At 50.7% G+C, this 69,974-nt stretch overlaps 3 protein-coding genes across 5 annotated transcripts in view; 2 read left to right on the top strand and 1 right to left on the bottom strand.

Moving 5' to 3' along the window:
* Nucleotides 1-4,125, top strand: part of PGLYRP1 (peptidoglycan recognition protein 1) — a 4,271-nt gene extending 146 nt beyond the window's left edge. Inside the window, exons 1-3 of the mRNA XM_043899554.1 lie at nt 1-270; nt 3,044-3,165; nt 3,856-4,125. The exon at nt 1-270 is cut by the window's left edge and continues 146 nt beyond it. Coding sequence (XP_043755489.1) covers nt 1-270; nt 3,044-3,165; nt 3,856-4,037 — 574 coding nt within the window. The 3' untranslated portion in view covers nt 4,038-4,125. The remainder of the gene's footprint in view (nt 271-3,043; nt 3,166-3,855) is intronic.
* Nucleotides 4,126-4,678: 553 nt separating this feature from the next.
* CCDC61 (coiled-coil domain containing 61) lies at nt 4,679-23,042 on the bottom strand. Of its 3 annotated transcripts, none has more exons than XM_043899553.1 (14): nt 22,923-23,042; nt 15,036-15,194; nt 14,702-14,784; nt 11,715-11,872; nt 10,978-11,139; nt 7,993-8,203; nt 7,832-7,914; nt 6,954-7,123; nt 6,760-6,835; nt 6,316-6,455; nt 6,163-6,241; nt 5,933-5,987; nt 5,112-5,190; nt 4,679-4,997 (listed from the first exon to the last, which is right to left on the bottom strand). In XM_043899553.1, the coding sequence occupies exons 2-14, from the start codon at nt 15,181-15,183 to the stop codon at nt 4,900-4,902; spliced, it is 1,542 nt and encodes a 513-aa protein (XP_043755488.1). In that variant the 5' UTR covers nt 15,184-15,194; nt 22,923-23,042; the 3' UTR covers nt 4,679-4,899. The 3 variants fall into 3 exon arrangements, with proteins under 3 accessions (XP_043755488.1, XP_043755485.1, XP_043755486.1); XM_043899550.1 differs by lacking the exon at nt 22,923-23,042 and adding an exon at nt 19,033-19,179; XM_043899551.1 differs by lacking the exon at nt 22,923-23,042 and adding an exon at nt 19,033-19,179 and having other exon boundaries at nt 5,112-5,187.
* Nucleotides 23,043-38,548: 15,506 nt separating this feature from the next.
* NOVA2 (NOVA alternative splicing regulator 2) lies at nt 38,549-69,668 on the top strand. Its single transcript, XM_043899549.1, has 4 exons — nt 38,549-38,796; nt 49,388-49,531; nt 54,654-54,820; nt 62,440-69,668. The coding sequence occupies exons 1-4, from the start codon at nt 38,550-38,552 to the stop codon at nt 63,520-63,522; spliced, it is 1,641 nt and encodes a 546-aa protein (XP_043755484.1). The 5' UTR covers nt 38,549; the 3' UTR covers nt 63,523-69,668.
* The last annotated feature ends 306 nt before the right edge of the window (nt 69,669-69,974 follow it).

Genomic DNA, 69,974 nt, shown 5'->3' with positions numbered 1-69,974 from the left:
GTCTCGCCGCTGCGCGCTGCTCGCCTGGGCCCTCCTCGCCCTCCTGGGCCTCGGGGCGGCTCAAAAAGACTGCGGCCCCATCGTGTCCCGCCAAGGGTGGAAGGCCCAGGCGTCCAGGTGCAGCCAGAGGCTAAGACAGCCCGTACGCTACGTCGTGGTGTCGCACACGGCGGGCAGCGTCTGCGTCACTCCGGCCTCCTGCCAGCAGCAGGCCCGAAACGTGCAGCACTACCACGTGCAGCAGCTGGGCTGGTGCGACGTGGGCTACAAGTGAGTGCGCAGGGGAGGCAGGGGCTGGAGCCGCGGATGTAGCGAGAGAAGCGCGAGGGGGCGACGGGAGACCGCGGGGACCCGATTCTAGAGGCGCCTGCCGGATGCCGGCAGCGTCTTTGTTTCTCCCCCAGGGCGCCGCTTAGGGCTGGGCGCGTGCAGGCACCGCGGACCTGCAAGGGGGAGGGGAAGGGGCTGCGGTCCGAGCTCTGACCCCAGAGGAAGGGAGAGATTTTGCAGGTACAGGAACAAGTCCTGTGCACTGGATTCGCCTGGTAAAGTCTAGTGCCTGGTGAGGCCGGGGTTGGGGTTACGTCCCAGCTCCCTTTACCCCTGGTTGAGCCCTGGGGCAGGCATGCGCTTCTCTCAGCTTCAGGGTCCTCTCCCTCCTCTGCAAAGTCGACGGGGTCGTGGGCCACTCCATTGCTGAGCCAGCCAATACGCCTTAGAACACTGCCTGGCGTGCACTGGGAGCCCCCAGATGCATGGTCTGTTACTATGTGCCAGGATGTGTGCCAGGGGCTAGCATGGGGACCCAGCTGTGGACACAGAATCTAGCCCAGAGGGATGTAAAGACCAGCAGGCAGCAACAGGTGAGAAACAAGCGAAGTCCACGAGATGAATTTAGACGGTGATGGAAGCGCTGGATAAAGGGAACAGAGGGATTGACGAGAGAGCCGTGGGCCGCAGGGCAGTGAACTGGGGGTACTGCAGAGGTAAAGGCCAGGAGGCCGAGGGAAGGGGTCAGGCCTGGGGGACAGAGGTCAGGGTGGCTGGAGCTAGCTGGAAAGTGATATCAAGTGAGGAGGAAGAGGTCGGCAGGGGCCAGATGGCACAGGGTCTCGTGGGTTACAGGGAGGACCTCAGTTCTACTCCCAGACAGCAGCCATGAGAGGGATGCCAGCCGGCTTGGGGTCCAAGAAATTCCCACTGGCTGTGGTGTGGAGAACAGATGGCAGGGGCTGACCACAGAAACAGGGGCCGGGATTGGTTAGATCTGCCTCTGGGGCCCACGCCCGCCAGCTCCCTCTCCAGGGGACCAGGCTGGGGTCCCACACACGGATTTGTACTCTAATTGATTCTCGGGCCTCCGTAAGCACCAGAATCGCCTCACTGGGAATGCAGACTCCCAGGCTCCATCCTGAGAGATGCTTCAATAGGGCTGGGGTGAGGCCAGGAAATCTGAGGACCTCACTCGGAGAAATTGAGAAGCCTCCCAGAGTATCTCCAGCTCTTCTCGCTCCAGATATTACAATCCAAAGGTCTCAACTTCAAAATTTTGTTTCCAGGAGTTGGGCAGTCCAATTCTAAGTGTTTCCCTGAAGGAGTGAAGTCCAGAGAGTTTGGCTTCGGGGCCTCTGGTCTAAATCACTTTAGAGGAAACCTGACTGAAGTTTGTTCCTCCAATTGTAGGCTGCAGAGTCTGATCCCAATATTTTGAATCTCCCTTCCTTGTCACATCTTGCTCGGAGCCTCAGTTTCTTCACCTGTAAAATGGGGCTCCTGACCACCCAACCTGGTGGTGGTGTTTGATGTTTAAATGAGACGCGTCCATTTAACAAAGATACAGAGAGTACCAGTTGCTTGTGCTAGGGGCAGAGGCTGTGGCAGGGCCATGCCCAGCCCAGTCCTGGTGGTCAGCGTCACTGTGGTATTTCTAGTCTCTTCAGTCTGTATTCTGAGAATCTGGTATCCCAAGTGGTGATGTCAGCACCCAATATTAGGAGTTGCCATGTTCTGTGCATTCTTGACCACCTCATGAGCCAGAGGGCTGAGGGGGCCAATCTCAAGTCTCCAAAAAGCCAATCTTCTGGTTAATTCCCATGTGCTCAGATGCTCAGTCATGTCCGACTCTGCGACCCCATAACTGTAGCCAGGCTCCTCTGTCCATGGGATTCTCCAGGCAAGAATACTGGAGTGGGTTGTCACACCCTCCTCCAGGGTGTCTACCCAACCCAGGGATCGAACCTGGGTCTCTTAGATCTCCTGCATTGGCAGGTGGGTTCTCTACCCCAGAGTCACCTGGGAAGCCCAGCCACCTGGGCTTAATTCCAACGTGCCCAATCAAACTCGCTCAATCAAGACATGCTGAATGAGTACGTCTGAAGGATCTGCTTCTAGGATCGGAAGCCTCAAGGAGACAGGTGCTGGGGCTCCGGGGTTTGTGTCTGGTTGCCGTGCCAACCCTCGAGTCCCTGATCCTGTCAATCAAGTGCATCTCAGCAGGGAAGAGGAAGCAGGAAGCAGGCTGGGGAGCTTCTCAGTCGAGAGTCCTGAGAACTCACTAGTCTCCAGGACAGGACCTTGGGTAAATACTCTAAGTCAGCTTCCTCAGCTTAAAGTGGAGATGACGGCAGTGTCTGCCTCAGAGGATTCCACGTGAGGAGTCAACGAATCAAGCGCTCAACCAGTCCTCCAGGGAGGCAGGAGAGAGAGCAAGGATTCAGACCATGTGGACGGGAGTCACAGAGACCTGGGTGAAAATCCAGCTGTGTGACCTCGGGCAGGTGTTGCCACCTCTCTGAGTAGCTATGGGATGGGGGCAGTGGCAGCTCATGGAGTTAGGGATGCAAAAAGCTGTACCTAGAACTGTGCTTGCCAAATAGCAAGGGCCAGGGTCACTGTTTTTATTGTGGAAGATTAGGGGATAAGGAGCAGGGTTGCTGGGGAAATTGTGAGTGGCAGGGGCAGGGGCAGGGACAGGGGTGGGGTGAGCAGAGGAGGGAGAAGGAGTCCTCCCCCAGGAAGCCCTCCATCACTCTCCCACCCACAGTTTCCTGATCGGAGAAGATGGGCTCGTGTATGAGGGCCGGGGCTGGAACACCATAGGTGCCCACTCTGGGGCCACGTGGAACCCCATATCCATCGGCATCTCCTTCATGGGCAAGTACATGGGTAAGTGTCCAGCCGTCAGCGAGGGGGCTGACATGGGTCCTGGGGGATGGCACTTCATGGTGCATCGTGGCTGGGAGCCTCTGTCACCTACAAGCTCTGTGACCTCAGGCAGGATTCTGTTTCTCTGAGCCTCGTTTCCTCTTTTGGATCAAGTCCATTTCCAACCTCATAGTTTCAGTGATGACGAGTTCATCTCTATAAAAGTTCTTAGGTCAGTCCATGGGCTGGAGGATTAGGCTTAACCTGAGAAGTGCTTGGAGTGGACTGCCATTTCCTCCTCCAGGGGAATCTTCCTGGCCCAGGGATCAAACCCAGGTCTCCTGCATTGCGGGTAGATTCCTTACCGTCTGAGCTACCAGGGAAGCCCCAGAAGTGCTTGATAAGTGGCAGCTATAGCTGTGGATCAGATGGGAAGGTCTGGGGGCAGAGGAGGGTGAATAAATGATCATCTTGATGGCCGACACTTGCGGAGGGCTGGCTCTACACACAGTCACTCATCTTGCCGTCCCCCAGCCCTGTGGGCAGGTGCTGTCATTCTCCCCTTTCACAGATGAGAAAACTGAGGCACAGAGCAGTGGCAGACCAGGTTCTGGGCCCAAGTGGGCCAGCTCCGAGTGCAACATCACAGCACTACCCACACTCCCTCAGTCCTCGGAGGAAGCCCCAGCCTAACTCCTGCCTCTCCCCCAGATCGGGCGCCCCCGGCCCAAGCTCTCAAGGCGGCCCAGAGTCTGCTGGCTTGCGGCGCGGCTCGGGGATACCTGACTCGTAACTACGAGATCAAAGGACACCGGGATGTGCAGCAGACGCTCTCTCCAGGGGACAAGCTCTATGAAATCATCCAGCAGTGGCCACATTACCGCCGCGTGTGAGGTCCTGCCCGTCTTCTCACACCCCACCCATCCCATCAGAAACCCCACTGCCTCCCCCTGCCCCAATAAAGGCGAAGCTCAAACTATATTCCTGTGTCCTGCCATACACCTCTTCTCTCTCCCTCCCACAGACCTCAGCCTCACACCACCCCCTCCCCCACCACCTCCCAGAGCCCTGACCTTGCTGGTGCTCAGAACCCAGAGGTCCCGACCCTGAACCAAGACCCCAGTGATCCCAGCTCGGAAGCAACATCACAGCTCAGAACCCGGAGGTCTCAGGTCAGAGCGCCAGGAATTAGCACCAAGTCCGCTGAGACGTCACCACCAGCAGCTCAGGGGTCCTCACCTCCCGGACAGTGAGCCATGCTACAAGACACCCCCTCTCTACCTCACCACCAAAGACATCCAGTGCAGCATCTCTGCTTGGATCGCTGTGGGGATGAGCTACTCACTCCCAACCCTCGGATACCCCCCTTCATTGCTTTAAAGTGCGGGAGTCTTTCCTGAGCCTGTACCCCCATCTGCCTCCCAGTCATAGCCAGAAATACACACAGGTCCCAGTTTATACACCCTGCCATTCCAGTCACCAGATCTTCATTTCTCCCCACTCCACCCTGACCCTTCAGTCATAAACTGAGGGATCCCAAAGGCAAATATGTTTATTTACAAAACTCACTTACCCTCCCTCCCAGCATGCCATGCCCACGGGAGGGGGTGCGGTGGGGCCTCACACGCCTGAGACCCCTAAGAGCACCAGGAGGGGCGGGGCCAGGGAGGGGGCGGGGCCAGGACACACCGGCCCCGCCCCCACGCCGAATCCAGCGGTGGGTGGGGTTGGAGGAGCAGTAGTCTGCATCCGAGGTCACGACCGCGTGTCCAGTCGGTTCATGTATTCCTGCAAGGCTTTCAGGCGGGCATCTATTTCGGCCATGTCAGCCGCCTGGTGGTCTGAGCTGTACTCTGTGAGAGCAGGCGTGGGTGTGGGGGTCTGTAAGGGGCCCCAAATCCTGCCCTCGGTACCATCCCAGCGGGCTCTGGGACAGGAGAGGGGGAGGTGTGGAGTCCCAGGCTCACCTTTGATGGGAACCCAGCCCCCCGAACTGGCCAGGCGTCTCTGATGGCGACCACGTTCAAGGGGGGTGGACTTCTGCTGCTGGGGATGGCAGGAAAGGGGGTCAGGCACCCTCTATTCCCTCACCCCCCAAACCCCACCAGAAATTCTGAACTAAAGGACCTCACAAAAATAAGGGGTGACATCTGCTGAGCACTTATGCAAAACAAGCTCCTTGTATCTTCACCAGAACCTTCTGAGGTGAATACTATTACCATTCCCATTTAGCTGATAAACTATTGATAGCTACAGAAGCTAAGTAACTCCCTCAATCACACACGTTATAGCAAGAAGAGGCAGGTTTTTTTTTGTTTTTTGTTTTTTGTTTTTTTTTTTTTTGAGGCAGGTTTTAAGACCTGGCAATTTGAGGCCAGAGCCTTGCTGTTAATCCGCATCCCCTGCGACTCAGTGGTATAGAACCTGCTGGCCAATGGAGGAAGTGCGGGTTCCATCCCTGAGTCGGGAAGATCCCCCTGGAGAAGGAAATGGCAACCCACTCCAGTATTCTTGCCTGGGAAATCCCACGGACCGGGGAGCCTGGCGGGCTACAATCCGTGGGGTCGCAAAGAGTCGGACACGACTTAGTGACTAAACAACAGCCAGCCTCCACCGCACCGTCATTCTCCCCTGCAACCCAAAGGTCTCAAAACTCTGCCTCCAGAGGAAATCCGAACCGCCCTTTACAACCCGGCCCCCTAGAATGGAATCATGGGAGAAAAAGAGCGGAGCTTCTGGTGGTTTAATGCTGCCCCTCCTTCTCCAAAGCCCGAGGAAAGACACTCACTGTATTGAACCCACTCCACGTGGTGGGGCTGGGCGGCTTCCCGCGGCGGTGAACGCTGAGAGGAGGGGGTTATCAGAACCAATGCGAAAAGTCTGGGGCACCTCCCATCTCGCACTGTTCCAAGCTTTCAAGGCTCCAGCCTCCATCACCCAATCTCCCCTCAAAAGAGTGTTTCGAATCTCCCCAGACATCCGTTTGGAGGCGGTCCTTTCCCCCAGCCCAAGTTTTACCCTCGAGGGAGGGACTCGGAGAAATCCTCTAACTCGCTGCAGGAGCTGGCGGACGAGTAGCGGCTGCGGAAACTGTCCACTAGGGGGAGACGGAGAGTGTGAGCCTCGCGCACTGGCCACAGTCCTGCCCAGCCCTCCCGCCAGCCCAGTTACCCGAGGAGCTGCGGTTTCGGGAGCGGTTAGCCGCGTCTCCTCGACCAGTCACCGCTGCCGGCGGCCGAGTCTGGCGAGACCAGGAGACAGATGGGCCGTCCCCACTTCCTCCGCTGCCTAATCGGTTCCGCTGCTGCTGCCTGGGGAACGACAAATGAGGCGTCCACCTGTGCGCCCAATCCCGGGAAGGGCGTGGCTGCGCCCCTGCGGGTCACAGCTAAACAGGGGGAAACCATGCGGAGACACAGACCAGGGAGGGGTGTGAGAGACAAGCCAGGGCGAGAGGGGAGTCTGGCGATCAGGAGAGGCGATGGAGGTCGGGCGGGAAGCAGGAGCAGGCGGACAGGTGATGGAGATGGGAGAAGGGGTTGGATGAAGGCCTGCTTCAGAGCGGCAGGGAAAGGGGCAGGGCTACGGGCAGGTGAGGAGGAAACATGCTCTAACTTCATCTTGATCTCTCTCTGCTTCTTCTCCTTGGCTTTCACAAAGGCTGTTGGGTCGAAACGGGGCACGCGACCACCTAGGACCGGGTGGGGGTGGGGTGTGGAGAGAAGAGGAGGTTGGGGTCACCGGATCACGCCCCCACAGTTCTAGTCCCACCCACCTCCTCCCACGGGCAGGGCAGGGCCGTCACGGACCTGTTGGCGAGGGCGAGGGGCGGGCAGGGCGACCTCGACCCCGGCCCCCGCGGCCGCTCTCCCGGGATGAAGAGCGGGCGGCGCCACGGCCACGCGACGTGGAGCGCTCCCGGGACGTGGAAGCCCTATCTTCCCGCGCCGAGGACGGCACCACCGGCAGGGTCCGTCTCCTGGGAGCACAGACGCAACCCACTGTAAGTTTCCCACCGGCGACAACACTCTTCCCGGACTGCACCATCTTCGAACCTTCAGTCCCAACCCCCCCCCCCCCCCCCGCCGCCCCGGCAGTCAACTCTTAACATTCACATTCTTACACACGGTCCTCACAGACCTCTTTCCCCCGGGCTTCACCGCTCAGAACCCCCCAACCAACCCCCTAAAAAAAACCATCTGTCAGTTCCCTACATTCTAACACATCCTCTCAGAAGACCCTTCTCCCAGAGGTCTCCCAAGCTCCCTGGAAATCATCCCCAATTTTTCAACACGCACCCCAATATATGCCAGCAAAAATCACCAGGATCTCTATCTGCTTAGCCACGCCCTCTCGCTCAACTAACCTTCAGGCTCCGCCCCTCTTCGGTCCCTAGCTCCAGGTCCGGCCTCCCAAATGCCGCCTCAGACCTGCCCATCTCTCTACAGACCCCGCCCATTGTCTTCAACTACAGACTTCTTCCCTAAGCCGCTGGCAGTCCATTAGGTCCCTCCCATCCCTCCATTCCCGCCCACCCTCAGGCCCCACCGGTCCTCTCCATCCTACCTGGGCCCCGCCCCGTCGCTAAGGCCCCGCCCAGCCACCTGGGCTCCGCCCCGCCCATCTCGCCCCGGAGCCCACCCGCAGGTCCGCAGCGCCGAGGCCCCGCCCCGGGCGCGCCCCTCACCCCCTCTTGTACAGGGCCAGCTCGGTGTTCAGCGCCTTCAGCCGGGCACGCAGGCTCCGCTCCGACGCCTTCACCTCTTCGAGCTGCCAGGAGGGAAGAGGGGCGTGGAGGTCCAGACTGAAGCCAAAGTCCGGGCCCCGCCGGCCGCCCCGCCCCCTCACCTCCTTGGCCAGGCGGCGGCAATCCTGGCTTCGGCGGCCGGACCCGCGGTGCCCGAGGCCGCGCTCTTGCCGCAACTCCAGCTCCAGGCCGCGCACGAGCCCGCGTAGCGACTCGACCTCCTGGCGCGCCGCCCGCCCGGCCAGCGCCTCTTCGCGCGACCTGCCCAGCTGGGCCTCCAGGTCGCGTTTCTCAGACGCCAAGCGCGACACCCTGGGAGGAGGAGGTAGAAGGCGAATGCCGGGGCCGGGTGAGGGCCAAGGTCCCATACTCTGCCCTCCACCCAGGTGGGCACACACAGCTTGTTGATCGGTAATTGGAGAAATGCAAATAAAAACCACCAAGAGATGCTGGGTTGACAGGACCTTTTTAAGACAAGGATCCAGCTCTCAACGTCCACACCCACCAGTCCCAACATCACCTGACACTAGGCAGATACACAGGACCGCGGAGGAAGGCGCCCCAGAAACCTGAATCTGATTAACCTATCGGCTTAACAACCACTTCACGGGAAATACAGGGGACTACATGAATCACAGTGATAAAGCCAACAAGACCCCTGGTGGTCCAGTGGTTAAGACTTCGCCCTTGCTTCCACTGCAGAGGGGAAGGGGTTCGATCCCTGGTTGGGGAACTAAGATCCCACAAGCCATGTGGCAAAAAAAAGAAAATCCAGAATGTGGGAAACTGTATAAATAAACTGGCTTCTTCCACAAAGCAGCAGCATGAAAAAAGGAGGTAGAGGGGACTGTAATAAATGAAGAGACTTAAGAAACATATCAACAAACTGTAATGTGGGGCCGTATCTGAATACTTATTCACACAAGCAAATTACAAAAAGACATTTGTATACCCTGGCATTAAGGTATTTTTGTTAGCTTTGTTGGATGTCATAACAGTGCTTATGTTTGTTTGCTTTTATCAAAAATAACCTTATATGTTAAAAGATACATATTGAAGTGTTTACAGAGGAGATCCAATATCTGGGATTTGCTTCTCAGAGGACAGGAAAGGGTGTAGATCAAATAAGATGGGCAAAATCTGTTAGATAACCATTGAAGCTGGGGCACAAGTACCTGTGTGTTATACTACTACTTCTGTGCATGCTTGGGATTTTTCCTAATTAAACGTTTTTTAAAACCCTGTGGCTCCCCCACACTCTCCAAGGAGCTTCTTCATTTGGTCCCTTCCAGCTGACTTCCCCGCTCCCCTCCTCTCCTCCCACCTCCCTCTCCCACGATGCTCTTTGCAAATGCAGTTCCCTCCTCCTGAACCATCTCTCCTCCTCCTGGCAGGAATGACTCCACTCATCCTCCAAACATCAAGTCCCCAGTGAAGCCTGCCTGGCCCCCCACCCCAGCCAGGGGTGAGGTCAGGTCCCTCAAGTCTCTGCCCACCTCCCGGCTCTCTGTACACTTCCTTCCCAGCACCAATCACTGATCATGATTATCTGTTTTCTATCTATCCTTCCCCCAGCTCTCTGGTCAAGCCCAGTGTCGGGATCCAGGTTTTGTGGCGAGGCTGACTGTACTCAACTCTATTCCAGCTCCTACAAGCTGTGTGACCTGGTGCAGCTTCACTTCACATCTCTGTGAAGCTGTATTATAATAATAACACCTACTGATAAGGTTGTAGGAATCTATAAAGAGTGCTTAGACCGTGTCCAGCACTGAGTGATGGCTCAATAAACATCACGTAGGGCTGGGAAGTGTACATGGCACACCGTAGGAACTCATTAAATGTTGGATGGGTGAATGAATGAATCTTGGCGTCTTTCCAAACTCCCTAACTTCAAGTTGGGAAGAGGACGGTTAAGAATTGTCTGGCTATGGCGCTCAGGGCAGAGGGCGCCGTCTTGTGGCCATCCTGGGAAACACATGCACACAGCCGGAAGAATCACAGGGTTCTCCAGCCCAAAGGGCTGCCACCGCTGAAAGGGGAGAGGTCTGGTCCTTCCTGAGCGCTCAGTCCTGCCACCAGCGCACAGTGGCTGAGGAAGGGAAAGGGGCTTGAGCTGATTGCTTGGATTCTAGGTCGAGGCTGGCCATATTACTTCACTGTGTATGGGGCAAATTCTCTAACCTCTCTGGGCCTGTTTTCTATAAAATGATAGTAGTGCCTACTTTGGGAGGATTAAACCAATTAAATCATTACGGTACTGAACAGAGTCCCTGGCACACAGTTAAATGCTCAATAAACATTAGCTACTGGTATTATTATTAATACTAAAGATAGTATTAGCCCTCCCCAATGTGTAGGACCCCACCAGATGGAGACCAAGTCTGAAGCATAGAGCAGGCACTCAGTAAATATGCTAGGAGCCTGTGCTTTTCTCACTTCACTCTTTCAGTCCCCTTGTTTTCAAAACATTCTCACCGAGCACAGAGCCTTCACACATGCTTTCCCTCTGCCTAGAACACTCTTCCCCACCCCAAGAACCTACCAGGTTCCTGTTACAGCCTCCCAAAGCAGAGGCTCCCTTTCCTGTCTCACCCCATCTCTATTTGCAATATACTCAGGTGGGTATGTGATCAACGTCTCTGCCCCCTGGGCGAGCACTACCCCATGGGCAGGGAAAGGTCAGCAAAAAAGAGGCGCTTGGTGAAGGTAGATTCGACTGAATAGAGCCCTGCCTCACACTCTGCCTTTGCACCTGCCTTGCCCTTTGCCTGGGACACCCCACCCTCACCAGGCAGTCAGGTCCCCCTCTGCATTCCCCCATCCATGGTGAATCTTCTCTGACTGCAGACATTATCTCCCCCACTGGACTGGGAGCCCCAGGAGGACAGAACCAGGACTGTCTCAGTCATTGCTGTGTCCCCAGCACCATTAACACATGGCGGGCACAAAAGAGGGGCACAGAATAAATATTTGGGGAATGAGGGAGGGCCATCTTTCCAACACTGCTAAGCACTGGGTCCTCCGGTGCATGATGGGATGTGTCCCCTCCCCCAGCCCCAGCTGCCCACCCCACCCCCAGGACTCACTGTTCCCGCAGGTGCCAGATCTCAGTTTCCCGGCCGTCCCGAGTGTCCTGGACATCCAGCCCTCGAAGGCGGCTTAGCTCCTCCTTTAGTGAGCGAATGATGCCCTGCAGGACCACAGGGTCCGGCTTGCCCTGGTACGGGAGGGGCAGCGGGTAGTGAATCCTGAGAAGGATTAGAACCACGGCATCTCAGAGGCCAAGAATCCACCTGGGAAAGGACAGGCGACCATTTCTGGCCAAACACTACTACATGAAATTGGTTGAGAGTCTCTGGGAACACTTTTGTTTTCCTGATGAAAACAGTAGATACAATTAGCAAGCACAGTTCTGTTTCATTCCCTTCCGCTTTGATACAGATGCAATGTCTGGAGGTCCGGCAGCTATTTTGTGACCAGAAAGAGATTAAGGATGAGGTCAAAAAGCCAATACGTCAAAGATGACAAAAGAAAAACAAAAAGAGAAGGAGCCTGAGTCCCTAATGAAGCTGTTGAGTAGCAGCCACCTACCTAGACATCTTGTTATGTGATAAACTACTGTTTAAGGCCCTGGTAACGGTTATCCTGATACTTGCAGCCAAACACAATACTAAATTACATAAACCTCAACACTGAAGATTCCAAAGGCAAGGCTTAAGCAATATCCCCACCTTGCCTTGGGTACCAGGGGTTCCTAAGTCTGAGCCACATCCTCTTCCACCTGACCACCAGCTATCAGCCTGGTGGGTACCCTTGTACCCACCTGTCAAACTCCACAGAGTAGATGAGGATCAGGTAGCGCTTGGAGTTGAGCTGGGCAGACCTTGAGGCCAAGGGGCCTGGGCGGCCCCCCATCTTTCGGTTCCGCAGGGACTCCAGATCTGTGTAGGTCAGCAGGTCAAGGGTGACCGACTCACTGCTCTGTTGGAGAGAATGGAGGAGTTGCCAAAAGACTCAACATGGCCACTCCCAGAGCACACAACCACACACACACCTGGACCATGCCCTGATCATTTGTTGGGCTAGATGGGCTTGCCTACCCTGAGGCTATGGGCCCCTGTGGTGCAGGATATCATCAGAGGGGCAAACTGGAAAGGACCTCAACTCTCAGCTACAGGAGACAGCTTAGTGCTGTGACTTCCAAGTGTTGTCTACACACCCCTGGGGGTCCCCGAGACCCTTTTAGGGGAGTACATGCAGTCAAAACAACTTGCGGAATAATACTAAGATGTCATCTGCCTTGTCTTGCTGTGCTGACTTGTGTACTGATGGTACAAAAGTCATGGTGGGTAAAACTGCTGGTGCCCATTAGCAGAATTCAAGCCAGGGGCATCGAATGTACTAGCAACTATTGTATATTCCACTCCTGCCGTACAGTCTCCACTGGTGGGGGGGAGCGGGGGCGGGGCGGGGAGGCAGAAAGAAACACACAAAGAAATAGATAAAAACAGAAAATGGAACCTAGGAATGTCCCTGATGAACCTGCAAAACTTATTAATTTTTTTAAATCTTGACCCTTGAGTACACAGATGTTTACTACTGTGTGTGACAAAATAGAAAGTCCACATTTGGCTGCATATCAAAGTATGACACTTTCTAAGAAAAGCACTTGTGGGACTGAACTTGGAGCTAAATTAGCCACTTTTTCATGGAACACTATTTTTACTTGAAAAGGTACTGACAGGCAAAACTATGGTTATTTAGTCTTTGATGTTTGGCAAGCATTTTCTCAAAAATGAACAAAGTGAGCCTGTCACTTGAATAAAAACAGCTAACAGTATTTGTTGGCAATGATAAAATTCAACCTTTAAAGTGAAAATTCAAATTTTAGAAAACTTGTGCCGGCCACTGCGGGCTTAACAGCTTCTCAATGTTGAAAGATTTTCCTGGCCAGATCAGTGAGGATATTAACAAATGTGACTTCCTGATACTGTATAATGAAATGTGTCAACCTCTGAAAGATCTGCACAATTCCATGAAGCAATATTTCCCAAATGACCAACTCCTGATGTTACAAGTGATATTACAAACCCATGATGTTACAAAATAGGTAAAAAGATCTTGCAAAGTACAAGATATGCCAATAGATTTTAATATGACAGAATAGGAAAAATTCATTGATATGGTCTCAGATTCCACATTGCAAGAAACCTTTCAGAAACTATGACGTATCCAATTTTAATGTGTGAGCAGAATTATCTGAAAAAACTATTAAAGGACTCCCTTTGCCAGCTACATATCCTCCTAAGACGGATTTTTTTTTTCCCTGCATGTATGGCAACCAGGACACATCACAACAGACTGAAGAAGCACATGAGAACCTAGCAGTTATCTATTAAGCCAGACATTAAAGAGATTTGTGATAATGTTTTTTTAAAAAAACGACATTTCTTTCTAAATAATTTTGGTTTTGAGACTACTATTCATAGAAATATTACTTAGGTCAATAACTGCTTTGTTATTGTTGTTTTTAAATGAGTTCATAAATATCTTTATATTTTTCTCAGTTTTAATTTATAACATGGCAAACAAATACTGCTAGATGAAACAGGCATAAACAAAAGCTCTTTGGTATCCTTGGTAATTTTTAAGCATATAAAAGGGTCCTGAGACCAAAAAGTTTGAGAACCTCTGGGTTAAATAAATCATGATGCATGGGTACACTTGAATGCTAAGCAACCACTAACAAAGATGACAAACTCAAAAGTTACAATAATAATAAAAATAGACAACACCTGTTTAGTGCTTATTGTGAGGCACTATTCTAAGCTTTTTACATATAACTCATTTAACCTGCATAACACTATGAAAAGGGGACTATCATTCCCACATTACGGATAGGGAGCCTAAGACATGGAGGGGAAGAAATTGGCCCCAGGCACCCAAGTAGTAAGTGGTAGTGATGAGTCTGACTTTAGCATCCATAATCTTGGCCACTATGCTATGCTGCCTATAGACACCAAAATGTTAACAGTCTAAGGCGGGGGACAGAAAGGGAATTAAGACTCTCACTTTATAAGTCACACACATTAATATCATCACAATTTTATGAGTGTAACTTTATCCATAATCAGAGAAATAATGCAGTTCACAGTTTTCAAATGATGTCTGAATAGTATCTACGTTCCAACCTGCTTCTTTTTTTCCTATTAATACTTTCAACTACTTGACATTTTTTTTTTCAATCGTCTGTCTAGCGGGAGCACTAGAATGTCAGGTTCGTGAGGGCAGATATTGTGTCTTTTGTTCAGTGTTGTATTCCCAGTGCCTGGCACACAGATTCCCAGTAGATAAAATGATTAGCTACATCCACTGATATGACTAAATTTTTATGAAATACTGTTGGATCTTTGTAAAAGGTTACAGAATACCTTGGGAAATTTATCAACTCTGTAAAATTAGAGATCTACAAATATACATACCACACATGTTCACAAGTGAATAGAGAAATGGAGAGATGGCTGGAGTGATTTTCATCAAAATACTAACAAAATATTACCAGGAGTGAGCATGAGGAACGCAGGGATTTTTACTTTCTTCTTTACATTTCTCTGTGACTTGAATTTTCTCCATGAGAATCACTGTCATCACAATTACAATGAGAATAAGCCAAGTACATTTGGGAAAGAAGAAAAGACAGCCCTCCATTTCCTCAATGAAAGAAAAGTAGAAGGTCTTGCATACATCAGACGGGCATCTACCCTCCCAGGGACCCAGAGGACAGAAACCTCCCCCAACTCTGGCCCCTACCTGGGTGAGGGCCGACTCCAGCATGTTACAGAAGATGCTGAACTGTTTGAAGTTCCCTGTCTTGTGAGTCAAATCTTCGATGACTAGGTAGAGAGAAAAGTCCTTCCTGAGGTCTGATCACTTGCCCAGCCCAAGGGCAATGCACCCAAGCTTTCCACCTTTCCCCAACCCCAGTGCCTCTGGCCCAAGGGATGAGTCCTGGACACCCTCCCCACCTTACAGAGCTCTGGTCAGGCAGAAGGGGCAGGTGGGCACGATCCTGACTGGCCTCATCTTCTGGGAGACACTGATTCTGGGAAAGGACAGGCGAGCCCACCCAGGCAGGCATACTCACAGCTGGCATCGAACTCGCCCCGCCACTGGTCGGCCGTCATCCGGTCCTCCACCTCCAGCTCTAGCACCTGCCCGGACACCGTCACCCGCACGGCGTGCTCCACACCCCGGAAGACGTAGTCTACCTGCAGGCCAGCTGGCTGGTCCATGGCCAGTGTCGCTGGAGAGGCGGACGAGACAGAGACCCAGAGGGGCTGAGAGCCCAGGCTCAGGAGCTGGAAGGCCAGAATCCTGGTCCCACCAGGCACCACCTTAGGAAAGAGACTCTGCCTCTCTGCTTCGTTTCCTCATCTGGAAAATGGGTACAGAAACAGCACCTACCTCATAGAGCTGGCATGAGGATGACATGGAACAATACAGATAAAGGCCCTGGGAACTGTGTTCTGCACGTTATTATGCCTAATATATGCTGATTAATAGAATATATGATTTCCAATAAGAGAATCATGATTAATACTATTATTATTAATCCTTATATGCATTATATATTTATTACTTATTCATTTATTCAAACATTTGCGAAGAAAGGTCAAGCAGGAAAGAGAGATGGAGCATTGAGATCAGGCTGGGCAGGGATTTTAAATAGGGGGTCAAGGGCAGGCCTTCTGTGGAGGTGACATTTGGGCAGAGAACTGAAGGAGGTAAGGGAACAAACCATGTGGCTACCCCTAAGCAGAGTGGCCCAAGTCAAGAGAAGAGCCAGTGCATGGTTAACATATTCTCCATGAGACACCTGAAGCATTTACACTGAATTAATAATTGATCTTCTTCATTAGTCCATTGCCAGTATAAGTACTTTCTCTTAGCCAACAGGACTACTACTCACCGTTAGTGCTAGAGGAGCTGGAGGAGGGGGCCAGGCCTCCATCCTCAGCCTGAGTTCTAGGGAACCATTCAGAATGCCAGCCCCGGGCTGCCTGGGTTCATAACCAGGTTCAGCTCTGGGCATGTACATGGGCGAGAAACTTAACCTCTCCTGGAGCCAGATTCCTTATCTTTAAAGCACATGCCCTGACATACAGAGTGAAGTAAGTCAGAAAAAGAAAAACAAATATCGTATATTAATGCACATATATGGCATCTAGAAAAATGGTACGGATTTGGAACCATTTGGTACGGAATGGAACCTACCTGCAGGGCAGGAATAGAGACGCAGATGTAGGAAATGGTCTTAAGGACACAGGCAGGGGTAAGGAGAGAGTGGGACGAATTGAGAGAGTAGCACTGACATATATACACTCTAACTCGTAAAACAGATATAGCACGGGGAGCTCAGCTTGGCTCTGTGATGACCTAGAGGGGTGGGGTGCGGGGTGGGTGGGAGGGACGCACAAGATGAGGGGATATATGTACATTTATAGCTGATTCACATTGTACAGCCGAAACTAACACAACATTGTAAAGCAATTGTACTCCAGTTTAAAAATAAAAAAATAAAGCACATGCTATCCTGGGTGCTGAGGATATGATGAGAAACCAGATTCTATCCCTACCCTCAAAAGGGTGGCAATAGTTAGAGACCTAAAAATGTCAAGAGGAGAAAGAGGATGCTAGGGAGGCGGGGGTTGCTCTTTTAGCTAAGGTGGCCAAGGAAGGGCCACCCCCTCCTCACTGAGCAGAGGCCTGGAGGGAAGAGGGGAGACAGGTGAATATCTGGGGAACAGGCTCCAAGTAGAGGGAACAGCCAGGCAACGGCTCCAAGGTGGGATGTTCCTAGTTCGTTCTGAAAACAGCAAGGAGGTCAGCGTGAGGGAAGGAGAGGGGAAAGTGAGGAGACCAGAGATGTAACGGGCCAGATGATGTTCCTGCAGGCCTTTGTAAGCCCATAGGAGGATAACAGCATTCATCTCCTTGGATTGGCGTAAAGATTAAATGAATTAATCATGTTAAAATCCTCAGCAAAATTGAGCCATGCGTGACACACACCAAGCATTCAATATGTATCGGCATCATCATCACTTTTTTTTTATTGAAATGTAATTGATGGACATTATGTTAGTTTCACAGTGACTTGACATCCGTACACGTGATGGAATGATCACCACGATAAGTCTAGGAACCATCCGTCCCCATACAAAGTTACTTCAATATTATTGACCATACTATGTGGCTTGCTTTATAACTGGAGGTTTGTACCTCTTAATTCTCTTCATCTTTTTCATCCCCACACCTGACCATCATTATTCTTGTTATTACTACTTTGTTTTGTTTCTGAGCTTGAGAGGGACTAGAAAGACAAGGCAAGCCCATTCTCTCCCAAGTGTACAGATGGAGAAACTGTGGCTCCTCAAGAAAAAGAGCGCCATCCAGAATCCCACAGGTGCTCCAAAGACAAAGCCACCAATGGCTGCCCCCGACTCAGATCACTGGGACCCCTCCTGTGCTTAACTTCCTTCTCTTCCCATCACCTCCTTTGGTTCTCACACTTTCCCCAGTTTAGTCCTTCCTGAAGTCTGATATTAGAAAATTTAATATTTTGAGAAAAAGACGAGCCCTGGGAATTCGCTGCTGGTCCAGTGGTTAGGACTCCTTGCTTTCACTGCAGAGGGCCTGGGTTCAATCCCTGGTTGGGGAACTAAGATCCTGCAAGCCACACACAGTGCAGTCAAAAAATAAATCAATAAAATTAAGTGCCACTATTTAAAAAAAAAAAAAAAGAGCCCTGAATCTCTTAGGTCAGTGATTTTTAATCTTTTTAGAGTCCTAGAGCCTTTGCAAATCTAATGAGATCTCTGAAGTCTCCCCAGATAAATGAATAGATCCAAAACCTTTGCCAAACAATTTCAGGGCCTGCCAGAATACCACTTCTGAAGCCCATCCACAGACCCCCTTTCTCAAAGACCCAAGGACAATTGCCTGAGCCCCAGACATCTTGAGAGGCTTCTCTGACCCTAGGTCCAGGCTAACTTTATTTGGGGAAGGAGTCTCTGGTGCTTTGGAGGCGCTGATGAAATCTGGAGACCACTTTCCCTCGGAAAATTCACACTCTCACAACTGTACTTTCATTTTCCGGAGTTTCAGAAGTGGGGCTTAATAATTACTGACCTACTGGCAAACAAACAGCTACACATTCAACATACCCTCATTCCCTGGCCCTCAATACGGGTGCCAGGCAGCGCTAGCCCCGCCCCACCGGGTGCTCTAAACCCCGCCCACCCATTCTGCCCCGCCCACGCCGCAAGCCAATCAGCGGCCGCGCAGTCCGGGTTACCAAGGAGTCAGAGACAGCTGCGGAACACCTGACAAGCCACGCAGCCTAACCGGCCCTAATTCACCATCCTACTCACCGTACCTGATCCGGGAGACAGAGGAGGAAGAGGGCCTGCCCCACCCCATCCCGGCTGCTAACCCGGCTCCGCCCTCCTCCTTACCCACTCCCGCACATAAGCCCCCCATTCATAGCCCTTCAGTTGATAACAGGGACTTTCTCATCCAATTGTGCTGATGACACACCCGCCCACCTCAGTCCCCAGATATTAAGCCGCTGAATATTTTGCCCGAATTCAACCCTCTTCTTACACCTGCCTCCCTCACCTACACAAACTTTACCCGCTCCCCTCCCTCCATTCCCTTCTAGACAGAATAACCTCCACACTCCCCAGCCAGTTCGACTCTCCCCTCCTGACCCCAGCTCCCCAACACTCATTCCCTATATTCTGGCCACGACCCCCTCTCCCAGTCCCCCATGTTCTACTGGGGCTCCCCCTACATTCTACTTGAATTTTGTCCCCCCTATGCTGTTCCGCCTGGATTCCGTCCGCATATCGGCCCAAGGTTCTACTCCACACACAGCCCATTTTTCAGCCTGTATTCCATAACCCTCGTATTTCATCTGGATTCCGTCCCCTCTCAAATTCTATGTAAACTCCCTCTCTCTCCCGCCGCCCACATTTTCCATTTCTCTTCTCTTGATCACCACGCCCGGACCCTGCGATCCTCCAGACCCTGAGCCCCTCCTCCCTCCTTCACGCCCGACCCCACCCCCACTGTCCTTCTACCTGCATCCCCCATCCTTGCTCTGTGACTCCAAGCAGTGAGTGCTCTGTGACCGCCGACCAGTGGCTCATCCTAGTTGCTGGTTTTGTTCCAGTACCAAGTCTCTCCTAGATCCTCTCCGCCTCAGCTTCCTGACACGTTCCCCCTCCCCAACCCAGCCCGGATGCCTTGCCTTAGAGGCGCCGCCCCCCAACCCCCACCCCCGTCAATCCGTGACGTCAGAACCTCCACTTCGTGCACTAAGTGTGGACTCTCCAGCGCCCCACTCTGGTCCACACACCTAACCCCATTTCCCTGGCCTCATGACATCATGGTTTTAGTGCACGAGTGCATGCGCGCACACACACACTCATTTTCCAACTCCCAGCCCTCTCATCTTTCACTAAAGTGACCCACCTGTGCATTTTCAATATTACATTACCACCCCAGCTCCTCTTCCCAAACTCTGCTCCCTGGATATTTCAGATTTCACAGCCATCACCCCAGGACCGACCAGAGCTGACAATCCTCTACGCTGGGCTCCCCCAAAACAAATCCACATCACCACCTCCCACACCAGACATGGGTAAATCCCCACCCCTGATGGTTGTTTCCCCACTATCTGCCACCCCCAAACAGTCCAGCCAGTCATGACCTAGTGCACACATGCACACACATGCGCACATGCGCGCACGCACACACACGGCCTGGCCTAAGTAACTCCTCCTAGCCCCATTCCAAGCTCATGGCCCCTGCCCCCCACCATCACATGGGTGAATTAGGGCTGAACAGATCCCCCTCTCCCTTAGCCCTGCACTCCAAAATACAGACCAAAGCCTTCCACATTATCCCCTTGGAATGTACAGACCCCAAAACCCTTTAAGACACCCCACCATGCAGACATCCATAGCGCACACTGAGGCCCATCACCACTCTCCGGGATATCAGACTCTACCTCCCCTACCACCTCTCAAAAGAGTTTGGCCTGAGATAAGCACCATGCCCACGAACAACCAATGAGTCACTGTTAGTTCCGCTCTCTGGTAGGTACTGTAACCATCCCCCCTTTTACGGAAGATGAAATTGAGACTTGCCTGGAATCCTGCAGTGAGGGTCTGGCACATTCACTCTCTACTCATTCCTCAGCGGCCCTTCCCTGACTACCTTCCAGTTCCTCCCCTAACCCTCTGCTCCTTTTCCTTCCAGAACAAATCAAAATGGGGCCTCACACCTTAAGCACGGTACATGATGTAAGTTGGGGACTCCAGGGTTCAGATCCTAACCTGCAATGTGACCCCGGGCAAGGCATTTAGCCTCTCCCAACCTCTCCCCATTGGTAAAGCAGGGATGAGAAGAACTCCTGCCTCACATAGGATTATTGTGGGAACTGAATTAGTCAGTATATATAAGGTGCTTCAAATAGTGCCTGGCACTCGGTCAGCTGTAACCATCTGTGCAACTAGCTGATGATAAGTTGGCAAGCCAGAGGCCCACGAGGGCACAGCCATTTTGATCATTCTTGTATCTTCAGCTCCCTAGGCCTGGCACAGATCAGCAGCTGCTTGTGAATTCATGCTCGATACCAGGAGACAGGGTTCAAGGCACTGGAGATACAGGCAAGGTCTTCTCCTCTCAGCTCACTCCTCTGTCACCTTCCAGGTCTCAGCTCCAGTGTCCCCTCCTGCAGGAAGCCCTCCCTGACTCGCAAGCTGAGTAAAGGACTGCCTCAACCACTTCAGGGTTCCCAACACCAGCCAGCACCAGGCCAACTACAAAAGGGGAGCTGAATGATGAAGAGTTCCACCCCGAGCTCTGAACTGACCTGTTTCTCAAAGTAAGGGCTGCAAACCTTCAGCTTCAACACGGGAGCTGGTGACAAGGCAGTATCCTGGGCCTGGTCCCAAAGCTAGAGGCAGAATCTCTGGAGGTGGGCCCAGGAGTCTGCATTTCCCACAAGCTTCCCCAGCACAAACTAGAGCTGAGATGATCTGCCCCTGGCCACCATATTCTGCCCAGTTTATGACCCCATCTAGACCCCAACACACAACCCAATACCCTCCCAAAGCTTAACAATCCTGCCCTATATCACAGGGAGACCTCTCAAGAAATGTAACGGTGAAACAGTACAAGTAACACCTTTAAGCACTATGCATATTTCCAGTTGCTGAGTTATATTCACTGGGCTACTTCGACGGCCCTCACTTCCAGTGAGGGACGTCAAAGTAGCCCAGTGGATATAAACAAACACTAATCTACATCAGGTAGTGGTAAGTGTTATGAAAAAAAATAAAGCCAGAGGGTGACAGGAGCTATTTTGGTTTGGGTTGTCAGTGAGAGCCTGGAGGAATTCAATGCAGACAGACGGGAGAGCAAGTACGTTTCCCAAGTGGAGATTTTATTGCTATGTTTGAGGGACAGCAAAGGGGTTGGGGCAACTGAAGCAGGATGAACAAGTGGGATTGGTGGGATTTGAGAGCATGGAGGAGGGGGAGCTGAATCAGGTGGGGCCTCGTAGGCTTGGCAAAGACCTTTACTGCATGAGATGGGAGCCATGGGAGGGTTATGAACAGGGGAGCAACATGATCTGACTTTTGAACTAACTTGACCGTGGAGTCAAGGGTAGAGGTAGGGAAGTCAGTGAGAAGGCCACTGCAACAAACCAGGTAAGAACAGGTGATGGCTTTGGCCAGAATGTAGCCAAGGAGGTGGTGAGATATGACTGGATTCTGGATGTGGTGTTTTTCTTTTTTTCAAGCTATGCTGTGTGACATGTGGGATTTTAGTTTCCCAACCAGGGATTGAACCCGCACCCACTACATTGGAAGCGCAGAGTCTTATAACACTGAACCACCAGGGAAGTCCCATGTGTTCTGAAGGTTGATCCATGAGATTTGCTGACTGACGGACAGCACATGGGTGAGAGAACAGGAAGGAGTGAAGGCCGACTCCAAGGTTTCTGTCCTGAGTACCTGGAAGGATGGAACTGTCATCAACTAGGTTTGGAGGCTGAAGGGGAAAACTCCAAGTTGAGTTTGGGACACGTTTTTGACGTCTGTGGGTCAGCTGGACTTCCAAGTAGAGAAGAGCCAGCCACGGCACACATGAGCCTTCAGTTCAGGGTAGAGACTCCAAATGGAGATGTATGCACTTAGAAACATCACTACACAGAGAGTATATGAAACCAAGAGACGGGGTGAGGCCGCCAGGTGAATGGTATAGCCAAAGAGGAGACAAGGTCATTCTACTGCTGAGGAAGCTGAGGCACAGAGGGTTGAACAACTCACCCAGTGGCAGGGCCAACGTTCAAACTCAAGCAACCCATGCCAGAGCCCACACTCTTAACCACCCCTGGCGTTATTAAGAAGTCTGAGTTAATTCACATGCAACATTTGGTAGGTGCCTGGCACACAGTTAGCCCTCAGTAAACGTTACGTGTATCACAAGCCTTCACAAGTCGTCAAAACACACCCTCAGCCCTGGAGTCTTCAACTCATTCCTTCCAACAATATTGTTCTTCACCTGCCCTGCATCCAAATCAAAGCTTGTTAACTGATGATGGCAGGGACCTCCACCACTCCACATCGCAATGTAATAACCCCCTGTCTTAAAACCTCCCATTAAATTGCAAGTCTGACCTACAAGGGCATTTCTACGTTTCACCATCTGCTGTATCCTACTTTACACACTTTCCCCTTTCAAGAGCCTTATGAAAAACAGAAAACACCCCCCGACTCACTTACTACCCTGTCTCACAACCTCTCACGAAAGCTCCCACCCGTGTTAAAGGCAACCCCTCCCGATTCTCACACTACCAGGTCAGATGCCTGCTCAGCCCATTCTCCCCCAGAGCACCCCCTCCCCCGCCAGGATCGCTAGCCCGACCCGCGAACCCGCAGCCCTAGCAGTCTCTCACCTTCTCCAGGGACACCCCTCCTCTCGAGCGGTTCAACTGCCGAAGCTCCAGCCCCGCCCCAGGATCCGGCCTTCTCGCTGCTGATTGGTTCTGGCTTACTCGCAGCCAAGTTCTCATTAGTCAAAACAGACGCCCGTCACTTCAGCCCCTCCAGAGCTTGCAATTGGTCAACTCGGAAGAGACGTTCCGAAATGGGTCGGGTCGTCAGTCTCCTCTCCAATCATTATTGGCTGGAAACTACTGCCAATCATAGAAAGAAGGTTGTTCCTCGGACAGGGGGAAATCCCGGAAGTACCTCTTTGACTCCGCCCACAACGCCCTGCGGCAGAACAGGCCACGCCCATGTGGGCGGGACTGGAAAGTGTCAGACGCGCATGCGCAGAGGGAGGTCTGCGCAGAGGGAGGTCTGCGCCGCGGGTTAAGATGCTACGGAAATGTTCTTAGCATGAACACTGGTTGAGATTTATCGTCGGTCGGTGTGTTCCAAGCCTGCACTTAGCAGTTTGCAGGCCTTGGCTTATTTAAAGTTAGCAAAAACCCTGCACTGTGGGAGCTATTATAATTCCCATTTTGTCACTAAGGAAATAGGCTCAGAGAGGTACAGCCACTGGCCCGGGATCACACAGCTTGAAAACTACCCCTGTTTTGGTTTAAGAGTTATCAACAGGATGGATATAGCTTACAGAATTTGATAGGGGAGTAAGGGAGGGGAGCGTTCTTTAAGAAAAGGAATACAAAACCACTAACACAAAATTCAGTATGGATATGAAATTTTACTTAGAATGTGAAATAATTACATATTACATATTTTAAAGAGCTGGCAAATACCACAAACATTGCAAAATCCCAGAAGATAATGTAATGTTTTTTATTAATTTACTGCCTGACACACCTCTGTGGTTATGTTTCCTACTTTTTTGGCTGCATGTCCCTATTTCATAATATCCTTACCTCATAATAGGATTTCCCTGGTGGCTCAGACAGTAAAGCATCTGTCTACAATGCGGGAGACCTGGGTTCGATCCCTGGGTCGGGAAGATTCCCTGAAGAGGGAAATGGCAACCCACTCCAGTACTCTTGCCTAGAAAATCCCATGGACGGAGGAACCTGGTGTCCATGGGGTCCCAAAGAGTCAGACATGACTGAGCAACTTCACTTTACCTCATAATATCCTCATCTACAGAGAGAGAAAAGTAAATTATCTTTCCTCTAGCATACTTGATGGAACTTTTTTTAAGTCATTATCATTTAGAAAAATTTCACAAGACAGACAGTACTGGTGATGTCATCTAAGTATTTTGGAAATTTGGGGAAAGTTTCATGAAGTTTGTGGTTCAGAGGGTAAAGTGTCTGTCTACAATTCGGGAGACCTGAGTTCTGTCCCTGGGTCGGGAAGATCCCCTGGAGAAGGAAATAGCAACCCACTCTGGTACTCTTGCCTAAAAAATCCCATGGATGGAGAAGCCTGGTAGGCTACAGTCCATGGGGTCGCAAAGAGTCGGACACAACTGAGCTGACTTCACTTTCAATTCATCTTAGCTACACATTTTGGAAAATGTTTCTACATGCTAACTTCTGGCTCAGTCCTTTTAATTCCTGATTCACTTTCATTATGCAGGTGCTTCTGGAGTAGATCACTTGAGGACCATTCATACAACAACAAACTGGCCTTGTACCTACATGAGTTAGCACCTTGGACTATAGGATCATTCTGGAAGCCATTCCAGACACCAGGACTACTGGTTAGGTAATTCAAGTATAGCTCAAAGTGTCTATGAACTATGGGTTTCCCAGGTGGCGCTAGTGGTTAAAGAGCCTGTCTGCTAATGCAGGAGACGTAAGAGATACAGGTTCAATCCCTGGGTCAGGGATTCTCGTTTGGAGAATTCTGTGGACGGAGGAGCCTGGCAGGCTACAGCCCATAGGGCAGCAAAGAGCCAGATTTGACTGAAGTGACTTAGCATGCATGCACATCTATGAACCATATCAAAATATCCCACAGAACCCAACCTAAAAGTACCTTCAACTCACCTTCCCCTCACCTAGATCCCATCAGTAACCAAGGTGACTCCAACACCATGCCTGGTAGAGAGAAATGCCACACAGGGACACAGAACAGGGAGAAGTCAGTTGTCTTAACCAATTGCATTTTTAAAAATTTATTTATTTATTTATTTTGGCTGCCCCAGGTCTTAGTTATAGCATGCAGGATCTTTAGTTGTGGCACAAGTAATAGTCATTGTACCATTTGGGATCTAGTTCCCTGATCAGGGATCAAACCTGGGCCCCCTGCATCGAGAGCATGAAATCTTAACCACTGGACCACCAGTTGTTGTTTAGTCTTTGAGTCATGTCTGCCTCTTTGCAACTCCATGGACTATAGTCCTCTGTCCAGGCTCCTCTGCCCACGGGATTTCCCAGGAAAGAATACTGGAGTGGGTTGCCATTTCCTTCTCCAGGGGATCTTCCCTACCCAGGGATTAAACCCGTGTCTCCCGCATCGGCAGGCGGGTTCTTTACCACTGAGCCAACAGGGAAGCCCCTGGACTATCAGCAAAGTCTCTTAACCAACTGCACTTTAAATATCTTCCTTTTGCAAATTTTTCAAAAACATCAGACCACAGGGACACCTTACTGGAGCCATGGAAAGGCCTATGCAAACCAGGGGCTCTGAAGCTTATGTGAGCTTTATGATAAATCCACTCTTAATACCAGTCATCATGCATCTATTGAATTGAATATTCACTGTGTGCCAGAGGCTAGTGCCAGAAATCCTGCCCTGAAGCATCATAGCTAATCTTGACACAGCCACCAACTGCTTGTGAGGGCCCCTTCCCTTGCTGGGTATGAGTTTTCCCATCTGTAGACTGAGTATTGCTAAAAAAAATAACATTTTGGGTTATTATGATGCCCAGACATAAAGTTCTGTTAAGTTAAAGTTCTGTTAAGTTCAGTCCAGTTAAGAACTTGGGAGTGTTGCAGTCAGAAAGACCTGGATTAGAATCCCAAAGTGTATGAAGAAAAGAGAAAAATCTCAAGACTTCATCTTACCATCTTGGGACTACCCATAAGCCATGCGTCCTTCCTGAGCTTCATTGGCTTCATCTATAATGGAGTTCAATGCATTCACTCATTCATTCATTCGTCAGCCGTTTACTGAGCACCTGCTATGTTTAGGGCACTTTTCTATAATCCAGGCACTATGCGCTGAGAGTAGGAACCTCAGTGAACAGACAGAAAAAGCCTATGCCCTAGTGAAAAGAAAACATATAAATAAAATAAAATATAATAAATATTTATAAAATATAAAGAGGGACTTTCCCAGTGGTCCAGTGGTTAAGACTTCGCCTTCCATTGCAGGGGGTGTGGATTTGATTCCTAGTCAGTGAACTAAGATCTCACATGCCACAGGTGGCCAAAAGTTAAATAATAGATAAATAATATTTTTAAAAACTTGCAAAGAAAAAAATAGAAAGAGGCGTCTGTCTCTTTAAAAAAAAACACAGTTAAGTAAATGTTAGGTGGTGAAAAGTGCTATGGAGAAAAACAAAAAGCAGAGTAAAGTGGACAGGTCAGAGAAGTTATCTCCGAGAAGCTGGCTGAGACCAGAGACCCGAAGTAAGTGTAGGAGCCACGCTTGTGGTCTAGAGGTAGAGCATTCCAGGAAAAAGAACAGTGAATGCAAAGGCCCTGAGGTTGAGAGCATGCCTGATGCATTTAAAGAACAGTGAAGAGGTCAATACTGAGTGAGTGGGAATGTAGTAGATGACGTCTGGGAGAGAGCCAGAAGCCAAGTGGTGTAGGGTCTTAAAAGTCATTGTGAGGTCTTTGGGTTTGGCTCTGAGTGAGAAGGGATCTGTTGAAGGTAGAGGGCAGCAGGGGCATAATTTTACTCACATCTTGAGTGGTCTCACTGTGTTAAGAATAGGCTGTTAAGGGACTTGCCTAATGGTCCAGTGACTGAGACTCTGTGCTCCTGCTCCCAATGCAGGGGACCCGGGTTCGATCCCTGGTCAGGGGAGCTAGATCCCACATGCCACAGCTAAGAGTTCTCATGGTGCAACTAAAAAAAGAAGTCCTGTGTTCCACAACTAAGACTTGGCACAGCCAAATAAATAAGTAAATATTTAAAAGAGAGAGAATAGTCTGTTAAAATAATTCCAATGAGATAAAATGGTACAACCTGTGGAAAACATGTTGGTGGTTCTACATAAAGTTAAGCATAGAATTCTCAGGTGACCCAATAATTCCACTCCTAGGTATATATACACAAGAGAATTGAAAACTTGTGTTTAGATACTTGACATGAATCTTCATAGCAGTATCATTCATGATAACCAAAAGGTGGCAACAATCCAAATGTGTATCAATAGATGAAAAGGTACATAAAACGTGGTCTGTCCATACAGTGGAATATTATTCAGCAGTGAAAAGGAATGGGGTATGGATCTGTGCTACAAACATGGATGAACCCTGAAAACATTGTGCTGAGTGAAAGAAGTCAGACACAAAGGGTCACATATTGCATGGTTCCATTCACATGAAGTATCCAGAACAGGCATATCCATAGAGACAGAAAGCAGATTAGTGGAGGCAGGGACTGGAGCTGGGGCATGGGGGTGGGAATGGGGAATCACTTTAATGGGTGTGAAGTCTCTTTGGGGGATGATGAAAATGTTTTGGAACTAAATAGAGATGATGCTTTCATGACACTGTGAATGTATGAAAATCCTCTTGTCTGTGCCTTTTAAAGTAGTTAATGGTATGTGGCTTTCATCTCAATAAAACAATTTTTAACAATTTTTAAGCAAAAGATTACAAAAAAATCATTCACATGAGAGGTGACTTTTCCGAAGGCGGTAGCAGTGGAGGTGGAAAGATGTGGTTAGAATCTGCATCTATTCTAAAGGTAGAGCTGACAGAATTTGCTGATGGATTGGGTGTTGGGAGAGAGATAAAGAGGAGTCAGAGATGATTGCAAGGTTTTTGAGTGGAGAGGCTGCCAAGATGAAGTTCCCATTTATTGAGATTAGATGAATAACAGGTGGGGGAGGCAGGGGGCGAGTGGGGATCGGGAGTTTGGCTTTAGATGTGTTGAGGTACCTAATAGATTTCCAAGTGAAAGTGTTGAGAGGGTAGCTGACTAGATGAGTCTGAATTTCAAGGATGAGGCCTAACCTAAATAGATAGATAGATAAAATAGAATAGATAAACAGGATAGATACAGATAGATAGTTGATAAGATGATCAATAGATAGTATAGGTAGATAGTTGATAGATGAATGATCAATAGCTAGATAAATAGGATAAATATTAGACAGAAATATAGATATATGAAAGATAGACAGTTGATAAATAGATAATCAATAGATAGATGGATGGATGAATGAATTTGGGAAGCCATCCCCAAAGGAGTAAGTGGAAAGAAAAAAAAAGAACAGAAACAAGGACTGAGCTCCCAAGACCCTCCAATGTTTAAAGACCCCAAAGATGAGGAAGAAATAACAGAGGAGTCTGAAAAGGAGCAGCCACTGAGCTAGGAGTGAATTCATGAGAGTGGGGTATCTTAGAAGTCAAGGGAAGAAAATAAACCTAGGAAGAGGGTGTGACTGTCCACAAGAAGGCTCCAGTAATATGCAGGCAGGTCACTAAACTATTGGGTTGAATCACAGAGAGGTTCCTGGTAACCTCAAGAGTTGACCTGGCCAAGTGGTGGAGCCAGACTCTAACTGGAATGATTCAAGGGTTGGAGAAAAGGAATTGGAGACATTGGTACAGATAACTTTTTTGGAGGGTTTTTTGTAAAAGGCAGCAGACCATTGGAGCTGTAGCTGGATGGGGTTTAAAAAGCTTGTCTGTGTTAAAGTGTGTTTTTATGCCAATGAGATGATCTGGAAGAGAAGGGAAAATTGATGACGCAGGAGAGGAAAGAATTGCTTGATTTACAGCCCTGAGTAGCAAGAGGGGATGGGATGTAGTGCACACGTGAAGTGGTCTTGGCAAGGAGGGTTTCCCAGCCTTAGCAGGAGGGAAGGCAAAGAACAGGGTCCCTGGTGCTGGTAGCTGCAACACAGTTGCTGGGAATATGCAGAAATTCTTTTCTGATGGATTTAAAACAGGAACAGGGTCAAGGGTGAGAGTGATGCCAGGGAGGAAATGGTTGAGGTTGAAGGACGGAGGAGAACATATGAAATATGCTTCCAGGATTGTGGGAGAGTGAATGGACATGAGCAGGGCTTCCAGGGAGGAAATTACGGTAAATCCAGATTCACTGAAGTGTGTGTTTTTGTCCAGCCCTGTTCAGCAGGTGCAAATACACGGCAGATGAGAACGAGAGTTAGGTGAGAATTGCCTGCCGATCTCATTCACATAAAAGCTGGGGACAAGAGCTGGTACCTGGTGAGTGCTGGAAAGGAAGGCGTCTGTGATCATTGTAAGTGCTTTGATTTTGGAAAACTGAGGGACTGTGGAAAGAACAGGGATCAGGATTTTGTCCAACTTTACCCCTTTACAAACAGGGAACAGAGGTCCATGTGAGTCTCTTTCAAGTTTCACACACTCTAACATTATTTTTTTTTATGCGAGATGCTATTATTACTATACTTGTAAAATGTCCCAAAAGCTGAATCCATTATCCAATTTGCCAAGGCAATTAGCAAACATCCCCCAACCCCCTCTGGATTGTTCTGTGTGATTATTACAGCTGTGATAATTCAGAGCCTTCATTAAGCCCTAGGTGTCTTTTCTGCATCAGCTCATTCAGAGGCAGTGAGGTGGTGAATGAGCGTGTCTGCCTGGGTCTGAATTCAGCTCTGCTCCTTCTAGTCAATTTCTCTGTGTGTCAGTTTTCTCATCTGTAAAATGAGAGTGATACCAGGAGCATGCGTCTTGTAGTGTTTTTGTGAGGAATACATGAGTTACTACAGGTAAAATCCTTAGCACAGTGCTATGTAGTTAACACGTAATATAGAGTGGCTATTATCACACTCAATTCTCTTAATGATATAGAAAGGAGGTACTATTCTTATTCTTTTTGGCCATGCCGTGTGGTATGTGGGATCTCAGTTCCCTCACCAGGGATCAAACCTGCACAACCTGCATTGGAAGCTCAGAGTCTTAGCCCGTGGATCACCAGGGAAGTCCCAGGAGGTACTATTGTGCTGCCTTGTTTACTGTGACAGTGGCTAAAACCTTAAAGTGTTAATACTCAAAGACACACACACACACACACACACACACACGTAAGTTTGTAGTTATTCTAGGTAGAGATGAAAACTAAAGCAACCCAGAGAAGCTTAACTGATCTACATAAGAAAGTACATAAAGCAATACTTTCAAATCCATTAGATTGAAAATATGTCAGTCTAAGAACACCAAGTTCTGGAGAAGTATGTGGAAGAACAGGTCATTGGCACTGAAGTATTAATAGATATATCCTTTCTACAGAATAATCTGGCAATACTTTGAGAAATTGAATCTGAGAATGCCAGACAATCTGATTTCCCTACTGTCCAAATGAGGTGGGTATGAGCATGAGCCTTGAGTGGAGTTTAGGTAGCAAAGAGTTGGAAAGAATTTCATGTCCATCATTAAGTCTCAAGAGTGTTAGTTGCTCAGTCGTGTCTGACTTTTTGCGACCCGTTGGACTAAAGCCTGCCAGGTTCCTCTGTCCATGGGATTTTCCAGGCAAGAATACTGGAGCAGGTTGCCATTTCCTTCTCCAGGGGATCTTCCCAACACAGGGATCAAAGCCAGGTCTCCCACATTGCAGGCAGATTCTTTACCATCTGAGCCACCAAGGAAGTCTCAAGCAGTGGAGTGTAAATAATTTATAATTCAATAAAATAATTTTTTTAAGTAGAATATAAAATATATCCTGGGACAGCCCATAAAAAGAGGTAGAAGCTGACATTCATGCCGTTCCTAGTAATGCTTTAAGTTGTTAGCTTGCAACAATCTAATGAGAAAGGTATCATGATTTGTGCATAGGTGCTCAGTCATGTCTGACTATTTGCAACCCCATGGACTGTAGTCTGCCAGGCTCCTCTGTCCATGGGGATTCTCCAGGCAAGAATACTGGAGTGGATTGCCATGCCCTTCTCCAGGGGATCTTCCCAACCCAGGGATCAAACCCAGGTCTCCCGTATTGCAGATGGATTCTTTACTTCTGAGCCACCAAGGAAGCCCACCACGATTTAACAACCCCCATTTTACAGGTAGAGAAACCAAAGCACACACAGGTTCAGTGACGTGCCCTAGGTCATTCAGCTAGTGGACTCCTGGGCTGGGACTCGAACCCAGACAGCCCCTTCAGAGTCTGTAAGACTCATTCCTGGGACTTCTCTGGTGGTCCAGTGGTTAAGATTCCATGCTTCCAGTACAGGGGGGTGTGGGTTCCATCCCTGGTGAGGGACCTAAGATCCCACATGCCGCACAGCCGAAACAAAATTTTCTTAATTAAAAAAAAAAAAAAAAAAGACTCACTCCTCAGGAGCTGGAAATAAGCACAGCCACATTGAGAACTCTCAGAAAAGAAAGATAATGAGGTTCATCACTCAGTGATATTTTGCAAATTTAAAACACAGACAACAAAACTGACCTTAAGGATACACAGGGATCTTTGTAAAAGAATAGAAGAAATATTGGAGGCCAAAAATTAAGCACACTAGAGGGGGTGCTTACAGGAGGAGGAAGACCAAGGAGGGGAAATGACTAAAATTAAATCCCACCAAAGATGATTGTGCAGAAATCAGCATCAGTCTTTGCACTTGTGGTTCTAAGCTCGAGAAGCGTAGATGTTTCCAGGGAGGGGAGAGATGATGGAGGGGGTGGGAGTGTACCTAGAAAATTTGACTGAGAAGAGAAGGATTCGTGAGGAAGAGAGGTAGTATAGTAAAGTGAAGCGGTAGTGGGGGGGGGGGGGGGACTTCAGCAGCCAGGCTGCCAGGGGTCAATTCCCAGCTCTGCGGCAAGTAACTTCACTTCTCGATGCCTGGGTTTCCCTATCCACAGCAGGTGGAGAGATGGCACAAAAAGCTTTGCCTCCCTCCACCAAGCTTAAGGCTAGAATTCCATATTACTCCTCAGTGTCCTTACAGAGACCCCAGTTTTATTTCTCTTGCATACAACACAGTGTGTGATCTGATTTGCCTTTAATTTTAGGTGCGCAGCACATGGCATCTTAGTTCCCAGACCAGGGATCGAACCTGCACCTCCTAAAGTGGACGCTCGGAGTCTTAACCACCGATCCCCAGGGAAGTCCCTGACTTGCCTTTTTAAAGGTTGGCTCCAGCTGCTGTCAAAAGGAGAGGTGAGGATGGGCAGAAATGAGGAGCTCGGGACAGGGGCTCCTGGTGAGAACCCAGACGGGGGCATGGACCTTGGTCGTGTTGATGGAGGCAGGGAGACGGAGGTCAGATTTGAAATCTAAAGGTGCCACAGTCAAGGTTTGCTGACAGATTGGATGTGGGTGTGAGGGAAGGAGGGGACGTCAAGGGCGAATGCAAGGTTTTTGGCCCGAGAGACTGGGAGAGTTTGGAATTTATCCCAGAGGCAGTAGGAAGTCCCAGGAAGATGTTGAGTCTGGGGTGGAGGGGGAGGGAGAGATGTGGTCAGAAGGTGTGATCACCAGAGAGGCACCCAGGATGGGGAACACAGGTGGGGATGGACTCTAGCCCTGGCTCAGCCTACAACTCACCGTGGGCTCCCAGCAAGATAAAGCTGTTCTTCAGATCTTCACTTCCTCATCCTACACACACACACACACACACACACACACACACAGAGCTATGAGGAATAAAAGACCTCCAAGTCTCTCTTAGCACAAGAATTTTTGCTTTAAGATTCTCTGACTCAGGTAAACACAACATCCCATGAGATCAGACCTCCTCTCTTCATCCTGCCTCCCAAAGCCCATCCTTGCCCCATTGGACAGGACACAGACCCTCCCTGGTCTGGGAACCGGGCAGATAATGTCAGTGACAATGGCAGGCCATGTTTGTGGTGCTTTGCCAACGGCTGTCCACACTCTATCACACTGAGACCAGACAGGAGCCCTGAGAGGTGGGTGCTTTGTTATCACTCCCATCTGTAAAGCAGGAAACGGAGGCTCTGGAGAGGTGCAGTGATCAGTCGCAAGTCGCACAGGAGAACCGGGACTCCAGTGATGTCTCCCCAGCTGCGTTGCTATCTACCGCCCTGGTCCAGCCATCTGCACCTCTCACCTGGATGCTCACTATCATCTCCTCCCTGGGCTCCTTAACTTCTACCCCATCCCCCCACATAGTGTTCTTCATGTACAGCCAGAAAGAGCTTGTGATAAAACCTAACTCAGGCATTTCCCTGGGGGTTCAGTGGCTAAGACTCCGTGCTTCCAATGCCAGAGGCCCGGGTTTGATCCCTGGTCAGGGAACTAGATCCCACAAGCTGCAATTGAGTTCACATGCTGCAATTAAGACCCAGCACAGTCAAATAAATAATTTTTAAAAAAAGAAAGAAAAAGAAAGTCATTGCTAGTATTAAATTTTTTAAAAAACCCATAAATTGACTCAAGTCCTTCCTCCAAATCCTCCCACAGTGCCCATCTCACTCAAAGTCAAAGCCAAGTCTTTACAATGACCCTCAAGGCAGACACAGTGTGTTCCCTTTCTAACTCCTCTCTGCCTTGACCCCTCCTGCTCTCCCCTCCGCAACTCTTCTCTAGCTTCCCTGGGAGCCTCCTTCTTCCTCCAACAGGCCAGGTGCACTCCAGCCTCAGGGCCTTTGCACCCTCTCTTCCTCCAGAGACCCACATGGCTCACTGCCTCACCTCCTTCCTCGTCTGTTCAGAGGTCACCTCCTTGGCGAGGTCTTCCTTGTCCCTCACTTTATTTAAAATTGTAGAGACTTCCCTGGTAGTCTCAGGGTTAGGACTCTACACTTTCACTGACAAGGGCCCAGGTTCAATCCCTGGTCAGAGAACTAAGACCCCACAAGCTGCTTGGCTCATTCAAAAGAAAAAACAAAACTTCAGCCTCCCTCCAATCCCCTGCACCTCAATCCCTCATCCCTCCTTGGTGTTATTTTTCTCCGTGGCACTTACCAACAGACTATATGTTACTTCTTTTGCTTTTTATCCTCTACCTCCCTGGAACATGAGCTCCTGAGGTCAGGAATGGCTGTCTGTTTTGTTCACTGCCCCATCTCCAGTGCCTAAGACAATGTCCAACATGTAGTAAACCCTCAAAAATTTCTTCACTGGATGGACTGAGGATTTGCCTTTAGGTTTGATGCTCATAACCACAATACACTGTGTTCAATCCCCCACATTAACTATTCTATGTACCCGACAGTGCTCCCGGTGTGGCCAAGAGTCCAAGACCAAAACAGGTAAAATCACTTGGCAAGGGTCCGTGCAAAGAGATCACACCCCTCCACCTCTCCTGCCCCTACTGGCATTCAGGCAAAAAACCCCTCCTCTCTAGGGTCTGTTTGGCTCAAACAGACCCCAGGCCGGCCCCTTCCCCTCCATTGCCCTTCTCATTCCCATGTCACTCCCCTGCTTAAAATCCTCCAACGACTCCAGGATTCCACCTTGTAACCTCCCCACCAGAGTTTTTCATACAGTGAGAGGACCGTGGAGTCAACCAGCATTTTTCAGCAGTCTAGAGTGGATCAGAGGCTGGGCACATAGTATAGACATAGTATGGATGAAGGTACTACAGGAGAAGTATGATTTCAAGAAACTTTTGTCTCAGTGTTTTATGCATTGGAATCATGATGGCAATGTGTTTCTTACTGTGGGTCAAAATATTTTGCCAAACCCTGCACTACACAGACTGCCGCTCGTAAATCCCATGCACAGACTGGATGCATGATGTTAATATCGGCTTAGATTTCTCTCTTTGCTGGGACCCATGCCAAGTGATTTTACCTGCTTTCGTCTTCAACTCTGAGTCACACTGGGAGCACTGTTAAGACTGCAGTTGACCAACGGTGAGACTGAGGCTCATACTGGAGAACACTCAAGTCTGAGGTCCCCAGGCTGGGAAGAAGGAGAGCAGGGCTCGGGTCCTAGCCAACCTCCCTCTTGAGCCTGCCCACTTGCCCTCTTGCCCTGCCCCTCCCAGTCTCTTCCCCGCTGACCTGAAGAACAACTCATCTCCAGAGCCTGTCAAATTCTTCAACACTCCATCCATCCATACTATTTGAGCCCCCATTTTACAGGTTGGAAAACTGAGGCTAGAAAGCATTTCCAAGAATCCACTCTTTTCGAGTCAGGAGAGATAAATGGCTAAGGAAGCATCTTTGACTGCCTGGCTTCAAATTACCTGCTTCAAAAGTTTGTAGCTGTGGGATGCCAGGCAAGCTCACTGAGCCTCGATTTCCTTTTCTGCAAAATAGGAATGATGATAATACCTACCCATGAAGCCATGCTTAAGACTTAAATACGTTGGGATTTGTGCAAAGTTCTTAGATCAGTGGCCACACACCTTGACTGGGAATCTTCCCAACTGCCCTGTGTAATTGGACTGATATTTGCCCTCCCCAACTTTGTCACAGAGAAGAGGAGGTTCTTGCCTGAGTTAGCACAGCTAGGAAGTGGGAGAGTCAGAATGTGGATGCAAATTTGCCTGGGCTTTTAACCACTAAGTCAGAATAGTCCTTCAAAAAAAAAAAGAATAGTCCTTCAGAATGTGAGCATCAGCAGCAAGAACATTTTCCAAATTAAGGAACAGGAGACTCAGAGAGGGTAAGGACATGCCCAAGCCACACAGCAGGTAAATGGCAGAGCCAGGTTTCAAAGCCAGACTTGTGTGTGTCCAGCCCAGATTGATCTTTGTCCCATGAGCCCTTCCATAAAGCTCTGATGGGGCAGGAGGACAAAGCTAGTTGAGATCTGCCCTCGCCTGCAGCTCTGTCCAGGGGTCTTATAGCCCTCCTTCTACAGCTTAGGGTGAGTGCTTCCCTAAAGGGTCTAAGGTGAGGTCACTGGGGTGGCACGGATGACGGCAGAGGGTGCAACATCCCCCTCCACCGGCCTCTGATTGGGGCCCTGCAATCCCCCAGGATTTGGTGCTTGGAAAGCTGACGTTAGGTTGCTATGGCGATGGGTTTGGGGCGGTTGCCATAGCAGCAGAACTAGCCTGGGTTTAAAAATATCTAGGAGGAGGTTTGTGTTTGTGTGTGAGTGTGAGTGCGTGACCGACCGTGCTGTTGTGTGTGTCCAAATGGGAGGGCTTGTGGGGGGTGTGGTGTGGAGCTGGGACTGCAGGCATGACTTAGGGTGGGGGCTGAGCAGCACACAGAACTGTGTGTGTTACGAGTGTCACTGAGTAGCCTGTGAGGTCCTGTGCATTTTGTGCTTTAGTCTACATGGGCTATGTATCTAAATGTGCGTGATTCCCCAATTAGTGCGGAAGACATAATTGAGTCTGTTTGTCAGTCTGTATATCACATGTCACTAGCATGTATGCCTTATGTAACATAGGCTGTGTATGTCTTGTGGTTTTGATCATATCCTTGTAACTTCTCAGTGTGTGTGTGGCCAAGTGTGGAGTTGTTTTGGCTCTGGAGTTGTTTTGGCTCTGAACAGGGGCACCTGGGACACACTCAGATATTAGATATGTATCTTTTGTGCATGAGAGCCTGTGGTGTGGCTTTGGGTCCACATGAGTGAATGCACATTATGTATGATGGGCATCTGTGTGTCAGTGTGTGTGTGTGTGCCTATCTTCTGTGAGTCTTCATATATCAGAGTGTGCCTGTGTCAAACTGTTGAGTGTGCACCTGTGTGTCTGCAGGGGGGACCTGTGTGACTCTGTGTTGGGGGGAACTTCACATCTGACTCCATGGATGCTGGGGTATATATACCTGTGTGATGTGAGTATATGTGGCCTGATGGGTCGAAGGTGTGGATTTCTGCCTGACCTCAGTATCTCCCTGCATCCCCCTGCCTCTTCCTTGTCTCCATGGCAACCAGTTCCTCAGCTCCCTCCAAGAAGATGGAAGGGGAGGATCCAGACTGCAGTGGACCACGACCCCCTCCCATCCCCCTTGGCTCTGGGGACAATGCAGGGGGAGGGGACAGATGGGCGGCCACCCCATCCACCCCAGGCCATCTGCTACCCTCCCCATCCCATCCTGGGGACCTGAGAGCGTGGCAAAGGAGGGACAGGAGTGGGATGGAGCAGAAGAAGGGGGGCCCCCAGCTGCCACAGTTACCCCCATTCAAGCCCTCTCTGAGCCAAATCTTGCCTCTGGCTGACCTAGGAAGGAAAAAGAATCCTTGGAGACCAGAAATCCAGGGAGAAGAAAATTCATGTATCAGACAAAATCAAATATTAGCAATGATTCATTCTCAGGAAGTGGCCCCTACTTACAGTGACTTTGGGCTCTGAAATTAAGCTTGTCCTGTGCTTTAATCCTAGTTTTCCCTCTATCTACCTGTGTGTCCTTGGACAAGACACCCTCCACGTTCGTGGGCCTCCATCTTGTCATCTGAAAATCAGGTTTTCTTAATGCCATGTATAGTAATACTTACTCTTTCAGGACCAAAACTGTTTCATTCCCTGTTGTATCCCAGTGCTTGGGACAGTGCCTGGCATTTGGAAGGTTTGTTAAATGCTATCGATTGGACTGATTGTCAGTTGGGTGCTAGGATCAGCGCTCCATGTTTTAAGTCAGGTGCCCATTGACTCAATTCCCTGAGCCCTTGAAGTAACTTTGTTGATTCTTCAAGTGAGAGATGAAAGATTTGAGGAACAATTTCACAGCTGTCAGGGGTGGGAGACATGTGAAGCAAGCTTTCTTATCGCGACCAAGTGATATCCGGTGACTGAGGCTCAGTTTCCTCATCAGTAAAATGGAGATAACAGGAATACCTCACAGAGTTGGTTGCTGTAAGGTCAAATGTTTGTGACGTGCTTACTGAGAACCAGACCTGGCACATGGTAAGTGCTCAATAAACGCTCATTACGGCGAGGGGTGGGGAACGCGTGGAGGAGCTCAGGGTCCTTATTGTAGCCTGGTCCCTCTTGTGCCTGCGGGGAGGGGCGTGGTCAACCCAGGGGGCGTGGTCCAGGCTTCCAGGGCAGACCAATGGGGCGCCGAAGGGCGTGGCCCTGACCTGCCTGGGCGTGACCTTGCGCGGGTGGGAGGGGCCAGGCCGCTGTGGGAGTCTCCGGGAAGAAGATGCTCGGGCCAGCAACCACCGCCAGCCCAGCCGCCGCTGCCGCCCGCGCTCACCACCCCCCGGGTCCCCACTAGCGGCCGCCTCCGCCTCCTACCTCCGGCCCCGTTCCTCCGGCCCCCCGCCCCGGGCAGGGTCTGGGGGGGCTCGGCCCTCTGCCCGGGGAGCAAAGAAAGGGGTCCCGTCCCCTCCAGTGGCGTGGCCAGTCCCCGGCCTCTGTGATCTTGCGACAGACCCCACCCCTCAGTTCTCTCAGGGCCCTCTCCGAGACCCCCTTTTCCCTCCCGTCCCGCTCACATCCGCTCTCCGGGCTCTGTCAGCCCCCTAGAACCAGCTCCCTCCCTTCTCCCCTCTGCGGGGTTCCCCCTCCCCCATCCCGCGCCGCCGCCCCCTCCCCCTCCCTCATCCCCTCCCCTCCCCCTCCCCCGTCCCCCCGCCCCCCCCCCACCATGAGGATGATGGCCGCCGGCGCGGTGCACGGCCTCTTCACGGCCTCCGCGGCCCCGCAGCCGCCGCCGCCCCCGCCGCCGCCGCCGCCGCAGCCCCAGCCTCCCCAGCAGCCGCCGCCGTCGCCGCCGCAGCCGCCGCAGCAGCAGCAGCCGCCGCCCCAGGCCCCCCCCATGGAGCCCGAGGCCCCGGATTCCCGCAAGAGGCCCCTCGAAACGCCCCCCGAGGTGGTCTGCACCAAGCGCAGCAACACGGGAGGTGAGAAAGGGCTGCGGTTCGGCGTGGGGGAGCGGGCAGGGGGCCTCGCCTTTCTCCACCGTCCTCCCCCGCAAATGGCAGGTGCAAGGGCTCAGGGGAGGGGAAGGGCGCCCCTCCCTAGACTGGGGAAAGGAGAGGGGAGTTGGGGAGGGAACCGGCCCCCTTCCCCCTCTTGCCGCGGGCCCCGGGCCCGGGAGCTTTGTCTGCGATGAGAGGGGCTGAGGGGGAGGGGGTGGTAAGTGTCCTTGGGGGCGCGCGAAGGATAGGGGGCGTGGGTCCCTCCGAGCGGGTGTCTCTGTGTCCTTGAGGGGTGTGTGATGTGACCGTTTCGGGGCAGGGGTGTCCCCGACCTGGCGTGTTCTGGCGGGGGGAGGGGAAGGAGCTGAGGAGGCCTGTGGACCCGGAGCCTCCCTGGGGATGTCCTGAGCCAGGGTTGCGCCCGAGGGAGGCATGTGGGGGCCACGGGCGGGATTGTGCTGGGGACAAGCTGGGTGCGTGTGTTGGGTGACATGGGGGAAAAGGTGGGTGTGGAAAGCTCAGTGAGAGAATGTGTGGTCGGGACAGGTGCGTGTGTGTGCTCATGTGTATGTGTGTGAGCCCTGTAAGGCCTGGATGTGTGACATTAGGGATCATGGATATGACAGGAAGAAGGGTGTGTGTGTGTGTGTAAGAGATGAAAGGGGCTGGGCTTCATGTTTGAGACCCTCGGAGGGGTATGTGTGACAAGTATGTGCATGTCACCCCAGAGGGGACTGTGGAAGAGTGTGACACATGAGTGAGAGGGTCTGTGTGACATGCAAGGGGGTGTGTGTGGGCTGCCGAATGGGCCGGCTCTGGGTATGAACCATGAGAGGCCGTGTGGATGAGAAGGCGGCAGTTCAGTGTGTGTGACACAGGCGTGTCCCGGGTGGGGTGGGACCAGGAGAAGCTGGTGAGGGTATATGACAAGAAAAGAGTGTGGGTGTGACTCCAGAGAGGCTGTGGCTGGGTGTGACACATGGAGGTGTGCAACGGTGACATCAGAGGGGGTGTGTGCAACAAGGGAAGGTGGGTGTATGACGGGGGAGAGGCTGGGTGAAATTCACGAGGGTGTGTAACAAGGAGAGGGAAGGATGGGGGCCCATGTGACAGGGAGCAGGAACGTGTGCATGTGACACCCAAGGGGTGTGAAAAGGGAAGGTCTGTGTGTGACACCCGAGTGTGTGTATATGTGTAACAAGGGGTTGTGTGTGAAATGGTTGGCGTGGATGATTCTCTGTGCGTATGACAAGGGAGTGTGTGTGTGTGTGATGGCTGAATGTTTGACAACACAGAAGGGGTGTGTGTAGAAGACAAGAGGGACCCTCACTGTGTGTGTGTGAAGAGGTATGTGGACCAGAGAATAAAAGCTGAGCTGGGAACTCTAGGTGTATGTCTTCCATGGGGTAGGGTTTGTCAGGGTACTCGGAGAGCCCAGCCCATTAGCTCCCTGGAAGGGGGGAGACCCCAGAGCAGACATGCCCCTCCCAGCGGTCACCTTGGCCAAAATCTTAACGCTTCCTCTGGCCTCTTCCTCCGGATGGGAAAGGGGTGGCCTGGGGCAGAGCGCAACTCTTCTAGTGGGTGCGGTGGGGACCTCCCACCTCCTCTCCTTAGATGATGGGGAGCTGAATCTCTTCCTCCCATCCCAGCCCCCTGCCACCCCTGTCCAGGTGAGATAGGAATCGGGGAACCCCTGGCTGCCTTTGAGGGTGTCCAGCAGAAATTGGAGGAAAGGGAAGTTGGGGGAGGGGTGGGAGGGAGTTTCCTGTCCTTCTTCCTGCTCCCCCACCCCCAGCACACGCATGAATGTGTCCCGGCCACTTCCTTGCCTCCTTCCTGCCTCACTGCCATTCCCAGTCCTGGGGAGGGTCGGGGACCCAGGCGGTCAGTCCTGAGCCCAGTCCGGTGGTCCAGCCCCACCCCTGCTGGGGGGAGGGGAGAGATCTCATCCCTGTCTTCTCTTAAACGGGCTGAGATGTTCACAATCTGAGCAGTCAGAGCAAAACAGCACCATTTAACAGTGATGCTGCCAAGGACGGTGAAGTCCTAGCGTTTGGCACCTACTACGACTCAGGCTCGGAAACGTGGGGAAATCTCCCAATACAATCCTCGGGGGAGATGATTTGAGCTGCTTTTTCAGATGAGGAAAACTGAGGCTCAGCGAAATGAAGCCACTTGCCTGAAGTCACACTGCTCATAAGTGGGGGAACTGGGATCTCTCCAACCCTGGGTTGCCTGGTTCCCATGTGCTCAACCAGCCCGTGTGTCCTGCCTCCTCCAGCAGGGGGGAAACTAGGGTGGACCCTTAGGGACCCTGTCCTCCCTACTCGTCCACCTCCGTCTGTTGGCCCAGGGAAAACTGAGGCCAGGAGATTCGAAAGGACAGTCCTCCATTTACAGAAATGCTTAGGGGCAGAGCTGGGCAAGCGTCCAGGGCTTTTCATCTCAAAATTGAGGGCTCCTTCCAATAATACTTTCATGTCTGTGGGATGCTGGGTCAACCTCACTCCTTTTCTGAGCTTCAGTGTCACCATCTGCCAAATGGGGAAATAAAAATAATCAGAATGATGATAGTAGCTACCAGTTTTATTGCTTAATACCTTACATGCAGTATTTCATTTAATTCTCCCAACACTCTATGATGTGATAATAATAATAATAAATTGTAACAATGACATTTATGGTGCCACAGTACATCAGAAGTATTATGGAAAACACTTGGCACTCACCAATCGTTTAATAATCCTTGCAATCCTATTATGTTACCCATCTTATAGGTGACACATTGAGGCACAGAGAGGTTAATTAACTTGCCCAAGGTTAGTCAGCGAATAAGGGGCAGAGCCAGGATTTGAACTCGCGAGGCTGGCTCCATTGCATGAGTTAGACACTATAGTGAACCCCGTTTTCAGTCGAGGAGACTGAGGCTCAGGGGATAAGGCATTTGTGCAGTGAGTCATTCCAGCCCCAGCAGACTGAACTCCTGCCCACGGGGCTAGCTTAGGGGCTGGTAGAGGAGATGGTGGCTGTTAAAAGCGGCTTCTGGCCACTGTGACTGGCCGGCAGACATCGTTGGGAGGGAGACGAGGCACTAAGGACAGGCAGGCTTGAACGAAGAGGCTGAGTGGAAACTCCAGTTGGGAATTCATCAGAGAAACATAGTCCCGGTCTGATGGCACAGTAACAAAGAGCGTCCCCCTTGAGTACAGACGATAACTCTTTTTTTTTTGGCCATACCATGAGGCATGTAGGATCTTAGTTCCCTAACCAGGGATCGAACTCAGGCCCCGGCAGTGAAAGCACAGAATCCTAACCACCGGACCGCCAGAGAAGTCCCACAGATTCTTAAGATGCCACTAGACTGCCCCCTATACACCTGATTGTATTCCCATCTCTGTCACCCCCACATATACAGAAACATCAACTCCCCCATACACACGCACACAGACCTCACAGCCCAACCATAGCTGACACCAGCCAGGCCTTGCTCCTGAGATCCTCGATCTTTAACACAGTTATCACCGAGGTTACTAGCTCTGGAGTGAGAGCCTCCGAGGTTCATCTTGTCACTGTCACGTGCCTGGTGTGTGACCCTTGGGCGCATTCTTTCACTGCTCCGAGCCTCAGTCTCCTCATCTGGAAAATGGGAACCGTAATATCCACCTCTACCACTCCAGGCTGTTGTGTGGGTTCAGTGAGATTGTGTATGTGGGTTCAGTGCCGTTGTGTGAGTTCAGCAAGATGCCTGATACACAGTAGCAGGTCTGGCAGATAGTAAGCTCTCAATAAACAACAGCCGTCGTTATTATTATTATCGCTATGGAGAATGTCACGTTCCTGATTCACGATCCACTGGTGATTTGCCCAGAGGAAATCACGCCCCGTCCATCTCTCTGTTGGAGAGAGCGTCACAGCTCAAAGACAGCATTACACCTCTCGGCATCTCATCCCTTCAGAAGCATGTCTCGGTTGTATTCTATCTCTCACAAGGATGGGCAGCGCCATCATTCACAGAAAGACATCACCCACCAATGTCCCGCCCCTCCTCAGTGGTACCAGCCACACCCCCGGTCTCTTTTCCACCACCAGCATCCTTACACACTCCCAATGACAATATCAGCATCCCACCCCAGCCTCCTCAGACCTCCACAGAACACATCGATGCTTCCACCCCTGCCCCCACACAAGAGCAGGTACCATGAGTACAAAACCCCTACTTAGGTTCCGCCCAAACATACAGTCGCCAAAAACCCCACCTCTGCCACATTCACTTCTGTCCTAGCTTTCTCGTGAACAGCTCCCTCTCCTGCACCCAAACCATCTTTCAGCGTCAGCGCTGAGTAAAAAGTGCCACTCTTGGGAATTCCTTGGCGGTCTAGTGGTTAGGACTCTATGCTTTCACTGCCAAGGGCATGGGTTCAATCCCTGGTCAGGGAACTAAGATCCTACAAGCCATACAACACAGCCAAAAAAAAAAAAGAGGGCTACTCTACCCATTCATAGCACCCCAAATCTCTTGGGTAAGTCAACATTATTTATGGAGGTAGAGGAGTATTGGTTCCTTGTTGGAAGCCTTTATAAGCTTTCCTGAGGAGCAGGGACATGGGAGTGGAGGAGACCAGAAACGCAGAATGACTATAAGAAGGAAATACAGCCCGATCCCAAGGTGGAAATATTGAAATTGCAGCAGAGGGGAACCAGGAGAGCTGAAATTGGCATCTTTCGTTGCCATCCTCTGTAGAGGGAGCAACTAGCTGGACCCCCAGGGAAAAGCTAAGGGAGTGGGGGAAGGGTGGGCAGGTGGAAAGTGCTGGCATTTTGCTTCAGTAGAAAGAACTTTTTCACAGGCAGAACCTTGGTTGTTCAAACAGGGTGGGATATGTGAGGTCCGGGGGCTTCCGGGTTCAGCTGACGTCACGCGTCTGCCCTTTGCTTCAAGGCAGGCTGGCAGATAGAAGCCTGGCTCCTTCCTGGAGGAGGTGAGCTTCCCACAATGGGGAATGGAGAAGAATCTGCAGAGCCCGGGAGCAGACGATGGGCTGCCATGGGGACTCCAGGACCTTAGAATTCTGAGCTTCTACAGGTGGGAGGTCTCGGCTGGTCACTCTCTGTAGGACCCTGACCTCTGAGGAGGGGCCTCCAAACTTCCACTAGTCTGATATAGGGACCACCAGGCACCCACAAAGTGGTTTAAGTGGGGATTCCATGGACAGACTTTTTCGGGGGAATCATTTTGGGTTTAGATGAATGTACTTTGGGAGGAAAAAAGTATAACCAGTCCTTCAAACTCTATTAGCAATGATTTTTTTCAACGTCCTCTTTAAATAGATGCATTTACATTTTAAGAGGGAATGGACTTAAAAGGCATGGACTGTCTGTCTTGTTCTCTGCTGTGTCCCCAGGATCTAAAACAAGGCCTGGCACGTAGTGGATGCTCAGGAAGGATTTGTTGGAGAGAGGGAGGGAGAAAGGAAGCAAGGGAGAGAAAAAGCAAAGAAATAATAGTACAGAGGGATGCAGCAATTCAGGAAGAGAGGTAGATGCTGGAGGGCAAGTGGAAGCAGAGCCTGGTTTCTTATCAATGAGAACACGTTCCTCCTCCAAAAAGCAGGGAGAAGCCTGGGGAGAGGTGATGAAGGAAGTGGCGTCCCCCCATCCTCCTATTTCCTAACAAAACCCCAAACCTTTGAGGCTCATTTCCCCATTGATAGAGCACCTAGTGTGCGCCAGACACTGCGATAGGAGCTTCGCCTGTGTTCATGAAATAGGTAATAGTAAAAATGATGATTGTGATGGTGATGTCTTGATACCCAACGTTTCTAAAGTGGTCTACGTGCCTGAGACCATCCTAAGTACTCCACGGATTAGCATTGAATGAATGACAGTTAACCCCAGAAGATAGCGCGATCCTGTCCCCATTTTAGAGATGAAAAAACAGAGGCCCAAAGAGGTGAGGCGACTCACCCAAGGCCACACCACCCATCCGTGACAGAAGTCCGCACTCAGTCGAGGGCTGTTTCTGTCATTTCATTCAGAGATTCTCAGACAAAACTTGAGGAAGTGTGAGTGAGGGACGTGAGGGTGTCCCCAGTTTTCTTCAGAACCGTCTTCAGGAGGGAAGCTGAGGAAGTGGCCCTGGCTGGAGAAAAGATCGGGAATGAAATCAAAGAAGGAAAGAGGATGGAGTTCTTGTGAGAAAACCCTCCCCATCCTTCTAAACCTGCCAAAGATGGAGAACTGGCTCCCATCTCTGTGTCCGGTTGAGGGGAAGGGCAGGCAAGGGGCCACCTCTGTGAGCTCAGGGAAGGAAGTCATTTGTTGGGGGGGATGCTTAGGAAGATGGATGGAGAGGAACCCTGGGGGGCTAATTACCTAATAGGCTTAATGATCTGATTAGGCATGTTTAAGAGGATTGCCTTGGACTAAAGGAAACCCCTTAATTCTGGACCTCCTCCCCTTGCCTGAAAAGCCACATTTAGCCCCTTGCCCCCATACCTCCATGTTCACACGGCAGGGAACCCAGAATTTTCTTTCTCTTTCTTTTTTTTTTTTCGGTCATGCCATGCAACAAAGTAGGATCTTATTTCCCAGACCAAGGATCAAATCCGTGCCCCCTTCAGTGAAAAATACAGAGTCCTAACCAGTGGACCACCAGGGAATTGCCGGGGAACCCAGAACTTTCAATCTTAAGGGACCAAGTGGAGATGAGCAGGGCTCCCAGCCCCCAGGACCCTGCCCCATCCTTCTAACAGAGCAGTTTCTCTTTTATCTGCTCTGGATGTTGGAGTTTCACTGGAGACGTTGAAACTACATTTCCTTTGCTTAAAAGAAAAAACCACTGGGGGATGATGGTCCAAGACCTTAAGCTTCGGAAACCAAACGGCCTGGCTTGTCCCTTCTTCTTCCCAGGATTTGTGTGTGCTCAGTCGTTGCTCAGTCGCATCTGACTCTTTGCGGCCCCATGGACTGTAGCGCACCAGGCTCCTCTTACCCATGAAATTTTCCAGGCAAGAATACTGTAGTGGGGTGCCATTTCCTCTTCCAGGGGATCTTCCTGACCCAGAGATTGAACCTGTGTCTCTTGCGTCTCCTGCGTTGGCAGCAGATTCTTTACCAGTCGTGCCAACAGGGAAGCCCTTCCCAGGGTTTATTATATGCCTGCTATGGGCTGGGCGCTATGTGAGTCCCTGGACATGAGGAAGAGCTTCACTGACATGGCCCACACTGGACTTTGTGGTACATCCTTCCGAAGGCAGAAAACAGAGATCCATCCTCTCCCTAGGGTTCCAGGAAAAGTTCTAAGAAGATGGGACATTTGAGGGGAGACCTGAAGCACAAGAGGAATTCACTGGGGGAAGCGCATTCTTTGCGACCCTGTGGACTGTAGCCCACCAACCTCCTCTGTCCATGGGATTCTTCAGACAAGAATACTGTAGCGGGTTCCTCCTCCAGGGAATCTTCCCAACCCGGGGATCGAACCCTGGTCTCCTATGCTTCCTGCACTGGCAGGTGAATTCTTTACCACTGAGCCACCTGGGGGAGCGGAGTTCTAGACAAAGAGAATGTGCAAAGGCCCTGAGGTGGGAGGGAGGAGGGAAGTTTGAGGAGCAGAAAGGAAGGTAGGTCTAGTGTGCCGGGAGAAAGGTAAGGATGTGAAGCTGGAAAAGAGGGCGGGGCCAAATCACCAAGAGATTCAGACTCAGAAGGTTCCTGAATTTTTCCCTTGGGAAGACACGGGTGGTGGTGGGGGCAACAGTTTGATTAGAAGATCGCAGAGGTTAGGCAGTTGCCTTGAGACTGCGTTAACAAAGTGCTTTACACATGACCAAGAAAATTGGTTGATAACAAAGAATGACCAAAGCCTCATTAAGGACTCTTGGTGCTGCCTCCTGCCTCAAGGTCTTGGAGGCTGTCCTGGTGCATACTGGTCTTCAGCTGCCAGCAGGGAAGAGTTGTTAGGCATGGGTGGACCAAGAATGAATCAGAATTGTATTTGAATCTCAACCCAGCAACTGTCTTGGTGCCCTTGGGTTGGTACCTTCTCTGTGCCCCTCTGTGCCTCAGTTTCCCCTTATGTAAAAATGGAGGGGACTTCTCTGTTGGTCCAGTGGTTAAGAATTCGCCTTTTAATGGAGGGGGTGTGGGTTCAACCCCTGGTCAGGGAGCTAAACCACTGAGAAAACACAACATAAAGTGGACACAATATTGTAACAAATTCGATGAAGACCTTAAAAAATGGCCCACATCAAAACATAAAAATAAAAAATAAATAAAACATAGTAATAAAAAAATCATGGAGAAGGAAATGGCAACACACTCCAGTATTCTTGCCTGGGAAATGCCATGGACAGAGGAGCCTGGTGGGCTTCAGTCCATGGGGTCACAAAGAGTCCAACCAGGCCTAGTGACTAAGCAACAACATATATATATATATAAACTATGTTGCAATGAGGGAGCTTCCCGGGTAGCTCAGCTGGTAAAGAATGCACCTGCAATGCAGGAGACCCCAGTCAGATTCCTGGGTTGGGAAGATCCCCTGGAGAAGGGAAAGGCTACCCACTCTAGTATTCTTGGGCTTCCCTGGTGGCTCAGATGGTAAAGAATCCGCCTGCAATGCGGGAGACCTGGGTTTGATCCCTGGGTTGGAAAGATCCCCTGGAGGAGGGCATGGCAACCCGCTCCAGTATTCTTGCCTGGAGAATCTGCATGGACCAAGGAGCCTGGCGGGCTCTGTGCGGTTGCAAAGAGTCAGACACAACTGAGCAACTAAGCACATATTGCAATGGAAGAATAAAAAAATAATAAAATAAAAATGGAGCTCATTTTCCCTTCCTCACTGGGAGGTTGTGAGGAATGGGTGAGATCAAGCCAGCAATGCACTCAACACAGCACCAGGTCAGTAATGAGTGTCAGAGCGTCTCCAGAGTCCAGCCTTCTGCTCCCCTCCCGCCTCATTGCTTCCACCAGTCAGACCACTGTCACCTCCTGCCTGGACTATTGCAGTTGCCTCTTCACTGGGCTCTTCCACCCATGCTTGTCACAGTCTGCTCCCCTCATGGGCCTCAGAGGGATCTTTTTAAAACCTAAGACATCACACATGGGGCTTCCCTGGTGGCTCAGTGGTAAAGAATCCACCTGCAATGCAGGAGACTTGCAGGAGACACGGGTTTGATCCCTGGGTTGGGAAGATTGCCTGGAGAAGAAAATGGCAACCCACTCCAGTAGTCTTGCCTGGAAAAGCCCATGGACAGACGAACCTGATGGGCTACAGCGCACGGAGGCACAAAAGAGTCAGACACAGCTGAGTGACTGAACTCCTCTGCTCAGAGCCTTCCCGAAGCTCCCGTCTCACCTGGAAGAAAAACCACCTTGATCCACAAGCTTGAACACCCCACCACCATCCCCGCTTCTCTCAGCCCTCATTTCCTCCCACTGTCCTGTCTCACTCAGCCCCAGCCCCACTAGACATCTCACCCTCACAACCCAGGCACACCCTCACCCCAGGGCCTTTGCACTTGCCCTTCCTCCACATGGCCACGTGGTTCTGCTCTGTTCCCTCCTCCACAGCTGGGAGACAGTGTATTTTAATGGTTCAGAGCAGGGACTCTGGAGCCAGGTGGGATTCAAACCTCAGCTCTACCACTACCCACGTGGTACCTGATGGGTACCCAGATGTTGTTGGTGGTAATGAATCCGCCTGCCAGTGCAGGAGATGCAAGAGATGTGGGTTCGATCCCTGGGTTGGGAAGATCCCCTGGAGAAGGAAATGGCAACCCACTCCAGTATTCTTGCCTGGAGAATCCCATGGACAGAGGAGCCTGGCAGGCTACAGTCCACGGGGTTGCAAAGAGTTGGACCCGACTGAAGCAGCTGAGCACATATGTGACACCATCTACTAGCTATGTGAATGGGAGAAAATCCTTCACCTTTGTTTCCTCATCTGTGGAATGTTTTTGTTTTTTTTTAAATACCTCCCTCTTAGCATCAGTGTGAAAATGAAAAGATCTCATATTTGTAAATGACTTGGAACGGAGTCTAGCGTGTATTTGGTACTATGGAAGTGTCTGTTCGACAAAGAATGCTGTATTCTTGGGAAGGGCTTTCCTGGTCACCAGATCGGACAGTCCAGCACCTACACTCCCCATCCTCTTTCCTGCCTCTTTTTGTTTTCTTGGTACTTACTGCCATCCGACAACATGAAATGCACTGTCTTGTCTCCCCTGCTCTAGAAGAATGTAACTGTATGCTTTTGGCTGAATCACTGAATCTCTTTTGACCTTATTTGTGAAATCAGGGACCTTTGTCTGTTTTCTTCATGGCTGTTTCTCTAGCATGGTGCCAAGCACATAGCAGGTGCTCAGGAATTCTTGGTGGAATGAATGAATGAGAGAATGAAAATCATTACGTGTATTATTTCCCTATTGCTACTTTCTTGAGTCCTTGCTCCTGTATGTTACTGTGATCCCAGCGGGTTTCCTAGCCCAGCCCATGCCAGTGCCTCCCAAGAGGTACTATCCAAAAGTGAAGACCCCTCTCTCCTGACTCCCCTCCCTGCTGTGTGCCCCTGCAGAGGAAGGTGAATACTTCCTGAAGGTGCTGATCCCCAGCTACGCTGCGGGCTCCATCATCGGCAAGGGTGGGCAGACCATCGTGCAGCTGCAGAAGGAGACGGGAGCCACCATCAAGCTCTCCAAGTCCAAAGACTTCTATCCGGGTGAGCCCCAGCCCCGGGGGCACGCTTGCTCCGGCCTCCCATCCCTCCCATCTAGGCCCTCCAGGAGTGGGGAAGGCTCCCCTAGGGGCAGTGAGAGTGGTAGGGGGCCTCCCCTCCTCCCCCTAAGGGGACTGAGCAGCCCTGGGCCCCAGGGGCCAGGCCCGAGCAGATGGGGGTGGGGGCAGGGCAAGACAATGGGCTGCTGCATATTCATGAGCTCATTTGCATGATGTGGTGGCAGATGTACCCATTCCCACACACCTGCCCCGTTGGGTCTGTTGGAGGAGCTGGGGGGGTTGGCCAAGGAGGCAGGTGTTGGGGTGTCCCTCAAGGCTTGGGGGGCCAGCCATCCTTGTTACACAGACCCTCAGTCTTCCCCTTTGGATTTCTCTGTCACCCCATCTCACCCGATCTGAGTCACACTGGTTCTCCATCTGTGTCGTTCTTTCCATGTCTTTTTCTGTTTCTATCATCTTTCTTTCTTGCCCATTGGCCGAGCCACACAGCACATGGGATCTTAGTTCCCCAGCCATGGATGGAAGTCGCACCTCCTGCATTGGAAGCGCAGAGTTCTTAACCACTGGGCAGCCAGGGCGGTCCCTTTCTCATTCTGTTTCTGACTTTCTCATCTCTTGTTCCCTGAGTCTCCACTCCCACTGGCTTCTCTCTTGTCTCCCCCTGCCCTGTTTCTCCTCTGTCTCTCTGGTTCCGTTTGGAGGTCCCCCATCTCTGTTCTCTTAGCCGCCCAGCTGGTCTGTCCATCTCTGCTTTTCCCTTTCTGTCCCCTCCTCTTCCCTTCCCTTTCTGTCTTCCCATCTCTCTCCCCATATTTTCCTTTTCCTCCACCTCTTAGTCTCACTTTTTTTCTCCAGCTATCTCTTTCCAGTCACCCACTCAACCAGTGCTTAGTAGCACCCCTCAATGGGTAGTCATTCTCTGCGGGGGGTTGCTCCTCATTTCTTCCCATCCCTGCTTGCCCATCTCTCCCCTTACAGTCCTCTTTTTCTCCTAAGTCTCAGCTTCCTCGTGTCTTTTTTCCTCTGTCTCCACAATCAGCCCTTTTTTCTGCCTCTTCTCCAGCTCTATCTCCCTTCCTCCAATCATAAATTGTCCAGGCCCCTCCCCTCTCACTAATCCCCCTCAATATCTCTCACCCGCTTCATATCTCCCTCCCAAGACTGAAGCCTGAGCTTCAACATCTAGGAATCCAGGGAAGGTCCCCTGAATTGCATCTTTGGTCCAGTGCTGGTTCTAGTTCATCCTTAATCCCCTTGGATTTTTTAGGTCAAACACCAGAGCTGAAGCCCAGGGTCAGGACAATTTCATATTCTCTCTCCCTGTCTCTCTCTCTCTCTCCTCTTTCCACCCCGCCCTCTGCCTCCCATCTCACTAAGCAGCTTTGGCAAGAGGTTTAGAGAACAGTCCAGGGAACCTGGCACAACCCCCTTTTCTCTTCCACCCTGGCCCAGTTTTCCCCTCACCCCTCTAGCCCACAAGGTATAGATGGGACCTCTGCTTAGGACATCCACCCAAGGACACTTGGTTCCTTGCCCCTGGATCTCATTCTATGACATAACACACATCATCCCCTCCCAACGCAGTGACACACCCCACCGGCTAGGCAGCGGAGAACCCCAAAGGATGAGCCAGTCACTGACTCTCTCCTGGGCCAAACACTGTTCAAGCAAGCAACGTGAGCTAAGCGTCTCTCCCAAGCCCCTGGACGTGCAGCGAGTCCTGCTCCCCACCCCCCAAGCCCATTCGGAACTTCCAGATCATACAGCATGTGCTGGTTCCTGGCTCAGAGATGCAGGACACAGCTCTCTACATCCCAGTCCTATCCCTGGGACTTCCCAGGACCCAGAGGAACATAAGAGATGGAGATGCTATTGCTCTCGCATGTGTTTCTCTGCTTCTGGCTGATACCCTCCATTCATTCATATTCTCTGAGCATCTTCTTCAGGCCAGCCCCGTGCCAGACAGAGATGGGGACACAGTAGTGACTGAGACACCCCAGCTTGGCCCTCATGGATCTCACATCCCAGTAGGGAAGATAAACTGAATACCAGTCATGACTTAGGGTGGTCAGGGCTGGGACTGGGGAAGCCCAGAGAATGGAGAGAGCTCAGACAGAGCACCTGACCCAGACTGAGATTATCAGGAAGGGCTTCCTGGAGGAGGAAGCCAGAATAATAAGAGTGGGCTAGGTAGAGAGCAGTAAAGTGTGATGAGAGGAGATGAAAGAGCACGTTCAAAGGCTGTGGGGTGGGGGTTAGTTGTTCAGTGTGGCTGGTGAGAGGACAGGTGAGAAATGACCGTGGAGAAATTGTAAGGGTCTAGTTAGCTCACACACACACACACACATGCACGCACACATATGTCTGCACTTATGTATCTACTCCATGAAACAAAAATCTGTGTGGCCCTTAACCCAAAGTGAGGGGCAGAACACACGAAGGGTGCCCCCTCCTTGGTACAGAAACCCCCAAGCTCCAGATTCAATCCTTCTGAGTCATACCTGGAGAGACTTAGACCCTGAAGGAAGCAGGTACCTGCCCCAAGCCACGCAGTCTTCTGTGTAGCTTACCCAGACCTTCTCCTGATTCTAAAACTCCTTCGGATTTTAAACAGCCACCTGAAGCCCTAGACCCTAACCTCAGAAAAAAAACAGATATAGACACTTTTTAAAAAAAATGTTTTGATTTATAACATCTTTGCGGCCAAGTTTAATATCTTACCTATTCTTTTTTACCATCAAAAATACAAAAGCAAAATTGCAATCATTGTATGCCTCCCCCCAACACATACACACACACACACACACACACACTCCACCCACACCAAGTTTAGCACAGGGTGGCTAAATGTTTAAAAGCCCAGACTCTGAAGCCAGACACATGGGTTCAAAACCCTGATTTTTCGCTACTGGCTGAATGAATTTGGACAAAACGCAGGTGCCTTAGTAATAAATCAAGAATAATAATATCGCCTGCCTCATATATTAAAATGAACAAATATATATATATATATACATAAAAAGTGCTTAGAATGATGCCCGGAAATTGGTGTTATGTAAGCACCAGCTGTTATTATTAGATATTCTTTCAGGGTTTAACTGAGTCCCCCAAAGCCCCTGTGGATCCTGGTTAAGAACTACAAGCGGGTGTGAGATCACAGACTCCCTGAGCTGGAAGGAAGCCTCACAGAGATGGAGAGCGGGGCCACTTCAGCCAGGCTCTCCCTGGGGCCACCCCACCCCCCAAGTTCCCACCCTGACCCACACCCTTTCCTATTTACACCCAGACGGAGGCAGCCTATGCGCTGACTCACGCTTGGCTCAGACCAAGCCATTGTTCTGGGGTGGAGGGGAGTAAGAGTGAGGAACAGCAGCCTAGAGGACATGGGGGATGTCAGCTACACCAGTGACCCAAGACGGGGACACCCAGACACACGGCGAGACTGGCATGCCAGGCTGAGCGACGGCAAGCGAGGGATCAGGGTGTAACACTAGCATGCTGGACTGGTATACCCACAGGACACTGGACACTCACCCCCAAGTGTCCCAGACACGCAGGCACATGGAGCCTGGTGCACTCAGGACCCTTTATAGACCCAGGGAGCTAACTGGTCCTGCAAACGGAATCCTACCCAGGGAGACACACACACACACACCATACCACACCTAGCATGCCTGTATCATCTGCACTCACAGCTTCACCCCAGCCAGTCCTGGTGGAGTCTTCTTTGTCTGACTGTAATTCAGACACACACACAAATACATCAATTCTCCAAATACCAATTCTTACATACTGACACCTGGGTCTGCCTGTCGGTTTCTTTCTCTTCCTCATATTCACCCTCATCATTCACAGTGTCTTGCCTGTTACCTGTACACGCGCCTTTGCACGTATATATGCAGTCCGCACACCATTTGTCCAGGTAGTCTTTTGAACACCTAGAGGTATCCGGATATCTCTTTCCCTTATGCAAACACACACACACAGGCGCACTGTCATACAGTCTCCAAGTGCTATGCATTCATTGTACAGCCTCAATGCCACTTCCTGGGATTCTTTGTTTCTTACTCCCAAACCTCTGTGCACACCCAGCTCCGTCTTACAAATAGTGTACATAACCTTGAACATCACAGTGACATCCAAAGTCTTTCTCCTCCACACAAACGTCTTTACTGAAATCACTATGTCATGCAGTCTGTTTGTATCCTGGTCTCTCCTGCTCTTTCTTTTACATACATACACAGATAATATTTGAGCCAGTCCTGCCGAAGAAAATACATGCACACACACACACACTCACCCAAACAGCCTCACAGATGTGTTTGCACTGGTCAGTGTCACCCAGAGTCTCTCTTTCATACATATATATCCCAACATCACCTAGAATTAGCACCTCTTCTCTCTGCTACCCACCCCAATACACACACACACACACACACACACACACACACACACCCCAAGGATGCCCAGGTCAGAACCGCCACAAATATCTGGAGAATCGCCAGCAGAGGCACCCCGCCGTCCTTTCTGTATCCCCATCTCCACTCTTCCATGAGTTGTCTTTGACCCACTCTGCTCTCCCCTCTCCCCACCCTTGCCCTCCCCCACCCCTCAGCCCTCCATCTGGTGGGTCCAGGCAGGCACTCAGGCCTCTCTGCTGTCTCCCCCATCCCCCAGCCCTTCCCCATCCTCTCCAAAAGCCCAGAGGCCGTCGCTGCAGGCTTTCAGGGGTTGCCAAGGCAACGGGGCCTCGTCCCTCATCCCCCTGGGGGTGGGCTGAGGACCCGGCCAGCCACACCGATAAGGGGGTTCCAGTTACTGTGGCAACCGTTGCAGGCCTGAGCTCTCGGCTTCTAGAAGGTGGGGGGGGGGGGCAGTGAGTGAATGGTTGCCAAAGCAACCGAGAGCCAGCAAGGACTGGGAAGAGGCAGCTGAGCCCTGTCTCCCTTGCCCAGGGCTGTTGTGGGCATAGCAAAGCACTTAAGCATCATTCTTCCATCCCCTGGGTTTGTTTTAAGGGAGGGAGAGGAAGTGAAGATAATAAAACAGGAATTCCACTCACTCTCCTTCTGATGAGTGTGACCCCTCTCTTCCTTGCTCAACAGGAACCACAGAGAGAGTATGTCTGGTACAGGGCACAGCAGAGGCCTTGAATGCTGTGCACAGCTTTATTGCCGAGAAGGTCCGAGAAATCCCACAAGCGATGACCAAGCCTGAGGTGGTCAATATCCTTCAGCCCCAGACCACAATGAATCCTGACAGAGCCAAGCAGGTTAGCAGGGATAGAGGCTGGGTTTTTGTAAAAGCTGGTGGGATCTGAGAGAAAGCACTTCTTCCATGTCACCGGTTTGCAAGGAGGGTTCAGTGGCATGGTGGTAGTTTTTTGGCTGTGAAGTCCTGTCTGATTTTTTACGACCCCATGGACAGTAGCCCATCAGGCTCCTCTGTCCAAGGGATTTCCCAGACAAGAATATTGGAGTGAGTTGCCGTTTCTTCTCCAGGAGATCTTCCCGATCCAGGGACTGAACCTGCATCTCCTGTTTGGGAGGCATATTCTTTACCACTGAGCCACCTGGAAAGACCACTTCAATGGCAGAATAAGCTATAAAACATTTATCAATCAAATACATGGTATTGGTTCGTAAAGAGAGTCAGCCTGAGGACGCCAGACCTCTTATTAGAATGATTTGATTCAGAGGGAGAATGAAGGTCTGGGAGAATCTGACCGAGATCCCCTTATTTATCCCTTCCTCCTAAGATTTACCAGATCCCCTTCCCTCTTCCACCTCATCCCATTGTCTGTCAAAACCGCCTGCTTCCCACTTCCTGTTCTCACCGGAAGTAACCACCCCATCCATAGGCAACACAGCACTGTTACCCACTCTGTTCATTAGTTACTGGATAAGAGTTTAGCCACCATTTTGGGAAAATGGTGTTTCCTTAGGAAGAGAGGAGGCGGGTCTTTCTGCTACATAGCCCTCTTGAGGAGGGATGGAAGGAGGAGGGCAGAGCTTTCCGGTTGCCTGCATTATCAGGAAGCCGTGGCGGAGGGATGTGCAAGAGCAGTCAGTCGCTTCCTGGGCTACTCGGGTTACCAGGACCCCTGTGCACACCAGGGAGGTGGGCTTCCTGCAAAGCCCCTGGCAACATGGCCCTGACCCGGCGAGCGGAAGCAGGGCACGGAGTTGGCTGCGGCAAACTCCCCGTTTGCTCTCCCTCTGTCCACTCCCGTATACGTGTGCACAAGATGCAAACGGGCGAGATCCCTGAGCAGGCAGACAGCCCCCTTGTGAGGGTTCCTGAACAGACGTCTGCTTGGAAGTAGGAGAGAGGGCCTCGGTAAAAGGAAACTGGGATTCCTGGGAAATCCTGTTGCCCTGAGATGGGACAGACCACGGGTCTGAGTTTCTATGAGTTCGTGGGGAAACGGTGGGCAGCAAACCCTGGTAGAATACTGCGAAACGGAACGATCCCCCCAAAACCTGCGAGCATGAGGCTTGGAGCGCGGCTGCTGTCCTTGGTGCTGAAGCAACTCCGCCCCTCGCGCCCAGCCGGCCCTCTCTTAAATCCCTTCCCACCAGCAGGCCACAGCTTCCCTACAGTTTGCAGATTCTTTATCATCTGAGCCACCCAATCTATAACATGTGCTAATAATAGTACCTACTTTATACAGTTATTAGTGGCTGCTGCGGCTGCTGCTTATTGTTACTGTTGTTTTTAAATCTCCAGACTTGCAAACGTCTGAGGCAGATGGTCTCTGAGGTCCTTCTGGCTCTAAGACACTTATAATTCTATGGCTCTGTGATTCCAAGATTCGAGGAATATGTTATTCTAACATTCTACTGTTCTAACATCCAGGATTCTATAGAACTGCATCTGCAGATCTAAGATGCTGTGGTCTTGCAATCTGGGCCTATCGTGAAGGCAGCTACTGTTTTCTGAGGGCTTCCTCTGTGCCAACCACCATGGAGTCACCTTAGTCATTGAATATCCCCAAGACCTGAATAGAGCCGCTGCGGTAATGTCAATGTCAGCAGTGAGGAAACGGAGGCACAGAGAGGTGAAGGCTTTTGCTTTCACCGTTCCTCACTGAACACAATTTCTTGGATGGAAAGCTTTAATCCTTCTCCTGTTGCTCTGAAATGCTGTATCACATACTAAATCCCTCTTTACTCTTAGGCCTGGTTTTGTACATTCTAATGTTCTATCCCCTTGACTTGTCAGACTTCTCTTTTTCCAGTGATTTCTATAAAATAACAGCTGTATTGAGATATAGTCCACATACTGTAAAGTTCACCATTTTAAAGTGTTTAATTCAGTGGTTTCAGTATATTCACAAAGTTGTGCGTTGATCACCACTAATTCCAAAACATTTTCACCACCCCCAAAAAAGCCCCATACCCATTAATAGTCATTTTCTATTCCCCAGTGCCTCTGCCCCAGCCCCTTTCACCAGTGATCTACTTTTAGTGCCTATGGATTTGCCTATTCTGAATAGTTTATGTAAATTGAAGGATACATAATGATATATAATGTGGCATTCTGAGTCGGGCTTCCTTCCCTTAACATAAAGTCTTTAAGATTCATCCATACTGTGCGTGCGTGCATGCTAAGTCGCTTCAGTTGTGTCCTACTCTTTGTGACCCCATGGACTATAGCCCGCCAGGCTCTTCTGTTCTTGGGGATTCTTCAGGCAAGAATACTAGAGTGGGTTGCCATTCCCTTCTCCAGGGGATCTTCCTGACCCAGGGATCAAACCCACAACTCCTACATCTCCTGCATTGACGGCAGGTTCTTTACCGCTAGGGCCACCTGGGAAGCCCAAATCCATACTGCGGTGTGTATCAAAACTTCATTCTTTTTATGGCCAAATAATACTTCATTGTATGGATATACCACATTTTGTTTATTATTCATCAATTGATAGAAATGTGGGATGTTTCTACTTTATAGCTATTATGAATTATGCTGCTAATGAACAAATGTATGGATATTTGTTTTCAGTCCTCTTGGGTAAATATGTAGGGTGGAATTTCTGGGTCATATGATAAAACCTACGTTTAACTTTTTGAAGAACTGCAAGACTGTTTTCCTAGGTGGCTGTACCACAGATGTGGGGTTTAAAAACAGGTCTGCACCTGGGGACAACAATCATTGCATGTGTACCTATCATTCACCCACCCTTGGCTAAGTATGTGCCAGGCATTCGTCTAGGCACTGAGAACCCAGCAGTAAGCAATAAAGACAAAGATTTCTGCTATTATGGACCTTAAATTCTCCCCTGGGAAATCAGAAAAGAAGCAAATAAATAAAATGTATAGGATGTCAGAGAGTGAAAAGTACTATGAAGACAAGATGGAGAAAAAGGAAAGGAAGTATGGGTACCTTTTTTCTCTTAACTTTTTATTTGGAAAATGTTTAAAGAACAGTACAATGAACTCCTTATACACTGCACTTAGACTCACCAATTATTAACATTTGCTTTATTTCTACACACAGACATACACATTGACTTTGGGGTTCTTTTTGTTGTTGATCAGCTTGATTTTTTTTTTTTGACTGAACTGAGAGGCAAGCAGGATCTTAGTTTCCCAACCAGGGATCAAATCTGCGCCCCCTATATTGGAAGCATGCAGTCTTAACCACTAGACCACCAGAGAAGTCCCTGTTGTTGATCTATTTGAAAATAAGTTGTAGATTTTACTAGTCTTCACCCTAAATACTTCAGTGTATAGCTCCCCAAAACAAGGATAGTCTCCTATTATTATATTACTTTTATCACACTTATAAAAATTAACACTGAATTCATAATATTACTTAATAAAAAGTCCGTATTCAGATTGTCTAAAATGTCTTTTACATGTATAGATTATTTTTATTAAAGATTCAATGTTCATGTGCTGCATTTGGCTGTTATACCTTCTTAATCTCTTTTAATCTAGCATAATCTAGGATATATTTTTGAAGGCAGAGCCAACAAAATTGCTGATTGGATGTTGAGTGTAAAGGAAAGAGAAGACTCCAAAAGGTTGGGACCAAGTAGTTGTAGGATGCATTTTCCCTGTGCCGAAATGAAGACTGTGGCAGAAACACATTTGAGGAGGAAGATGAGTTTCATTTTGGACTTTTGAGGGGTCCACTCAACATCATACGAGAGATGTGAAATTAGCAGTTATAGAATCTGAAGATATCCATGATGGAGACGTAAAATAAACACACATGAGCTTTGATAATCTGGGTGGGCTGGGAAGGGGTTTCTGAGGGGGTGCATCTGTGCAATGAATGAAGAGAGTAGCAAGCCCTCTTTTCCGGGGAAAAGCACTCCAGGTATGGGAACAGCTGGTGCAAAGGCCCTGCGTCTGGGTGCAGCTTGGCGAGTTGGAGGGACTGCGAGGAGTCTGGTGTGTCTGCAATGAACTAAGCAAGAGGAAGGAAAGACTGAAATCAGAGAGATCAACAGGGAACAGAGCATGTAGAGCAGCAGTTCTCAGCCCTGTTTGATTGTTTGAAGGACCCAATGTCCGCTTTCTCCTGCATATATTAGGTTGGCCACAAAGTTCATTTGGGTTTTTCCATTGCATTTTATGGAAAACCTGGAACGAACTTATTGGCCAACCCAATATTTTCCCATGCCCACTTTACTCTCTGAAATTATATATACAATGAGCCTATTTATATAAAGAGAAAGCATATCTACACCTCTAAAATTTTTAACAATTGTATTGAGATATAATCCACAAAAATACGTTGGACCTATTTAAAGTGTGCAGTTCAACGGCTTTATTGTATTCAGAGCCGGGCATCCATCATCGCAATCAATTTTAGAAGTTTCATTTCCTCAAAAGGAAATCTTGATCCCCTTAAACACTACCCCTCAATCCTCCCAGCTCTCCCCACCCCAGCCCTAAGCCACCACTAATCTCCTTTGTCTCTATAGATTTGCCTGTTCTGAACATTCATATAAGTGGAATTATACAATATGTGGTCTTCTGTGCCTGGTTTCGTTCACACAGCATAATGTTTTCTAGGCTCATCCATGTTGTAGCAAGCATCAGTCCTTCAACTGGTTTAAATTGACTGTAATCTTCCACTGTACGGATGTACATTTCCTATATCCCTAAATATTTTTTCATAAAGGAGAAATGAAAGGAAGGTGATTTGTTATAAAATAAGATGAATTTTAATATGGTGGCTCAGACAGTAAAGAATCCACCTGCCATGCAGGAGACCTGGGTTTGATCCCTGGGTGGGGAAGATCCCCTGGAGAAGGGAATGGCAACTCCACTATTCTTGCCAGGAGAATTGCATAGACAGAGAAGCCTGGTGGGCTACAGCCAAGGGGTTGCACAGAATCAGATATGACTGAGTGGCTAACACTTAGCAAGATGAATTTTAATATGTAAATGCTCAGGCAGGGCCACAGTAGAAGAAATAATGAAATAGCTGCTCACACCTAACATGGCCTGAGTGACACAGCAAGAAACATGGTGATCCAGAGCGTAGTATTGGAGACTTAAATGATACAGATGGCGTTATTACCAGTGTCATGGTTTTCTTTTTTTTAATTGAAGTGTAGTTGATTTATATTGTTAGGTTAATTTCTGCTGTATGGCAGAATGATTCAGTTATTTGTATATATACATTCTTTTTCATATTCTTTCCCATTATGGTTTATCACAGAGTATTGCATATAGTTCCCTGTGCTATTCAGTAGGAACTTGTTGTTTATCCATTCTATATATAATAGTTTGCATGATGTCATAGTTTTCTAAAATGATGAATGACTGTTGGTAAAGTTCAGAACAAAACAAAATACAGCCTTATCTTGACTTATTGATACTGTAGTTACATTCCTGAAAATTTCAATAGATCTTAAAACTGTGCAAAAGGAAAAAATACTTGGTACTTAACGTGTAGCATGAAGTTCAGTTCTGGGTTGGGAGATTTATAAACAGACTTTTCACCAGCATGAATGTCCAGGGGGACATTCAAAAGTCATATAGAACTTGTGACAGTTCTTCATTGCCAGGAACTGACTCTCACGTTACTGTGTGCAAACATCTCTGGCCCTGCCCACTGAGTGCCCGCATCTGCCCCCAGTTGTTTCTCGGCAACCAAAACCACTTCCACAATTTCCCAGACACCACTGGGGTCAGGTTTAAGGGTTAAAAAGGAGAGGCAGAGATGAGAGCTTCCAAGGATTGAGCCCACAGGTCTGGGGGGATGTGAGAAGCACTGGAAAGGAGGGACTTCTGTTTAGAAATGCTCTTGGAGATGTGAAAGGAGACGTTTGGTTTTGAAATATCCCCACTAGAGTTAAGATTGATCTGATGTGTAGCTGCAAAGGATGGGCTGCTCTACAGCTGAGAAGGGGGACCATCATATAACATGACCAGTTTACTCCATCTTCTCTGATGTAAGCTCTGTTACCATCATTTCACAGATAAGATTATACATTTCATGTATAAGATTGCTAGGGCTGTCATAACAAGGTTCCACAAACTGGGTGGCGTAAACAACAGAATTCATTCTCTCACGATTCTGGAGGAATCTGAGAAATCAGGAGAAATCTGAGCTCTAGGTGTTGGCAGTGTTGGTTTCTTCTGAGGCCTCTGTCTTTGACTTGTAAATGGCTTTTTTTCCCTCTCTCTCTCTCTTTTTTTTTTTTTTTGCCATATTCATGGCTTGCAGGATCTCAGTTCCCCAGCCACGGATTGAACCCGGGCCATGACAATGAAAGCCCAGAGGGCCATGGCAGTGAAAGCCAGGAGCTCTAACCACTAGGCAGCCAGAGAACTCCTCCTCTCTGTCTTCATATGGTCCTCCCCATTTGTGTGTCTGTGTCCTAGTCTCTTCTTATAAGGACATCAACCATATTGGATTAGGGTCCATCCTAATGAACACACTTAATCTTCAAGGCCTGTTTAAAGACCCTATCTCCAAATACATTCATATTCTGAGGTACAAGGGGTTAGGACCTCAAGAGGTGAATTAGGATGGGTGGGAGCAACAATTCAATCCATAACAACAGAAAGGTTAATCCAGGTGACCATGTCATGGGGTGGGAAGCACAATGGAGCAGTAATCCATGAGGCTGAATTTCAGTTCCTTCTGGGTAACCTTGGGGCAAGTCCCTTCACCTCTTAGGCCTTGGGTGGCTCATCTGTAAAGTGAAACTAATGATGCCTTTTCTGAGGCTAGGAGTCAGAGTACTTAATGATATAGAAGGACATGGGCACCAATGTAAGCTTGGGGTGGGGTCCTGGTGGGCTCCCTCTGGGTCAGCCATTAAACTTTTAGGTGCTGGATGTAAGGAGGACCCAGGAGTCCCAAGGACAGGGTGGCTGAGAGGCTACCGAGGGGAGTTGGAGTACTAGCTCCTTTTTTCTTTTAACTAATAAATATGGAACTATTTCAGTATTTCTGCACTATTATTTTTATTTATTTATTTTCTTTTAGCTGTGCTGCAGAGTGTGCAGGATCTTAGCTCCTCCATCACTGATCGAACCTGTACCCCCTGCAGTGGAAGTGCAGAGTCCTAACCACTGGACCACCAAGGAAGTCAATATTTCTAACCAAGGACTTCCCTGGTGGTCTAGTGGTTAAGAATCCATGCTTCCACTGGAGGGGACACAAGTCCGATCCCTGATGGAGGAGCTAAGATCCTGTATGCTGCGTGGCCAAAAAAATTAATTTAGATTAAAAAAAATTTTTTTTTCCTAATCGGTAGGACCATACTGGTGCATATCCAGGGGGCTTGCTGGGTCTGATTTTGGACACTTGAGAGCCAGGGGTGGGAAATGCCTTGAGATGGCCAGTCTTACACGAATATTGCTGTTCAGTCTCCGATGACCCCGCCCCTAAAGACCCTCCCTCTGGCTCCCCACGCAGGCCAAGCTGATCGTCCCCAACAGCACGGCGGGCCTAATCATCGGCAAGGGGGGAGCGACCGTGAAGGCCGTGATGGAACAGTCGGGGGCTTGGGTGCAGCTGTCCCAGAAGCCGGAGGGCATCAACCTGCAGGAGCGCGTGGTGACGGTCAGCGGCGAACCCGAGCAGGTGCACAAGGCCGTGAGCGCCATCGTGCAGAAGGTACAGGAAGATCCCCAGAGCAGCAGCTGCCTGAATATCAGCTACGCCAACGTGGCTGGGCCAGTGGCCAACTCCAACCCCACCGGCTCGCCGTACGCCAGCCCCGCCGACGTGCTGCCCGCCGCCGCCGCCGCCTCGGCCGCCGCCGCCTCGGGCCTGCTGGGCCCGGCGGGGTTGGCGGGCGTGGGGGCCTTTCCGGCCGCCCTGCCTGCCTTCTCGGGCACCGACCTGCTGGCCATCAGCACGGCACTCAACACGCTGGCCAGTTACGGCTACAACACCAACTCCCTCGGCCTGGGCCTCAACTCGGCCGCAGCCTCCGGGGTCCTGGCCGCCGTGGCCGCCGGTGCCAACCCTGCTGCCGCCGCGGCCGCCAACCTCCTGGCGTCCTACGCCGGCGAAGCAGGGGCCGGGCCAGCGGGAGGGGCTGCTCCGCCTCCACCCCCGCCGCCGGGAGCCCTGGGGTCCTTCGCCTTGGCCGCGGCCGCCAACGGCTACCTCGGGGCCGGGGCGGGCGGCGGGGCCGGCGGAGGGGGCGGCCCGCTGGTGGCCGCTGCGGCTGCAGCGGGGGCGGCTGGGGGCTTCCTGACGGCGGAGAAGTTGGCTGCCGAGAGTGCCAAGGAGCTGGTGGAGATTGCGGTGCCTGAGAACCTGGTGGGAGCCATCCTGGGCAAGGGGGGCAAGACGTTGGTGGAGTACCAGGAGCTGACAGGCGCCCGCATCCAGATCTCCAAGAAGGGCGAGTTCCTGCCAGGCACGCGGAACCGGCGGGTCACCATTACGGGCAGCCCCGCGGCCACGCAAGCCGCTCAATACCTCATCAGCCAGCGGGTCACCTACGAGCAGGGAGTGAGGGCCTCAAACCCCCAGAAAGTGGGATGAGGCCTGTGGTGTGTGCTCCCACCTGGCTCCCTGTCCCTCCTCCTCCCCCTCCTCCTTCTCCTCCTCCCCCTCCCCCAACTCCTGACCTCAGCTCGGTATAGTCCTGCTCCTCTTGGGATGGGGCTGGGGTAGGCCTGACTGCACTCCCCCCCACCCCTTTTCTGGTAGTCATAGGCAGGATTGAGTGATGGCTGGGGACGGGGCCAAGAAGCTCCCTCCCCAGCCCTGAACTGACCCCTTCTTCCCTTCCTCCCTATGCTTGACTGGGCCTGACCCTCCTCTCCCAGGGCCCAGGTCTGTGTGATATCTGTATATATTGCATTTTGTTGATTTTAATAGAAAACAAAGCGTTATTTTCTCTTTTCTTTCCCTCCTTTTTTTCCCCCTCCTTTGATAAGGATTTCCCCTCCCCCCTTTATAAGCTTTTTGTTTCCATATGGGAGGAGGGGAGGAGCCTCTGGGTCACCTAGAATGACGGGCCTCTCCTGCTTTCAGCTCCGGATCTGAGGGACATGACGGAAGCAGAGGTAGCAGAGGAGTGTGAGTTGAAATGGGGTATTTGGAGCAAGGACCCCAGAGTTCCCAGATTTTCTCAGCTACTCTCCCCCACTGCTGGAGTTGCCCCTCCTAGGTGGGCCTTTTCAACTCTTTTGTTGTCAGGTTGTATGGGGGGGGGGGGGGCGGCGGGGCAGGGAGGGGTGTGGTGCTGCTGGGAATAAGGCCGGCTCTGGGGTTGGGCCAGTCCGGTGGGCAAGACTGGCAAGAGGCTGGAACAACTTCCTGTGGCATCTCCTATGGCTTTTCCTAGAGTAATGGGTATGAAGGTCTTTGTTGTGATGTCACTGAGTCAAGTACTTTCCTGGGGTGCTTCTGGCACTTTGTATAATGTCCCAGGAAGTAGTTCCCCAGAGGTCACTTCCTGTGATGATAGGAGAGACAGGTACTTCCTGTGATGTCTCAATGAGCCTTCCTTGAAGGTTACTTCGGAGATGTCGCAAGGGCATGCACTTCCTGTGGTGTCTCTAGGTTACTTCCTATGACGTCACTGGGATGAAGCATGCACTTCCTGTATCAGGCCATGGCCAGTCACTGATCCTCCTCTACCCACACCCCTCTGTGGTGGGTCTTGGCCTGGAGGTCTTCCTAGAAGAATAAGGCGTGGGACTTGGATCTTATTTGGAGGACTATAAGGAAAAAGACCCACTATTTTCGGGGTCACCTCCATCCAAACACACCAAGTCAGAACTCACCTGGCAGGGAGGGGTGGGAGATGGAGCTGGTGAAAACTGTTAAAGACCCTCTTTCCCACCCCCGCCTTTTGTGTGCATGCTTGTGTCTGCGTGGCTTTGTTTCATTAAGTCTGGTGAGCCAAATGTATGGTGGCTCTGTCAGGCCACGGTGGCCAAGGAGAATGCAGTGAGCCATGGTAGAGTCCCTTGAGCTGGAATGCTTTGTGTGGTCTAATGCATTAGATTGATTTGTGGTTTCCGGCAGACTGGAGTACTTTGGTGGTCTCTGATGGATAGGCATGTTTTGGTGTTCTCACCATAGACTCTGAGGATCTAGAATGTTCTGATGAAGTCTGCCAAGCCAGGCAGCCTTGAGAGTTGGTTTGAGAGTGGCTCCCTGGGCACTGCGGCTGTGGTCAGCTCTAAGGCCTTGTTGGCAGGCTGAGATCTCAGGGCCTGACAACCCTATGGACTTAGGAGAGCTGAGACCCACCTCTACCCCGTCCATCTCCCCCTCCCTCATGGAGACCACTTCCACTTCCTCCAGCCCAAAGCAGGGACCCTAGTGCCCTGGTTCCATCATCAGCATCTCTGGGGGAGGGGCACCCCCTGCCCACCCTCTCCCCCAATTGTCCCCCTCATAGGTCTTCCAGACCCTTCTCTTCTCCATGGCTTTGGGGGAATCCGGCCTCCTCGTCTCTCTCCCAGAGAAGGAGAGGAGAAAAGCCAGAGACAATTCCTACCCCTAAAGCCTGGGAGACCCCTGCCCCTTGCTAGAGAGCCACCCCCAAATCAAAATGTGAAAATCCCTAGAAAGCAATAGCCTTCAAGGTACCTTGCACTGAATTTCCCACCACAGCCCTGATGGGAGGCTGTAGCTTGGGCACTAGGGTGACTTTTTCCATGCCCTCTTCATCTCCAGGGTAGGGGGCAGGTCCCATTTCCCCATCCTTCACCTCCCATCGCTGCTGCCGTCACCCCTAATCTCCAGACTAAACCCGGATGGAGATTTGAGTGCCAAAACGATTATTGATGTAACCTTGTACATATCTTCTGCAGTTGGGGGCTCTTGGGGTAGGAGGTGGAGGTGGTCCTATGGGCCACTGCTCCCCTCCACCTCTCAAAAGACCTTAGAGTATTTCACAGCATCTCCACCCACATGTGGAGACTGCAGTATCAAGCTGGAATTTACCCCCTACAACTCCCCAGGCCCCCATAAGCAGGGGGAAGGAGCCAGGAAGAGGTGAAGTAAGGTCTGGGAGTGGGGAGGTGGGATTTAAAAGCACTCATTTGCATATCATTTGCATCCTCAGCTGCCCTTCTAGCTTGTCAGATGCTTTCTGTAGACCTATTTCTGGGTCCCAATCAGTGGGATCCAGTACTCCTCTCACACAGACACATCTCTGGAGGCTGGGCCTCCTGAAAAGTGTTCCCTTGGGGTATCTGTGTGACAGCCCCCTCCCTATTCACATTTTTCGGGGACCCCCTACCCCACCAGCCAGGGCTATCTGAAAGGTAGTTTGCTAGCTCAGTCAGCTAGTTCACTCACTGTGTTGGTGAGTGGAGAGCCACACACCTTTCCCCATTTTACCACTCCACTGTCTTCCCCATCCCTGGAAAGTCCCTTCTGCAATCTGACCTCAATCTTTTGTGCTGCAGTTTGTCCAGAGGGGACGCAGATGTGGGGTCAGCGATGGGGAATCATTGAAAAACCCATCACCTCTTCCCCCCTTCCCTGTTAGCCAATCAGATCTGAGAGACTCTGAGTGGCCTCCCTGCACCCTGCTCTTCAGCACCCAACAGGTGCTTAATAAGTGTTTGCTGCATTGAATTGTTTCCTTTTTCTTTCCTATTTGCCCTCCAGCCCCCAACACCCACCCCAACCCAGCATTTTCCTCCCTCTCTGGTTCCCTAAGACTTTCACTTTCTCTCCCCGTGGTTCCCATTGTTACCTGTCCTGTCTCTATCTTTGTCTATGTCTGTCTTTTTCCTCAACTCTCAACCCTCTCCTTTCCTCTGTTTCCCATTAATTAAAAAAAAGTGCCAAACTTCCTTGGAACTGAGCCGCTCTGGGGGGAGGGAACCTCAGATAGAGGGGAGGAAATGGGACCCTCTCTCTTTGAGGAGGCCCCTAAGAGGTGTTGAAAAAAAGTCTGTGCACACTTAGCTTAACTGGGTCTCCCTTCCTCACCCCTCCCACCCCCAAGTTTTCTTAGAATCTTTGTAAGAAAAAACAAAAGAGAGAAAAAAAAAAAAAACAAACAACACCTCCCCTTCATTTAACTCCTAATCTTTTGGATCCCCCAATTTCCACCAGCTGGGGAGAACCCCACTCACCTCCTTCAGGCAGATCCATAGAAATTGGGGAGGCGGAGGCAAGCTCAACCCCTCCTCTGCTGGCCTGAGGGATGGTGCCAACTGGATTCGAGAGAAGGACCTCAAAGCACTTATGACAAGAAGGGGTTCAATGTGCCAAATTCACCTCCTTCATCCCCCGTCCCAGGGGGCTCTGAGCCAACCTGCCCCAGCTGCCTTCTTCCACCCTGTCCCGGCCATCTCTGCATGGGCAAGGAGGCTTCACTGCAATAATTATTAAGGGATCAGAAGGCAAAGATCGTGCCATCTTTATCTGCCCTAATGCCTTGTAGGTGGGAATTATGGGTAGCCCAAATGGAGTTTGGTTAGAGTCGACTTAACAGACAGTGGGGGACCTATACTCGGAAGAATACGGTATCACTTTTCTCAGAGTGGTATTTCTTCTCCCCCTTCCTAACCTGAAATCACTCAACATCCCCTTGTTTTGTTTCTCCTGCCTGTTCCTCCATCCCTCACCCTCCTGATTTTGTTTCTGATTGGTGGCCTGCTGTTTGGAAAGTGAGAGGATTCCCCCACGCTGAGTATTGCTCTTTCAGTACCAGGAATAGAGGCAGTGATGGACGGAGCGGTGGAAAAAGAAGGTGTTAACTAAGAGTGGCGATGAGGTTGGCATTCGGGGCGTCCAGGCTGCTGATTTGGGTGCACACCGATCACCACAGTCAGGCAGGCTTTCGCTGCTGGTCACAGCACCTGCCCGCCCTGCCGTCAGGAACCCCAAAAGCTGGTTGTCTCGAAAGCCTGAACTGGATGTCACGGTGGGGAGAAGCGGAGCGCGATGCCCGAGTTGGGGCGCTGCGGGGCCGAGGAGGCTGGTCTGGGCTCTCGTGGAGTCGCGACAGCCAGCTCTTCTATCGCGATTCCGCTCCACCGCAGTCAGCCGCCTGGACGCCGTAGTGGAGGTTGGCGGGGGGGGGGGGGGGGGGGGGGGTGTCCTCCCCGCGGTGCCGCCGCAGGTGTGTGTGTGGTGTCAGTGCCCGCTGCCCCTTGCGTGGGGGATTGCTGGGTGGCAGGGAGGGAGTTGGGGACAGTCTCGGTGGGGGTGGGGGTGGTGAAGGCTGCTGGTTTTTAACCCCTTCTCAGCCAGTCCAGGACACTTTTCTCCCAGAGATAACTGCGGGGGGGAACCTCCTTATGCCCCTCCCCTCCCCTTTCTCCTTCCCCCCACCCCCAAAACCACCAACCTCTCATCTTCTAAGTGACTCCATCACCACCGGCCACCGGGACCTGCGGCTTCATTGCTCCAGCCCGCCCCTCTCGACCGTCAGACTCGCTCATCGAACTCTTTTTGATTAACCCTTTCTGTGTTCATCCCACGGAAAACTGTGTGTCCGGCGTGGGGGAGGGGGGAGGCGAGGGGCAATGGCTACCTTTCCTCCATCTCCTCCCACCGCCCTTGCCACCCCACCCGCACCCCATCCCATGCCCCACCCCCGTCCCTCACCCCTAGGGTCCTCCCCAGCCTGGGGATAGAGACCCTTTATAAATACTATGCTGTTTGGCTTCGTCCCTTTCAAAGGCAGGGTCGGGGCGCGGCTGCCTCCGAATGGAGAGCTTACTCTGGCCCCACCGCTTTCTGTGCCCCCCTCCACTCCCCACCCCTTCATTGTAAATAGTCACTTTTGTACTGGTTTGAGCCAGGGGACGTGGGGAGTCATTTTTTTTTCTTTGTGTTGGCATCTCAGGCCATTGGAGGCATGGCCCACATCCCAGTTTGATTTGGGAGAATCCCAAGATGTGTCCCCTCACCTGCCCCCAGTGCTTAGGATTTCAATATATCAGTATTAACTCTTAAAGGGATGGGGTGCACAGATCCCCTGGCAGGGAGGTGGGAGAGGTGTGGAAAGGATGATTCAGTTTTCCCCATCTATGAAGTGGGCTCATCCTCCAAGTTCAGTAAGGAGCCTGCATGACATACTGGTGGAGTCAGAGGAGTTAGAATCTTTCCCCTTTCTCTGGGACAGATAGGGGAGGAGAAGACTGGGGATGGGGATAGGACTATCTTTGGAGAGCTGATTGTTAAATCCTTGTTAGGACCTCAAGCTAGCTTCTCCCAGGCTTGTTCTCTGTCTTGGAAAGTGGGGGTAACTGGAGGACCTCTAAGGCCCCTGGGATAACCCCAATCCTTAGATTGAAAGCCTGAAGCCCAGGGTTGGTCCCCTGCCTGCTGCCCAATTCCCACATTCCACTTCTTGGGCCCAGACCATCTGCCATGTGGCCACGCCTCCAGTGCCTCCATTCAACCCCCTCTAACTGATTCCTTCCATCCTCTGCGACCAGAGACGCCGCCCACCCCACCCCCCACCTTCAGAAGCTCCTGGCTGGAGCCCACTGCCCTCCCTCTCCCCCTCCCCCCCATTGCCATGCCTGGGCCATGCCCACCCCCCACCTCCCCACCCACCCCCCAGTGTCCGTCGTGTGACCTAGTGCACCATGTATTAGCTTCCATGGCCCCCACCCCCGGCCCCCACCACACCCCCTTCCCCCACCCCTGCTCCCTCGGCGACTTCACCTTTTTTTGCCGCGATAAACGCCATCTCAGCATCTGTGTCTAATGTTGTCTTTTTTGCTTGACATCACACACTCCTTCTTAACCCATCCCCTTCCCTCTCCCTCCTCTCCCCACCTCCACCCTCATCCTGAATTCTTTCCCCCTTTCCCCCAGGGCTCTGGGAATCTAGGGGAGGCGGGTGGGGGGACCCCTGAGGATGGGCCCCAGAGAGGGGAGGGGAGGGATGGATTGTTCTTTCTGGACTGGGTGAGCCCCCAGAGCAAGTGTGTCTGAGGGGAGCCAGTGATCCAGGTTTAGCTCCCTGGACCTCAGTGTCCAATCAGGATTAACACCACCAG

Source organism: Cervus elaphus, chromosome 4 (genome assembly GCF_910594005.1).
Source record: "Cervus elaphus chromosome 4, mCerEla1.1, whole genome shotgun sequence".
Classification (NCBI taxonomy): domain Eukaryota; kingdom Metazoa; phylum Chordata; class Mammalia; order Artiodactyla; family Cervidae; genus Cervus; species Cervus elaphus.
The sequence above is the reverse complement of the archived record's forward strand: the minus strand, read 5'-3'. Positions and strand labels throughout refer to the sequence as shown.

Coding starts and splice junctions, on each gene's coding strand:
- CCDC61 (XM_043899550.1), bottom strand. Junction 11,140..11,714: donor TACTCTGTGGAGTTTGACAG/GTGGGTACAAGG, acceptor AATCCTTCTCAG/GATTCACTACCCGCTGCCCC. Junction 8,204..10,977: donor ATCTGGCACCTGCGGGAACA/GTGAGTCCTGGG, acceptor TCCTCCTCCCAG/GGTGTCGCGCTTGGCGTCTG.
- NOVA2 (XM_043899549.1), top strand. CDS start 38,550: ATGGCCGCCGGCGCGGTGCACGGCCTCTTCACGGCCTCCGCGGCCCCG. Junction 38,797..49,387: donor CAAGCGCAGCAACACGGGAG/GTGAGAAAGGGC, acceptor GTGCCCCTGCAG/AGGAAGGTGAATACTTCCTG. Junction 49,532..54,653: donor GTCCAAAGACTTCTATCCGG/GTGAGCCCCAGC, acceptor CTTGCTCAACAG/GAACCACAGAGAGAGTATGT.